Below are 72,089 nucleotides of genomic sequence, written 5' to 3'. Positions count from 1 at the left end.
CAAAAGCCTTGACAAACTTCTATAGATGTGTGGGTGAAAGTGTGCTGACTGGCTGCATTACAGCCTGGTATGGGAACACCAATGCCTTTGAGCAGAAAACCCTGCAAAAGGTGGTGGATTCAGCCTAGGACATCACGGGTAAACCCTCCCAACCATTAAGCACACCTTCATGCAACATTACCATAGAAAAGCAGCATCCATCTTCAAAGATCCTCCCCACCCAGGCTTTTCTCACTGCTGCCATCAGGTAGAAGGTACAAGTGCCTCAGGACTCTCACCACCAGGTTCAAGAACAGTCACTGCCCCTCAACCATCAGGCTCTTGAACAAAAGGGGATAACTACACTCATTTAAAAACTTTTTAAAATCTTGTTATTTCATGCTTGTTATTTATTTTTTATCTGCATTTGCACAGTTTGTTTACAGTTTATAATTCCTAATGTTTAAAGTTTACAGATTATGTTTACACTTACTGTTTAATAGATGTGATAAGTATGCCTGCGGAAGAAGAATCTCAGGGTTGTATGCGGTGACATATATGTACTCTGATAATAAATTTTATGTTGAACTTTGAGATATCGAATGACATCATTCTGGCTTTATAACCCTCCAGCTGGATTAAGAGCAGAACTTTTGTGACACTCTGGGAAACAAACATAATATAAACCACATTGGAGAATTATAATAGTAAGATGAAAATTATTGATTTTTTAAAATTCCTTTTCCAGAGGTTAAATAAAAACTATACTCTATTTTGCATGCATTGTTTTCTGTTGAATTGGAGGAAATACGTCTACAAAGATCTAGTAATTCCAGTGGAATGAATTTCATCTTTCTCTATACAAGTACCTCTCACATTTCAACTCGAGTTCTGACATCCAGAAATAAGAATCCATCAAGCAAGTAAAGCAACCAAGCACTCTGTAGATTTTTTGCAGTAAGCCAGGATGTCAAAAACATGTCTTGAAATACTGTTCAAGATTCAAGATAGTTCAGTGTCATTTCCAGTACACAAGTGTAAAGGTGAACAATTGTTGCTCTGTTCTGATGTAGAATAACGAACACAATAATAAAAACACAATAAATATAGATACATAACTTATATACATAGATTGATTGTGTGTCCACAAAGTGACACGAGGTACAGGAGTGTCTACATAAGGTGGCTGACAGGAAAGGATAAAGTGGTGGTGATGAGGGGTGTGGAGAGGTGGGTTAGTGGGTGGAAGTGTTGATCAGCCTTACTGCTCGGTGAAAGTAACCGTTTATGAATCTGGCATTTCTGGCGTAGATGCGACACAGCTTCCTCCCTGATGGGAGTGGGACAAACAGTTCATGAGCAAAGTGGGTGGGATCCTTCATGATGTTATTGGCATTTTTCAGGCTCCTTTCTGTATACGTCCTTGAAGGTGGGTACGCTGGTGTCAGTGATGCGTTGGGCAGCTTTGACTGCCCATTGCAGAGCCTTGCCGTCTGCCACAGTGCACAGTGCCACTGTCTATACGAAATAAAAAGACCAGAACGTACACAATAAAGGTAAAAGTGTCATTAAAAATCAAAAATATGCAAATTTTATTTTAGACAGTTTTGATTTTAATAAGTATTTTTATTTGGCAATGAAAATTTATATTTTAGGCATTTTTAGTTCAGTGAGATCACTGCACAGTATTTATGGCTCAGTTTTCAATAAAAACTCACTTAGCTCTACTGATACAAAACAGTCTCTGCATTTTTTTAAAAAAAAGTTTAGTTAAGTTCAGATTAGTTTCCCAATTTGTCTTGATAAATCTGGCAAAGGCTATAAAGCTGTACTCTCAGTGATAGAGCAGGAAATAATCGGTTATAAAGGCACATTTACAACATGTAGAGGTTTTTGAAAGCTGCTGTCAGATTTCCACCATTACCTTCCCCTATATTTTAATTATTTTTCTTATAACAAATTTCTCACAATGTGGTAGAGATTGCTTTGGGCCATTCTGAGTTCGTTGGAAGTCTCTATCTTAGCAGAGTAAGTTCTGATGTCCCATGATATCAGAATCTGGTTTAATATCACTGGAATATGACGTAAAATGTGTTGTTTCTTGGCAGCAGTAAATTGCAATACATAATATTAAAAACTATAAATTACAATAAGTGTGTAGGCCTCCGTTAGTCTCGATAGACCATGGATTTGCGCCTTGGAAAGTTTCCAGGGCACAAGCCTGAGCAGGGTTGTATTGAAAACCGGCAGTTGCCCAAGCTGCAAGTCTCCCCTCTCCACGCCACTGATGTTGTCCAAGGGAAGGGCATTAGTTACAATAAGTACAGTATGTATAAAAATAAACAAGTATTGCAAAAATAGAGGAAAAAATACAGAGGAAGTGTTCATGGGTTCATTGTCCATTCTGAAATCTGATGGCGGAAGGGAAGAAGCAGTTCCTGAAACATTGAGTGTGTGGCATCGGGCTCCTCTACCTCCTTCTTGATAGTAGCAATGAGAAGAGGGCATGTCTGGGATGATGGCGGTTCTTAATAATGGATAAAGCCTTTTTGAGGTATCATCTTTTGAAGGTGTCCTCATTGCTGGGTCAGATGGTGCCTGTGTTGGAGCTGGCTGAGTATACAACTTCTTGCAGCTTTTTCTGGTCATTTGCAGACCAGATGTCAATGCAACCAGTTAGAATGAGCTCCATTGTGTGTCTGTAGAAAGTTGTGTGAGTGTTTGATGACATATCAAGCCTTCTCAAACTCCTAATGAAATATAGCAACTGTTGTGCCTTTGTAATTGCATAAATATGTTGGGCCCAGGATAGATCTATCACCCAGGAACTTGAAACTGTTCACCCTTTCCACTGCTGATCCCTCAACGAGGACTGGTGTGTGTTCCCTCGACTTCTCCTTCCTAAAGGCCACAATAAATTCCTTGGTCTTACATTGAGTACAAGGTTGTTATTGCAACACCACTCAACCAGCAGACCTATCTCTCCCCTGTATACCTCCTCATCATCATTTAAAATTCTGCCAACAATAGTTATGTCATCGGCAAATTGATCGATTGCTTTTGAGCAGTGCCTAGCCACACCGTCATGGGTGTAGAGAGAGTACAGCAGTGGGCTAAACACAGATCCTTGAGGTGCACCATTGTTGACCGGCAGTGAGGAGGAGATGTTATTTCAGATCCACACTGACAGTCAATCAGGGATTTTGATTTTTGCTTAAATGACTATTTTCTCTGGTTTACAGACAAAATAGTGCAAATTTCAGAAAATTCAGTTATGTTTTGTACAACCCTAGACCTTTAAGTGCAGGGCCTTTACTCCAAGCAAAGCTTCAGAAAATAATTAAAGGAGGAAATTAGAAGGAAGGGTTCACAAAGCTGACTCAATAAAGAGGAAAACAAAGATGACCAATGACGAATACTTCCTAAACAACATTGGTTATGATCATCAAATAACATGTCTTATATCAAAATTGGCTATTCTATAAAGGACGAAGAACATGGTAACTTAACCACAAAGATATGTCCAACTTTGATCTAATAGTGAATATACAAATTAAACTCCCCAGTAAGTGACAAATAAGTGTTAAGTCATTGTTCTCTAAGAATGATAAAAAGAGAACAGAATCAATGGAGTAAGTTTCCTATCCACTACCTCAAACAGAAATAGGTAAAAACTATCAGGAGGATCAACAAATAGGAACCATGTAATATTTATTGTGAACTAATTATTAAAAATGAGAGGGAGGACAGGAAGTTATGAAGTTTTTGTGTCCACTGGTAAAATTAATCATTATACAGTAATCATATTCCTGATGGCTGAGGAGAGGTGCTTTGTGGCAACACATAGCAAAACTAAACTCTTTAATTAAGAATGGAGACCGTGCGGCGACTACCGCAGGCTGAACGAGGCTACCACACTGGACCGCTACCCTGTGCCGCACATTCAGGACTTTGCAGCAAACCTGCACGGTGCACGGATCTTCTCCAAGGTAGACCTCGTCCGAGGATACCATCAAATCCCGATGCATCCGGACAACATCCCCAAAACGGCTCTCATCACCCCGTTCGGCATTTTCGAGTTCCTCCACATGCCGTTTAGCCTGAAGAATGCCGCACAGACGTTCCAGCGGTTAATGGACGCGGTGGGACGCGACCTGGACTTCGCATTCATCTATTTGGATGACATCCTCATAGCCAGCAGCAGTTGTCAGGAGCATCTGTCCCACCTCCGTCAACTCTACGCCCGACTGAGTGAATACGGTCTAACAATCAACCAGGCCAAATGCCAGTTCGGGCTCGACACCATTGACTTACTGGGCCACAGGATTACTAAAGACGGGGCAACCCCTCTGCCCGCTAAGGTAGATGCAGTCCGCCATTTCCCCCAACCCACCACGATCAAAGGCCTTCAGGAGTTTGTAGGTATGGTTAATTTCTACCACCGCTTCCTCCCTTCAGCTGCCCAGATCATGCGCCCCCTGTTCGCCCTGTTGTCGGGTCCAGGCAAGGACATTACCTGGGACGAGGAGTCCGCCGCCGCTTTCATTCAAACGAAGGAAGCCTTGGCGAACGCCGCGATGCTTGTGCACCCCAGAATGGACGTCCCTACCGCCCTCACAGTGGACGCATCTAACACGGCAGTCGGTGGGGTGCTGGAACAACTCATCGAGGGGCGCTGGCAACCCCTGGCGTTTTTCAGCAAACACCTGCGGCCACCCGAGCTCAAATACAGTGCTTTCAACCGGGAACTGTTGGCGCTATACCTGGCAATCCGGCATTTCAGGTACTTCTTAGAAGATAAGCCCTTCACCGCGTTCATGGACCACAAGCCGCTTACCTTTACGTTCACGAAGGTGTCCGATCCCTGGTCGTCCCACCAGCAGCGCCATCTGTCCTACATCTCTGAATACACGATGGATGTCCGGCATGTCTCGGGTAAGGACAATGTCGTGGCGGACGCGCTCTCTCGCCCTAACATTCACGCCCTTTCCCAAGGGGTAGACTTTGAGGCACTGGCAGAGGCGCAGCAGGCAGACGAGGAGATCCCGAGTTACAGAACAGCAGTCTCCGGCTTGCAGCTCCAGGACCTCCCCGTAGGCCCAGGTGAGAGGACCCTACTCTGTGACGTCGCCACCGGCCAGCCCTGTCCCGTCGTCCCGGCAAACTGGCGGCGCCGTGTTTTCGACTCCATTCATAACTTAGTGCACCCCTCCATCAGGACAACTGTCCAGCTGGTAGCCAACTGGTTCGTTTGGCACGGACTCCGCAAGCAGGTCAGTGAATGGGCCAGAACGTGCATGCACTGCCAGATGGCCAAGGTGCAGCGGCACACCAAAGCTCTGCCGCAGCAGTTCCACCCCACCCACCGGCATTTCAACCACATTCACGTGGATATCATGGGCCCCCTGCCAGTGTCGCGAGGAGCGCAGCACCTCCTGACTATTGTGGACCGGTTCACAAGATGGCCAGAGGTGGTCCCGCTCACCGATACCACCTCTGAATCTTGCGCCCGGGCACTGATCGCCACCTGGGTATCTCGCTTTGGTGTACCGGCCCACATTACCTCCGACAGAGGCGCCCAGTTCACCTCCAGCCTGTGGTCAGCTATGGCCAGCCTTTTGGGGACACAGCTGCACCACACCACTGCCTGCCACCCACAGTCGAACGGACTAGTGGAGCGTTTCCACCGTCACCTAAAGTCGGCCTGCGAGGAGCTAACTGGGCGGACGAGCTTCCCTGGGTCCTGCTCGGAATCCGCACAGCGCCCAAAGACGATCTGCACGCCTCGTCGGCCGAGTTGGTGTACGGCGCACCCCTGGTCGTCCCCGGGGAGTTCATACCAGCCCCAAGGGGGCAAGAGGAAGAACCTGCAGCAGTCCTGGGCAGACTACGCGAGAGGCTCGGTGACCTGACCCCCATACCCACTTCGCAGCATGGGCAGAACCCGACCTGCGTACCCAAAGACCTGCAGAACTGTAAGTTTGTGTTTGTACGACGGGGCGGGCATCGGCCACCGCTGCAATGGCCCTACGAGGGGCTGTTCACGGTGCTCAGGAACAACGGGTCCACGTTCGTGCTGGACGTTGGGGGGAGAGAGGAGGTTTTCACGGTGGACCGACTCAAGCTGGCCCATGTGGACCTGGCGCAACCGGTCGAGTTTCCGGCATCGCAGCACAGAGGCCGACCTCCCAAAGGCCAGGTCCACAACAAAGGGAAAAAGCCTGCGGGGGTTTGTGAGTACGTGTCCCTTAGACCATCTGCGCCCGGGGAGGGCGGGATGAGGGAGGCTTTAAAGCAAGGCTGTGAAGTTTGAATAAAATCATCATCTTTAATTGCAGTTTACCGACTCCGTGTCGTTATTTTAGCGCTGCGTGTAGCACACTGCTACAGTATTTCTATTTTTGCACGATTTTTAAATCTATCCTATATACGTAATTAATGTACTTGTTTATTTATTATTATGTTTTATTTTAATTTTTTTAATCTCTGCTAGATTATGTGTTGCATTAAACCGCTGCTGCTAAGTTAACAAATTTCACGTCACATGCTGGTGATAATAAACCTGATTCTGATTCTGACTTGGACAAGTGTGAATGTTGTATTTTAGCAAGTTAAACTAAGGCAGATATATATTGTACATTGCAGGGTCCTGAAGTGTATTTGTAGAACAGAGATTCCTAGTATATTGTTCCCTGAATTGGCGGTACAGGAAGACAATGGTGACAAACAAGGCATTTGGCACAGCTGCTTTCAAATCAACAGTTGAGACATCATGTTACAGCTGTAAAAATTGTTGGCGAGATTATACATGGAGTACTGTGTACATTTCTGGTCACCCATCTTAAGTAAATATGCCATTAATCTGGAAAGAGTGAAAAGATTTATGAAGTTACTGGGACAAAGGGCTTGAGTTATAAGGACAGTTTGCATTGGCTGTGATTACTTCCTCTGGAGTGTGGGAGGCACCTATCGCTAAGGATAATATTTCAGCGTACTTGAGAATATATGACTTCGCTACCGCAAAACAACAGATTTCAGAACGTCCATGTCCACGGTAATAAATCCAATCCCGATGGTGATGAAAAATTAGGATGAAGTCAGCACAGATTCGTTGAGCGGAGATCTTGCCTGTCAAATCCGTTAGAATTCTTTGAGGAGATAACGAGCAGGTTGAACAAAGGAAAGTCAGTGGATGTTGTTTATTTTGCTAATTGTGTGTGAGTAGACGGTTGTTGCAGGAAGAGCTGGCAAGAGTCCACAAAGAGTAAATCAATCCCAATCTCTCATGAACTGGAAATGCTGTAAACTTGTATTATGATTGAGGGGCAGACAGTGTTGAGAAAGCAGGAGTCTGCAGAAGGACTTGCACAGATTAGGAGAATGGGCAAAGAAGTGGCAGATGAAATACAGTTTAGAAAAGTATATGGTCATGCATTTTGTTAGAAGGAATAAAGCCACTGACTATTTTCTAAATGGGGACCAGATTCAGAAATCAGAGGTGCAAAAGGACTTGGGAGTTCTAGTGCAGGATTCCCTAAAGTTAACTTGTAGTCTGGGCTTGTAGTAAGTATGGCAAATATGATGTTGGCATTCATTTCAAGGGGACTAGAATATAAAAGCAAGAATGTACTGCTGAGGCTTTATAAAACTTTAGTCAGACCATATTTGGAATACTGTGAACAATTCCGAGCTCCGTATCTAAGGAAAGATGTGCTGATGTTGGAGAGGGCCCAGAGGAGCTTCACAGGAATGAAAGGCTTGATGTATGAAGACCATTTGATGGCTCTGAGCCTGCATTCAATGGAATTTGTTCGTTTGTTATGCACTATGTCATACGACATGGGCATTCATGGTCTTTCAATAACCATTATTGTTCTTGGTATATTTTAGACAGAGGAAGTTTGCCATTGCCTTTTTCTGGGCAGTGTCTTTACAAGACAGGTGACCCCAGCCATTATCAATGCTCTTCAGAGATTTTCTGCCTGATGTCAGTGGTCACATAATTAGGACTTGTGATATGCACCAGCTGCTCATATGACCATCCATCACCTCCTCCCATGGGTTCATGTGACCCTGATCAAGGAGCTAAGCAAGTGCTACACCTTGCCCAAGGGTGACCTGCAGGCTAGGAGATGGAAGGAGTGGCTTTCACCTCCTTTGGTAGAGACATATCTCCACCCTGCCACCCCTCAATGGAATTACCTTCATGTGAAATGGAAATAAAAACTTGCGTTTTCCCATTGAAATCATGAATGCTGATATTTGATTGTCCATTTCCTAATGCTTTACCTCTAGCTCTACATCCTTCCTCTCTTGGAAAAAGGCTTTTCTTCCAAGTTGATACAACCATACATGTTGAGCTAATGTTAATTATGCTGTCATTTCTATGTTCTATGTTCTAAGTCATTGTTATCATTAGAGTTTCTACATTAACTTGTCTTAAATTCACTTGTCACCGACGACTCCAGCAATCATTCTCCCGCCAGAATTTTTCTTTCTCTCCGAAGTTCAACGCATTCTCATTGCTCTAGTACTTTTGGCCTATAAGAACTGAACAGTATCCATCTAGTAAGAATGATCATTAATGACATTAAGTAAATTTTGCTTTTGCTGCTATCAGCGTACACATTTCTCAAGAGGCAATCCAGGTTATATTAGCCTGGATTGTGAACCAAAGCTCGCCTCACTTTTCAATCTATTTGAATAGTTCATCCTCATAATCTACTCGAGAATCACTTTATGAAACCAACTTGTTTGCAGAATATACCAGGCCAGCACTTAATGCACAAAAAATGCTGCAGTCCTTGCAGCAAAGGACTGTCTGTTATGAAGCTCCAGAAAACAATCCAACCACAATGAGGGAACCAAGATGTATTTCCAAGTCTGATGTGATATGCAAGAAAATCTGCATTTCTGCCTGTCTGCCAACATTCTTCCAATGATAGAAGCTGTGGTTTTGGGATGTGTTGTTGAACCAGCATGCTACATTGCCAGTCAAGGGGGTAAATGTTTATCATACCCAATCAGCCCACATATTTTGCTGTCTACACTGTTGAATTTCTTAAGTTCCTTGCAATAGATAAGCCAGCAATATTCCATCATTTTGACTTTTGTTGAGTACTTACTGAAGCATAAGAACTTAAGAGGAAGAAGATATATTTAAAGTGTGTATCAAGGCTACTCTGTCATCCATTGAAATCAACACTGCCCTTCCCTTGGACAACATCGGTGGCGTGGAGAGGAGATGCTTGCAGCATGGGCAACTGCCGGTCTCCCATACAACCCTACCCAGGCCTGCATCCTGGAAACTTTCCAAGGCGCAAATCCATGGTCTCTCAAGATCTACGGATGCCTAAATTGTCTAAGAATCTTCACTTTCACTAACTGAACATATACTACCATCTATGATTGATAACAGCAAAGCTTTACAATGAATAACAAATTACATACCTCACTTTAAGATAGACAATCCATTCTCTTGAGCCTTGTTAAGTCATAGACTTTCCAACCAAAGGAAATAAACTTTTAGCATATACTATGTAACAGATCAGAATCTTGCATGTTATAGTGAGATCATCCTTTTTTCTTCCAAACTTGAATGATCAAAACTACAGTACACATTATGTCCTTGTATACAGGTCACATACTACTTCAAGGACCCCACGCACCCCTCATACAAACTCTTCTCCCTCCTACCATCTCTGAAAAGGCACTGGAGCATTCGGGCTCTCACGACCAGACTATGTAACAGTTTCTTCCCCCAAGCTATCAGATTTCTCAATACCCAGAGACTGGATTGACACCAACTTACTGCCCTCTACTGTGCCTATTGTCTTGTTTATTATTTATTGTAATGCCTGCACTGGTTTGTGCACTTTATGCAGTCCTGGGTAGGTCTATAGTCTAGTGTAGTCTTTTTCAGTGTTGTTTTCACATAGTTTAGTGTAGCTTTTGTACTATTTCACGTAGCACCATGGTCCTGAAAAACGTCGTCTCGTTTTCACTGTGTACTGTACCAGCAGTTATGGTCGAAATGACAATAAAAAATGACTTGACTTGACCCAGACTTTAACCTCTTCTTATAGCTACAGAATAATGGAAGCATACATTAGTACAACTCAGGGGACCAAGGAGTGTATTGAGCACTTGTATTGAGTGTAAAAGCAAACCAATTAGTATTTCTCTCCTCTGCCAGGTATGAAAATACCAATGCCCTTGAATGGAGAAAAAAAAATACAAGAAGTAGTGGATATGGCCCTCAACCATTAGGTGCTTGAACCAGACAGGATAACCTCAATCACCCCAACACTGAACTGATTCCACAAACCATGTGCTTACTTTTAAGGACACAGTAACTTGTGTTCTCAATGTTTATTGTTTATTTATTATTATTCTTTTTTTTTGTATTTGCACAGTTCGTTGTATTTTGCACATTGCTCGCTTGTTTGCTATTTGTCACAGGAAAGCAGCATCCATCATCAGGGACCTTCACCTGCCGGTTCATTGCTGCCATCGGGAAGAAGTTTCAGGCTCTTGAACCAGAGGTGGTAACTTCACTCAAGTTGCCCCATCACTGAACTGTTCCCACAACATGTGGATTCACTTTCGAGGACTCTTCAACTCATGTTCTCAATAATTATTAATTAATTAATTAATCTGTACCTAGGACATCTTCAGGGAGCGGTGTCTCTGAAAGGCAGTGTCCATTATTACTCTAGCACCGGGGGAATGCTCTTTTCTCACTGTTATCACGCTCAGCAATTCATGAACAGTTCCTTCCCCTCTGCCATCCAATTCCTAAATGGACATTGAACCCTTGGACACTGCCTCACTTTTTAAAACATATATAGTATTTCTGTTTTTTGCAGAATTTTTAATTCTATTTTTAATCTATTCAATATATGCATACTGTATAAAGTGTACTTAAAAAGATTTACTCAGTATTATCTTATTTTTTCTTCTATATTATGTATTACATTGAACTGCTGCTGCTAAGTTAACAAATTTCACATCACATGCCGATGATAATAAACCTGATTCTGATTACCATCTTTTTTTCTTTCTTTTTGAATTCACACAATTTGTCATCTTTTGCACACTGGTTGTCTGCCCTATTGGTTTGCTCCTTCAATGATTCTATTGTGGTTATTGGATTTATTAAGTATGCCTACAAGAAAAATTAATCCCAGGGTTGAAATGGTGACATAAATGTACTTTGATAAAAAAATTTACTTCGAATTTTGATATCCCCATAACCATATAACAATTACAGCACGAAAAAAAGGCCATCTCGGCCCTTCTAGTCCGTGCCAAATGCTTACTCTCACCTAGTCCCATCGACCTGCACTCAGCCCATAGCCCTCCATTCCTTTCCTGTCCATATACCTATCCAATTTTTTAAATGACAATATCAAACCTGCCTCTACCACTTCTACTGGAAGCTTGGTCCACACAGCTAGCACTCTCTGAGCAAAGTTGTTCCCTCTCGTGTTACCCCTAAACTGTTGCCCCCTCTCAACTCATGTCCTCTTGTTTGAATCTCCCCTACTCTCAATGGAAAAAGCCTATCCACGTCCACTCTATCTATCCCCCTCATAATTTTAAATACCTCTATCATGTCCCCCCCCTCAACCTTCTACGCTCCAAAGAATAAAGACCTAACTTAGGTGCTGAAACACAAGTAACATTCTAGTAAATCTACTCTGTACTCTATTTTGTTGACATCTTTCCTATAATTCAGTGACCAGAACTGTACACAATACTCCAAATTTGGCCTCACCAATGCCTTGTACAATTTTAACATTACATCCCAACTCCTATACTTAATGCTCTGATTTATAAAGGCCAGCATACCAAACGCTTTCTTCACCACACTATCCACATGAGATTCCACCTTCAGGGAACTATGCACCATTATTCCTAGATCACTCTGTTCTACTGCATTCCTCAATGCCCTAACATTTACCATGAATGTCCTATTTTGACTAGTCCTACCAAAATGTAGCACCTCTCACTTTTCAGCATTAAACTCCATCTGCCAGTTTTCAGCCCACTCTTCTGGCATAAATCTCTCTGCAAACTTTGAAAACCTACTTCATTATCCACAACACCACCTATCTTAGTATCATCTGCATACTTACTAATCCAATTTACCACCCCATCATCCAGATCATTAATGTATATGACAAACAACAGACCTAGTACAGATCCCTGAGGCATACTCTCTGGCATCTCCCATCCAGCCACTGTTGAATCCATTTTACTACTTCAATATTAATACCTAACGACTGAACCTTCCTAACTAACCTTCCGTGTGGAACCTTGTCAAAGGCCTTACTGAAGTCCATATAGACAACATCCACTACTTTACCCTCGTCAACTTTCCTTGTAACTCTTCAAAAAATTCAGTAAGATTTGTCAAACGTGACCTTCCATGCACAAATCCATGTTGACTGTTCCTAATCAGTCCCTGTCTATCCAGATAATTATATATACCTTCTCTAAGAATACTTTCCATTAATTTACCCACCACTGACATCAAACTTACAGGCCGATAATTGCTAGATTTACTCTTAGAACCCTTTTTAAACAATGGAACCTCATGAGCAATATGCCAATCCTCCGGCACTTTTTTAAAATCAAGTACTTAATCAATATCTTTTTTTATTAAGTATTTAATCAATATCATATTCAGGCTGCATTCCCTCTAATCAAGCAATATATTTCAAATCCTAATTACTCATCTCAAAAAGAAACCAACAGTCAACTTTTATCTGGTTCTTGTACCAACTACCTGAAATCTAGAATCTCAAGGAAATAATTTTATCCTCACTCTCCCTAACCCTTCATGTTTTTCAAAGCATCAAATATCTGTAAGGACTACGGTAACTTTTTACTATAAATTGGCAATTTATAATTTCAAATATAATTTATAATTCCAACTATAATTTCAAATCCTGAATTCAAATCCGTTTATAGGATTGATAATCAGTATTAACTATAATATTTTAATACAGAATACCCAATGCTTTTCTATTTTGTATAAAAGCATTACCATCTGTTAGCAAATTACATGACTCATTACATTTATTTTAAAAAGTCACTCGAAGGCTTCAACCACAAATGAAATCTTTCTTACTCCATCCTAAAATGCTTTTAGAAGGCAACAAATGCAAAATTACTCCCTACCAACCTGACGTCACATCCCCTCCAGGTGGAGTCACCCCCAGATCGCCACGTACGTGTGTTTATTTCGCCTCTCAACTAACCCTGCTGCGAAACCACGCCAACTCCGCCCATCGGCTTTCAAGATCAGCCAATGGGGGTTCGGCACGGGCAGGGATTGCGAGGTTAGCGCAGCAACGAGCCAATGACCATCGGAAGAGGCAGGCCACGTGGGCGAAGATGTTAGGTTAGGTTGTGATCTCTGACAAGCTGGGCTGTACGGAGTTGGTGGGTGTTTGCTCCCGGGGAGGGTCGCAGGGTTAATCAGTGCAGAAGTGGTGTGTGTTCCTGGACGATTGATATCTGACTTTACCAGTCGAGAAGGAAATTTGTTATCAGAAGTCGTGTTTGAAAGCGGAAGGTACCCAAATATCAGGGTGAGGACTAAAGCGATACCGTTACAGTGTTACATTGTATGAAATTTGTTTTACTTATAGACACTCGCGTGATTAGCTGCCATGTTTTAAACTTGGCTAATAAACCTTTTATAGGTATCAAGTGACAGACTTTGTTTTTACAATGTATAAATTATTGTCGCCAAGTCTCTCACACAGGTCACGAAACAGAATCATGTTATACATGTGCTTATTTCTTACAGGCTATGCAACAAATTGCTGATAATATTTCCCAGAATCTTATAAAGAATGAACCAACTGACGAATTTTTGAACATGTGTAATTAAAGAATTTGTCAATATGGCAACAAAATGCTTCACAGTTTTAATTATTTCGTAATACAATTATGAGTAAATCATTAGTGAATCTTATCCATTTTGCTAGGCACTGCTGCACTCTGAAGAATGTTCCATGAAGGTTTAGAGTTTGTAAGTTCTTTTTAAGCAAGTCTTAATATAAAGATGATATCCACCTGTACCTACAGAGAGAGAGAATTAACGTGCACAAGAATGTTGCCTTTTTATTTTGGATGTTGCCTGCCAGTGATGAAACAACTGACAATGAAATTTGATGTTTCGGATAGTGTTCAGAAACCCCATATACAGTTATGAAGTGATAGTTTGTCATTGCATTTATTTTCCTTTGTGTGAAACATCAGAAATAACGTAGTTTGCGCCAGATGAAGCACGTATAAAAGGGAAAAGACGATTCACAAAATTATTATAATGACTTATTTTTAACTGGATCCTTTAATTTTTTCCCCTCTACATTCTTTATATTGTGTTATCTGGCGCAATATACAACTGGAAACGTGAATTGAAAGACGTCATTGAAGTTCAAGATTAATTATCATTTCAGCCGCACATGAATGTAGCCAAATGAAACAGCGTTTTTCTGGGGCCAAGGTCCAAAACACATTACTGCACATGGTGTAAATAGCACATATGGTTATGATTTCAGGAAAAAAAAACTAGTCATAAAGGGAGAAAAAAAAGCCCACATCCCTGAGTGGCATGACATCGATTCTCCTGATCCAACTTACTGTTCCACTGAGCAAACACTGGAGGGCAGCAGTGATGAGGGGACAGCCCCACCCCAGTGCAAGACAAATACACCTTTGATTGGACCCAGAGAGGCTGCTGAGTCCCAGCACACTGCCATCTTTGTGAAGGTTGGATCCAACAGCGCATTGCCATTGGTTGTTCGACAACATTTAAATTGTTGTGTGCCACAAATTGACCTTATTTTACCAGTAATACTTAGTTGAACAGGTTTTTGTATAATTTACGTCACGAAAATTGCTGGTACCCTTCATAAGCCGTCGGGCAGTACTTCATGATTTTGTTGCATTCAATCATCTTGGGGTAAAAGTGAAAGCTGGGTTTATCATATGCATAAATTTGGAGATTAGGAATATGTTGATTGTTTCAAGAATTGAATGGTTGGAGGGAAGTAGCTGTTCTTGAACCTGGTGGTGTGGGACATCAAGTTTTTGTACCTCCTGCCCAGTGGTAGCTGCAAGAAAATGGTATGGCCCATATGGTGGGGATCTTTGTTTGGTTTGGCCTGGCCTTCCTGAAGACATACCTCATAAATATTCATGATGGTGGGAAGGGAAGGTCACTACTCTCTGAAGCGCCTTGAATTTGTGTGCACTTGAATTGCCGGACCATGCTGCAGCCATTGAAGATATTTTCAACAGTACATTTGGCAAAATTTATTAGTGTTTGGTGACATGCTGAACTGTCATAACCATGTAAGAAAGTAAACATGCTGGCATACCTTCCTTGATTCAGCATACCTGTTATATTACAGTTGAATAATCTACTTTGTTAATTAAAATGGATAAAGGGTGGTTGTGTTTGCTGGGTCCTCCTTTGGCATTCTCACTTTCTGCTGGGTAAGGTAATGAGGCATTTTAATGCAGGTTGGAAATATGTGGTGTAGTTGGAAGGAACAAATCAGTTTTTTAATGTTGTCATTTTTTTGGTGAATAGTTATTGTGATTTGTCACTAAATTGGTTGCAATATTAATGTAGACTGAAGTCTTACATAGCTTTTGCCTTTGTCTATTTACTCTTTGTATGTCTGTATTTAGAAATGGCAATGTGCGACTTTAGAGAAACAATTGCTTTTCAGATAACATGAAGATGGATTATTAATAATTTGTCTTTTCCAGCTTGATAATTAAGTTTTGTGAGTTAACATATGTTCTTCTTCAGGACCTGATTATCTATGGTTATGTACTAATGCAATAACAAGATTGCATTATGTCTGCCGTTTCTGTTTTGTGTTGATAATTACAAGTTTTGCTGCCTGGGCAGTATAATAACATCCTCAGCTTCTCTGGATGGAGAGATTGAGTCAAGAACCAGAAAAGCCTGCTTTGCCTTGGGTCAGCTGAAAGATCGAGTTTGGTCACAGAACATCAGGTTGGCCACCAAGTGCAAGGTATACAGGGCCATTGTAATATCAGTCTTGCTATACAGATGTGAGACGTGGTGCCCATATCAGAGTCACTTACGCCAGCTTGACCAACTGCAGCAATGTCACCTACGTTCTCTGATGAAGATCACCTGGTGAGACAAGGTCTCCAATACCGAGATCCTCTCTCAAGCTGGAATGCCAGCAGTTTCAACCTTGGTGATGTCAGCCCAACTGCGCTGGGCAGGACATGTTGTCAGAATGCCTGAAGGAAGACTGTCCAAGGACATCTTGTACAGCCAACTGTCCAGTGGTACCCAAAAACGAGGAGGCTAGTGACTGCAATACAAGGGTGTTCTGCACAGGAGCCTCATGAAAGCTGACATTGCCCCATCAACTTTGGAGGATCTGGCTCCAGATCGCTCACAGTGGAGAGACGTCATCTGAAAAGGTGTGGACGCTGCTGAGAACAAGCTCGTAGAGGCAACAGAGGAGAGGCATAGGAAGCACCACAATAGAGCTTCTGCCCCTGCTGCCCCTCCATGCCTCACCTGCCAGGTATGTGGCAAGCAGTGCCTGTCAAGGATCGGCCTGTACAGCCACTCCAGGATGCACATATCAAACCCCACTGACTGACTGAAAGGAACCATCATCAGCCTATGGGATGGAGAGAGAGAGAGACTATTTTAGTTCTAACTCGTGAAGTAGAATGATACACAGTATTAGTTGCATATGCTTCCTCCTGGGTTATGAAGAGAAGTTTTTCAGAACAGAACTGTTTGGGAAACAATGACATAAGAGCAATTGCAGATGCTGAAAACCTGGAGCAACACACAATGCTGGAGCAACTCAGTAGGTCAGGCATCATCTTTGGAGGGAAATTAACAGTGGATGATTTGGGTTGAAACCCTTCATCAGGAGGATGTATGGGAAACAGCTTGTGTGTTAGCAGTCATGTTCACTCATGGTTACATGGATTTCCTCCCAGCTCCCAAAGTGTTGCTGAGAGATTGCATAGGCAAATTGTCCTCATGTGGGTGGGTGATAGGGGAATTGATGGAATGTGAGACAGAGAGAGAATGGATTGCACACTGGTTGTCTGCCCTGTTGGTTTGCTCCTTCAATGATTCTATTGTGGTTATTGGATTTATTAAGTATGCCCACAAGAAAAATTAATCTCAGGGTTGAAATGGTGACATAAATGTACTTTGATATAAAAAAAATTTACTTCGAACTTTGATATCCCCATACCATATAACCATATAACAATTACAGCACGGAAACAGGCCATCTCGGCCCTCCTAGTCTGTGCCAAACGCTTACTCTCACCTAACTAGTCCCACCGACCTGCACTCAGCCCATAACCCTCCATTCCTTTCCTGTCCATATACCTATCCAATTTTTAAAAAAATGACAATATCAAACCTGCCTCTACCACTTCTACTGGAAGCTCGTTCCGCACAGCTACCACTCTCTGAGCAAAGTAGTTCCCTCTCGTGTTACCCCCAAACTTTTGCCCCCTAACTCTCAACTCATGTCCTCTTGTTTGAACCTCCCCTACTCTCAATGGAAAAAGCCTGTCCACGTCAACTCTATCTATCCCCCTCATAATTTTAAATACCTCTATCTTGGCCCCCCCTGTGAGACAGAGAGAGAATAGATTGCAAGTAAATAAATGGATAATGGGACTGGTGTAAATATTCTGAAGGCCAACATATACCTTCTCTGTTAGAAGATAAGAGCTAGGGAAAGAACCATAAGGTCGAGTAATGAGCGTTTTGATTGAAATGGAAGATGCAGTGAAAAGGTTCTTTCACAAGCAGGCACGTGGCTGAAGAGGAGTATAAGTCATACCTGTCTCATTTTCATTGGGTGGTTTAATTGCATGGTGTAAATGATTAATGCAATTTTCTCATCCACCCGCCAAACCAAGCTGTGAAGCATGTATCTCAAGGACGTGATGAGACAACTTGTAGAGAATGAACTGTTCTGACAGTAAAGACAGTTGCTGCAATTTTTGAAAGCAAGGTGAAGATACTGTAGAAGTGGTGTTTTATTGTATGTGTTATCTGGGCTGATGTCACTAAGGCGGTTGATTTCTTTCCTTTGGGCAAATGTCAAGAGGGCTGTAGGATTTGAAATTATAAAGATAGAGACAGGCAAAACAAGTGAGGCAGTGTGCATCTCTATGAGCATTATTTATTGTATTAATTTGGAAATCAGTAAATGAACCTGCTCTTGGCAACTGCAATACAATTTGTCTCTGTGTGGATTGATTTTTTTTTCCACTCTCTGTTTTCTGCTTTATTGCCAAAGTATTTTCTTCAGCTGTTTGAGGGCACTTTTTACACACGGTTTCAGTTTTGTTGCATTAAAATTTTAATGCTTAAGGTAATTTCATTGAATTTGGCAGGAGAAACACAGCCAAAAATGAAAATAAAGTTGCTGAGTATTTTGTTGGAATAAAATGGTTTTGCATTATCAACAGCATTAACGCTGTTGTGTCTTGATAATCTTTTAAATAATAACAATAATAATTGGTACTTTATTGATCCCAAGTAGGAAATTTTTTTGTTACAGCAGCAACATTTAAAAACACACTTAGCAGTGCACAGACTTAACTAATAATAAAGTACAGAATAACATACTAATTTTGCTACCATAAAATCTTGAATAAATTTAATCACAAACAAGAGAAAATCTGCAGATGCTGGAAATCCGAGCAACACACACATAAAAATCCTTCCGAATGGTTTCGCTGGAAACATCAACTGTACTCTTTTTTTTCCTAGATGCTGCCTGGCCTGCTGAGTTCCTCCAGTATCTTGTGTGTGTTGCTTGAACAAAATTATTTGGGCTAAAATCTACACCAGATGTTTTCAAAGTGAAAAGTTTATGTAGATGCCGAAAAAAATCACTTTGTGTGGTAATAATCCACTCAGATTGTCAAACAAATTCAATATGTCGTGCAAAGCAAACAAATGCTACAGTAACTAGCATTTCATTATGACTTGTTACATGGAGTTTTTTCTAAGTGTTTTGCAAGCGTGTAGCCCATATCCCAAATTAAGATATTACTGAACTAAAGATGGCTTTATTATAGCTATTGACCAGAAACTTATGAATTAAGCCTTCAAGTGACTGCACAGAGGGAGGCTGACATGCAGAATGCTTTAGTGAGGATTACAAAACAGTGAGAACTAAGTGGGTGAAGGCGTGTCACCTTCTAGTTGGAGTGGGAGAGAGTATAATACAGAACAGTGTTGATTTTCATATTGGGCTATATTGCTAGCCAAGATCAGGTGAGGTGTGAAGTGATTTTATCAGAAACTTAAATTGCCATTGTTGGTGTGGGGATTGTACAATAGAATAGGAAACAGAGTGCTCAGGAGTTAATGTAGAATAAAACTACCTAGTTCTGGAGGAACTGGAGTTTACAGGTTAGAGGATAGGAAGCGATTGGGGAAGAGTGTACTGATAAGCAAGCTTTGAAATATTCTTCATTGTGATCGTGCTACAAGTTAAACAACCTGATTGTATTAGTCATCGTGATTATATTGGGGAAAGAAGATTCGTAATTTTGTTTTCCCTTCAGCAGGGGTTCTTTGATGGTATACAAATATAAGTTTTCAAAATTAAGTTTAGTGTATCAATTTCAGGAATGACCTTGTGATATCCTATTTTTGATTGCCAAACTGAAAAATTATAGTTGAGTGAATACATTGAAAATCTCCTTCACAGAGGAACTTGAAATTGTTTTTCTTTTGTCCACTGTAGATGCATTGGAAGCATGCATTAACATCAAATTCTTGGTTGCTGTTGTGTCTTGTTGTTGCTGAAAGTGTACCAATCGATAAGATCAAGGTGACCAAAATTGAAAAGCCAGAAGAGGAGGCAACACAGGAACATCAAGTGAGTATTTGAATCATCGTACGTATGTAAATAACTTTTATTTGCATTGGCAGCATCATAGCAAATGTTGAATTTGTTTGAGCATAATATAAGAGCCTCAGCTGTGAGAGATTTAGAATTACCTTGTAATCAATCTTTAACAATTCAATGTAATGCTTTTCTCCATTCTTTGAATAGCTACAGTATGTTATTTTTATGTGAATTATGTGATGTTTCATAGAAATTGCCAGAAGCACTGAAGAGCTGATACAGTAAAGGTAGTCTTAAAATAATCTTGAATTTGCACTTGGCTGTGTTCTAGTTTACTTGCTATTATGAACATTAGCAGAGCCGATCTGAATGGATAATGAATTTGAGTGTATAAAATGTCTAAATATAACTGCCTGTCACAAAACCTGTCGGGGCACGGCAGCAGCGGTCTCACCAGTGATTCTGAGGCTCAGCAAGGAAGGGTAAAAGTCACATACAGTGGTAGTGATGGTAGACCCGGTAGTTGGGGGATGGACAGGAGATTCTGTGGCTGTGAAAAAGTCGCCAGTTTGGTGTGTGTTGTCTTCTGTGTGCTAAGGACAAGGATGTTACATCGGCTGCAGAATATTCTCTAGAGGGAGGGTAGAAAGACTTTCCATCTCGAGAATGGAGAAAGGGTAGAAAGGGGGAAGAGATCCTGCGTAGTGAGTGAAGGGAATTAGGGAAGAGGGTGAAGAGCAGGACCTCTAAGGTAGTGATCTCTGGATTACCCCAGGTGCAATGTGCTGGTCAGGGCAGGAATAGGAAGATGGTACAGATGAATGGGTGGCAAAGGAACTGGTGGAAGGGGCAAGGTTTCAGATTTCTGGATCATTGGGATTTCTTGTAGGGAAGTTCTGACCCATCCAAAAAGGATGGGTTACACCTGAAGCCAAGGGGGACCAATATCATTGTGGGCAGGTTTGCTAGAGATTTTGGAGAGGGTTTAAACCAATTTGGCAGGGAGATGGAAACCGGAATAAAAGTGCTGAAGATGGGGCAGTTGGTATACGAGTAGATACAGTGTGTAGTGAGACTGTGAAGAAGGACAGGCAGATGATAGGGCAAAATTGCGGTCAGTGGGATGAGTTGAAGTGTAACATGGGGGGAAATCATAAAAGGTGATGAATACAGGACTGAAGGTGATATATTTGAATGCATATTCTAAAAGGATGAGACAATAATGTCTGACAAAGAAAGTCAAAGACAGCATAAAAGGAATAGGGAGGGCATTTAAGATAGCAAACATGAGTAGGGAAGGTAGAGGATTGGGAATCTTAAAAACCAAGTTTTACAGATATATGAAGAGTAAAAGACAGGCAGAAGTGAATATCAGGCCACTGGAAAATGACTTGGAGAGTAGTAATGGGGGACAAAGAAATGGTGGATGAACTGAATAAGTATTTTGCATCAGTCTTCATTGTGGAAGACACCAGCAGAATGCCAGCAATTTGACAGTGTCGGGGGCAGAAGTAAGTGTAGTTGCTATTATTAAGGAGCAGGTGCTTGGGAGACTGAAAGGTCTGATGGTAGATAAGTCACCTGAACCAAATGGATTATACCCAAGAGTTCAGAAAGAGGTAGCTGAAGAGATTGGGGAGGAATTATTACTAATCTTGAAAGAATCACTGGATTCTGGAATGGTTCTGGAGGAATGGAAATTGGCGAATGTCACTCCACTCTTTAAGAAGGGAAGGAGCCAAAAAAAACAAATTATAGGCCAGTTACCCTAACATCAGTGGTTGGAAAGTTGTTGGAATCTATTATTAAGGATGAGGTTTCAGAGTACTTGGAGGGACATGATAAAATAGGCCAAAGTCCGCATGGTCTCCTGAAGGAGAAATTGTGCCCAACAAATCTGTTGGAATTCTTTGAGGAAATAACAGGCAGGATAGACAAAGGAAAGTCACTGGCTGTTCTTGAGTTGGATGTTCAGAAGGCCGTTGAGAAACTGCCACACAATGAAACTGCTTAAGAAAATAAGATTCTATGGCAGGGGTGTCAAACTCATTTTAGGTCATGGGCCGGATTGAGCAAAATGCAGCTTCATGCGGGCCGGATCAGTCGGACGCGTGCGAACGCAGCTTTCGTTGCCTCCGTTTTTTCAGCTTGCTGTCATGTGTCTCAGTCTCTGCTATAACTACAAAGTGTTTCACTTTACAAATTCCATTTCTTATGAAGAAGACTGCTGAGCAAGACTGCCGAATAAACACTAAAAATCCTGAAAACCTGGTACCTGAATAAACTCAGCATTAGCTATATCATACGCCATAGGCGCTTCGATTACTGGGGCCAGCTTTAATAGTAATTGGATATTATCTCGCGGGCCAAAGATAATTCCACCGCGGGCCGGATTTGGCCCGCGGGCCTTGAATTTGACATATATGTTCTATGGTATTACAGGAATTATACCAGTGTTACGTTCCCCAGTAACCGGGTAATTGACCAGCAAAGATAGACGGGTCCGCTGAGCCTGGTGCTACTATTTTCAAATGTTTTATTTATAAAGGGGCACAAACATATGGTTAATACAAAACATTCAGATCATATACATCGTCAAAACTCAATCTAAAGCATAGGTGTAGTAATAATCAATCAAACATGAGCTCTATCGTTGTCTAGGGGTTAAACGATTTGTCCAATTGAAATATAAAAGTCTCGGCAGTTCATGGAGGCTTTTTGCCGCTTGAGGGACCGCTGGTGTTCACGGGTTGGAGAGAGAAAATAAACTTGCCAAAGCTTGAGATCGAGATCGAGAACGGGAGTTCCTCGTTGTCAGCCCGAACTCCTTTTCGGGGTTATTAGCCACTCGATTCCCTAGCTAGGGGATCCGAATCACACGTGGCTTCCGAGCAGCTTCCCGTTATTACGAGAGGAATGAGCGATGGTGTCCGTCTAGTGCGTCGCTGGAGTACCACCTCCAGCAGTCTCCTTTTTATCATGGCTGGCAGATTTGTAAATGTCAATCAAGGTAGGGTGAGGCCATCCCCACACCACATTGCCCGAGGGTGTCCATGTCCTTGATATCTGGCACGTACTATAGAGTTGCAATTCACACAGGTGCCTCTTAGAACAATGGTCAACTCCGTGGCATTGTCTCTCATTTCCTGGGTCCAAGACCCGAATTAATAGCGATCTTGCGATTCTCTTGAAGGAGGGGGCTGAGGTCATGACACCAGCATGTATAGAAGATTGGCTGACAGGCAGGAGGCAAAGAGTAGGAATAAAGGGATATTATCTGGTCGCCTGCCAATGACCAGTGGTGTTCTGCTGGGTTCAATATTGGGTCCTCTTCATGTTACATGTCAATGATTTGGATGCTGAAATTGATGTCTTTGAGGCCAAGTTTGCAGATGATACGAAGATGGGTGGAGGGGCAGATAGTGTTGAGCAAGATTGGGAGAAAGGGCAAAGTAGTTTCAAGTGGAATAGCATGAGGAAGTGCATGTTCATTCACTTTGAGAAGGAATGAAGACATAGTCTATTTTCTAACCGGGAAGTAAATTTAAAAAAAATCAGTGTTGCAATAGGGACTTGTGAGACCATGTACAGGATTCCTGAAAAGTTAACTTGCAGGTTGAATCAATGGTGAGAAAGGCTAACGTGATATCAGCATTCATTTCAAGACAACTAGAATATAAGAATGAGGATATAACACTGAAGCTTTATAAGGCATTTGTCAGACTGCAGTTGGAGTATTGTGAGCAGGTTTGGGTCCCTTTTCTAAGGAAATATGTGCTGGCATTGGAGAGGGTCCAGGGCAATTTCATGAGAATGGTTGCAGGATTGAAACGATTAACACATGAGGAGCCATTGATGGATCTGGGTCTGTACTCACTGGAGTTTAGAAGAATGAGAGCAGATCTCTTTGAAACCTATTGAAAGGCCTAAATGGAGTGGATGTTCAAAATACTGATTGCTATGCTGAAAGCAGTAGAGACAAGACTGCTATCACTCTTAAGATAGTTAATCTGTATCGACAATCTTCTCCCAAAAAGTCATGAATGGTGAACTTGCTGCACAAATGATCGTAGTCTCAATCAACAGCAAGATGGTGAAAGTTATAGTAGTCAAATGGTTGAAAACAACGAAAGGAGAAAAGAATGGAGAGATTTCAGTTTGGATGCACATTGGGAATCTGTGTCATGCAAAGATGAGTAATAAAACTTAGAACAGTAAAGCACCGTTAGGCTTTTTGGCCCACAATGTTGTGCTGACCTTTTAGGTCACTCTAAGATCAATCTCAGCCAGGGTTTCCAACCATTTTTTTATGCAATGGACCCCGGGTTGGGGACCTCTGATCTAACTGTTCCCTCCCTCACAGCCTTCCATTTTTCTTTCATCCGTGTGCCTATCTTCAGAGTTTCTTAAATGCCCCTATCACACCACCACCCTTGGCAGTAAGTTCTCTACACTTTCTACTTAAAAAAAAAAAAAAAACTGACACCCCCTGCCCATATTTTCCACACTCCAGCCACTTTAAAATCCCTGCCCTGGGAGATGGGGAGTCTCTGTCTGTCTATTCTGTCAATGCCACTTGTCATCTTGTATACCTCTGTAAAGTCACCTTTCATCCTTCTCCACTCCAAAGAGAAAAGCCTTGGCTCCCTCAAACTATCCTCATGATAGCTCTGACAAATCTTGATGAATCCTCATAAATCTTGTCTGCACTGTTTCCACATCCTGCCTATAATGAGGTTGAACGATTCAAAGTACATTTATTATCACAGTATGTGCATGGAATACAGCTCTGAGATTCATTCTCCTGCAGGTAGTCGTGAAACAAAGAAACACCATGGAACCCATTCAAAGAAAACCTCAAACACCCAATGCGAGGGGGGAGGGATAAAGAACAAATTGCGCAAGTGCATAAAAGCAAGCAAACAACACGTAGAATATCATCTTCAACCAGGAGTATTCAGTTTAGTTCAGTTCAGCACCACCAGCCAACTGCGGGCCACAGAGCCAGTGCCTCAGTCCGTAACGATCGCCCCGATCAACAAACAGCAAAAGGGAGTAACCAGAAACACATGCAAAGTACCTCAAAAATGAGTACACAGCCATGTTCCTCGGCGATCAATCCTTGCAATGTGATTTCCAAGACCCCGTCATTTTCCTCTGCGGGAGCCAGCGAGAGAGAGAGTGGAAGACTGGTCCAATGTAGGCGGATGCCACCAAACATCCTCTCATCCTCCACTCTCATCTTCGTCGAATTCATCCTTGCTCAGCACCTCAAATGGAGAAAAGCAATGGAGTTTACATGGGTTTGGTTCCTCCATCCAGGCTTCCAGGCTTCACACTTCACTCCCAACCTCAGTAAACTCTCTCAGAGACAACAAAATATCAGATCGCTCAATTGGCCCAAAAACGCACCATCAGAATGTAAATGAGATTCCTGTTGAATGGAGTTTAGTAGTAGAATTATATTTGAAAGAAGTAGTTGTTTTGTGAATTGTGTAGAACATTGCCCTTGATCATGTTGTTCACTGGCGCTATTTTAGGAATGAGGGGGCCAGAACGGAACGTAATACTCTAAGTGTGATCTGACCAGAGTTTTATGGAGCTGCAACATTACCTCACAGCTCTTGAACTCAATTCCCTGACTAATCAAGGCCAGCTCACATTATGCCGTCTTAACCACCCTGTCAACTTGCAGGGCAACTTTGAGCAATTTATGGACATGGACCCCAAAATCCTTCTGTTCCTCCGAAGTGTTAAGAATCCTGCCATTAACCATGTATTCTGCTCTCAAATCTGACCACCTGAAGTTTATCACTTGACATTTTTCTGGATTGACCTCCAACTACCACTTCTCTGCCTAGCTCTGTATCCTGTCAATATCCTGTTGTAATTTGCAGCAGCCTTCTACACTGTTCTGAATACACCAACCTTTGTCATCTGCAAACTTGCCACCCTGCCCTTCTGCTTCCTCATTCAAGTCATTTTCATAAATTGCGAAGAGCAGTAGTGCCGGAACAGATGCCTGAAAAACACCACTTGTCATCAACCTCCTGGCAAAATGCTCTCCATCTACTTTTTGCATTCTATGGGCAAGCCAATTCTGTATCCACACAGTCATGTGTCCTTGGGTCCCATGTCTCCTGACTTCCTGAGTAAGTCCACTATGAGCAACCTTGTCAAATGCCTTACTAAAATCCATACACACCACTTCCATTTCTCTACAATCATCAATTGGTTGTGTTCCTTCCTCAGCAAATTTAATCAGGCTCATGAGGCATGACCTGTCCATTACAAAGCCATGCTGACTATCCCTAATCAGACAGTTTCTCCAAATACTTGTTAATCTGTCTTTCGGAACCCTCTAGTAGTTTGCCCACCATTGATGTCACTGTTCTATAATTCCCAGGAATGTCAAATGGGCGTTGTGACGTGTCTAGTGGGGTAGTGTAGTGGGTAGTGCTTGTCGCTCTCACTTTCAGCTTCCAACACTGGCTAGCAGGCATGCTAAAAGGAGAACTGAATGTGTAAAACTGTCCCTGCCAGTACATAGCTTCTCCAACAGCAAGTAGTGTCTCCTTGCTGGTGACACACAGAAACTGAACTCCTTTTGAGCTCAGGATGAGCTAGAGGCTGGGGAAGAGGTCTGGCCCCTGCACATGTGTGGACACACCTTGGTGTTTGTGAACCAGATTCCCACTATGGGTAAAAAGCCCCACTGCTTTGTGGGCGGCCTCGGGAGAGACAAAGACTACGGGAGTAAACCCAGACAGCAAATCCGGAGTGGAGCCCCCATGGCAGCTGGACATTATTGAACGTCCTCCCGGCAGCTCCTGCAGCCCAGCTGGTATTACTTCATAAGCTTTCCTTTGGACTCCACCGGTGAGACTGAGAGGGGGATCTTGATGACTGGGCGTCTCAGAATCTCCATACCTTCTGCTCAGGCTAATGAAAATGATGATCACCTATTGTCCTTTGAAACAGACGGATGGCAACCACCATAATTCCCAGGTTATCACTTCTAACCTTTCTTGAACAAAGGAATAACATTTGGCACTCCAGTCTTCTGGTACTACTCTTATGGCCAGTGAGAATCATCGCCAAAGGCACAGTAATCTCTCCCCTCACTTCCCATAGTAACAATTATGAGCAACAATTTAATGAAGTATTTGGTTACAAACTGAAAAGAAATTGGGTTGTTGATTGTTGTTTTTGCCTTCAAATTATGACTAATAACATAACCAAACATGGATATTTTCAAGTAAAAGCTGCTTCACCTGAGCAAACCTTGGAAGTAATTTGGTCAACCTGGCCCCCATTTTAAATTCATTGTCTGTCGCTGCATTGGCCGGCTGGTGGCGCAGTTACGTCAGCGCTGGACTCCGGAGCAAAGGTTCCCAAGTTCGAATCCAGTCAGGCCGCTCCTGGACACACTTCCCGTCCATGCTGGGTTGAGTGTGGAGTTCGCAGCTCGGCCTCGTAAAAAAACCAAAACCCACTGTGCTGTAAGAAGGATGTGGGGGACCACTCACAGAATCTTTCCTCCAAGACAACCACTTGAAAAAATAAGTGGTCGCTGAGGCACACAAAAAAAAATCACTGCATTCTACTATTCTGGGTGTACTTTAAATGTTAACGTGAGAAGTTTTTGTCCACGGATTTTTGTTGTTCTGTAACACATTACTGTTTCTTCCGTATTCCTGCAGGACACTGGGTTATATTATAATCGTTACCTTAGAGAAGTAATTGATGTTTTAGAAACTGACAAACATTTCCGTGAAAAGCTCCAGACAGCAGATGTAGAAGACATTAAGGTATGTTACTTGTTGGAACACATTTGCACATTAAAATCTTGTCAGAGAATTTAAAGGATTTTAGAGGTGTTTTTTTTCCCCAGTCATATGGAAAGTTTTGAGTGTTTTGAAGATTTTTCTACCATAAATAACTTGGAGGAATAAACTTGGGTCTTCTGATTTCAATTTGCCAGATTGATATAAATTTCACAGATTCTTTTTTTGAAAAGGTTTTATTGTCAATATTTTCAGTAATGGAAGAGGATAGGGATATCATGATCTTGCAAAGTCATTAACCCAACATCAGTGTTAAGGATAGTTATTTTAAAATTTAATTTTCAGATAAAATTTATATTCAGATAAAGTCAACATGGTAGAACTTGCCAGATGAACCCAAATTATGATTTTTTTTTTCAAAAACAAAAGTAATAGACAAGATAAGTCTTGAATAAGACCCTAGCTAAAGGTGAAGACCATGGAGCTGAGCATAACTTACTGACCTGGATAGGATAGCAACAGTGCAACAGGAAACCATGCACAGTAAATAATTAATCCAGACCACAATGAAGAAAGTAAATTACATGTGACGGGTAATTATTGCAGATAGGATTAATTATGATGCAAGTTAAGAAAAGAAAGAAACTGGACTGAAATTTAATTTATTCAGATGAATTTTGAAAAATTCCATCATAAGATATTACTGATGAGCTGAAAATGATTTTCAGTGGAAGGAGAGACTGAATTCAGCAGCTGGTTGGATGCTGTAAAGTAACATGGTGAGGGTTGGAAAAAGAGGATGTAGGATTCTGTGATAATGAAGCAGAGATATTTTAATATCTGGTCAATAAATGCCTTTGATCTTTATGGTACCCGACCAGTTATTTGAATAATTTGATTAATTTTCTTCTCTCTTTTAATGAAGAGTGGTAGAATGGCAAAGGAACTAAACTTAGTAAGTCATCTTGTGAGAACTAAATTGGATGAATTGAAAAGACAGGAGGTGTCGCGACTACGAATGCTGATTAAAGCCAAAATAGATTCTCAGCAAGGTAAAGGTACTGTATAGAAACACTACTGATTTGTTTGTCATGTTTGTATAGCAAAGGATACTTGAATTGGAATCTAAAGTACTTAAGTCTGAATTTAGGGATGGAATCTGGTGTATTCTCTCATTCAATGTCCCAAAGTTTCATTGATCACATGTAAGTTGGTTCAATTTCTATATAGAAAAATTGTAACTACATAAATCTAGTGCTTCATCAAGTTCTGACATGTTATGCCTCCAAGCTAGTGCAGTGGTTTTTGAGTTCTGCTTTGTAAATGACGTCATTCAAGTTATTATACTGATTTTACTAAATGGTTCTGACTGTTAATGGGACTAAACGACAGAGAGTCAAATCATAAACACAATGGATTCTACAGACGATATAAACCCAGAACACCAAACTCAAAATGTTGAAGGAACTCAGCAGATCAGGCAGCATCTGTAGAGGCTGAGACCCTTCATCAGGACTGGACAAGAAGGGGAAAGAGGCCAGAATAAGATGTTATTAAATGAAACAATCATAAACAAGAGAAAATCTGCAGATGCTGGAAATTCAAGCAACACACACAAAATGCTGGAAGAACTCAGCTGGCCAGGCAGCATCAATGGAAAAGAGTACAGTCGGCATTTGGTCTTGGCTTGAACCGTCGACTGTACTCTTTTCCCATAGATGCTGCTTGGCTTGCTGAGTTCCTCCAGCATTTGGTGTGTGTTGCAGGTATTAACTGAGACCAGTTATGAGGGAAGGTGGGTGGCAGAGGAGTATGAAGTAAGAAGCTGAGAGGTGATGGGTGGAAAAGCTAAAGGACTGATGATAAAGGGGAGTGGGGAGAAGTTATCTGAAGTTAGAGAAATCAATGTTCATGCCATCAGGTTGGATGCTATACAAATGGAATATGAAGTATTGGTTCTGCAACCTGAGAGTGGCCTATTCATGGCAGTAGACAAGGCCATGGACCAAATTGTCAGAATTTTCTTTTTATTCTACTTTCTAAATCTAAAAGTGGACCCAAGCAAGAGGAATGAATATTAAATTCAGAGTGCACACATGCCTAGAAATTAGGTATATAGTACTGTTCCAGCATTTCGTGGTTGCAAGTAGATTTTATTTAAAGGGGAATTTAGGTTGGATCATGCCTGTCTGATCATGATAAGATCTGATTGTTTCTGTATAGGATACCTCATGATGTCAGTCATGGCTTATGCCATTTCAGTATGCTAATATTTTGAATTAAATACTGCTTGTCAAAAGAATGACTGTTATTTATGCAATCCTCTCACCGGGCTCAAATACAAACTTGGCTCGTTGGCTAACTCTGCTAACAGCCAAGTGACACAGCGATGAGAAGGCCACCTTTCATAAGCAGTATACGTCTAGGGTCGGTATCATTTGCAGTTCTACCAAACAGGAAAGTTAGGATGTTCCAGCTGAGGAACACTGATTGTAGTGAATACTCTGTAGTTACTGCCCCACACACAGTTAATGTTCACCAGGAAATGACCGGTCATATACCGACATAAAATTATGAAGTTTATTTATATTTTACCAGTCACAGTACGAGCTTCCCCAGTCACAAGACCATCTCAATTGAACTGGCTAACTCAGGAGTATTGCTACTTCCTCCCTAGAACCATTCATCTGCACAAAGCACTTCTTGCAATGGAGTTTCTCTTTCAGGCAGCATTCCCTTGTGCCCCACTCTGCAGCTCCCGCCAGAAGAACCCAAACCAGACTACAGGTGTCCCCTGCTTTACGAATGTTCGCTTTACACCACTTTGCTTTTTCAAAAGACCTACATTGGTAGTGTTTTCACATTACAAAGAGGATTTTCACTTTTATGAAAATTTTTCCCATATAAATTAATGGTTCTTCGCTTTATGCTATTTTGGCTTAAGAAAAGTTTCATAGGAACATGCTACCTTTGTAAAGGGGGGAATGCCTGTACTGCCCTGAGACCAGAAATCTCATCCCACCCAGTTCTCTAGAATTTTCTGTCGCATCCCACTGGGCAGAAAGTTACATGTTCTTGGACAGTCATGATTGGCTGACACAACATTCCTAAGTTGGGCAACATGGCTCCTTGTCTTTAACTGATGCCAAAACACACTTACTAGCAGGACATACTGCTTTTGCAGAAAACTGCTAAAATAAAAATGCCTCACAGCCTAGCAGTAGAAATCTTAACCAGAGTATTACATTTAGTAGTCACAAACCAAACAGATTTCTCTATTTTTAAGATAAATGCAGAGACTGAAAGTCTGATAAGACAGAAGATGCACAAAACATTCAACAGATCATGCATCAGTGTTGCTCGTCACAGACCCATCAGATTGCTGTATTATTGCCTACAGTGTAGCAGAGCCATTCAAAGACCACTTGCAATAAAAAAATAAAAAAATATAAAAATAAAGTTTTGCAGATAACTCGAGGTTAAGTACTCATGCTCAACACAATAGTTGAGTTTCTCATAGTTTATTTTCTTCAAAACATGGAAGGAAATGATTCAGCTTTGTCAAAATTTATACTCATGCTGAGGCTATTCCCATTAGTCCCACTTTTTCCCCAATCCTCAGTCTCCCTCACCAACGCTGCCCTGATTTTGCCACTACCCACCTAAAGTAGAATCTCCACCCCATCTAGTTTTCTGGTCTGGATCCTTCAACTTAGATGTAGGATGTTTCCTCTACTCTACTAAGAACATCTTTTTACAGGATCTAGGTGTGGTTGTGTATCCGAGTACTGCGGCTGAAGTTGGGGGTCTTTTGGGGAAGTTAACCTTACTATATGGCAAGATCAAAAAATTAAATAATGTTTTTTTTTCTTTTTCTATGTTTTAAAACAGAAGTTTGTTAGTCCCCAGGTGGACAATATCTTCCTCTTGATATGAATATCTCTGCATGTGTGTCTCAATGGGCTGCTGAAGAGACACAGGTATCTTGCATCAGTCTTCACTGTGGAAGATGCTCACAGTATGCCAGAAATTTGTGTCAGGGGGCAGAAGCAAGTGTTATTGCAATTGCTAAGGAGAAGCTGCTTGGGAACTGGAAGGTCTAAAGGTATATTAGTCACCGGGAGCATATGGACTACACCCCAGGGTACTGAAAAAGGTAGCTGAAGAGATTGTGGAGTTATTAGTAGTGACACACACAAAATGCTGGAGGAACTCGGTAGGCCAGGTAGCATCTATGGAAATGAATAAGCAGTCTACATTTAGGACCAAGACCCTTCTTCAGGACTGGAAGAAAAGGGGGAAGATGCCAGAGTATAAAAAGTGGGGGGAGGGGAAGGAGATAGCTAGAAGGTGATGGGTGAAGTCAGGTAGGTAGGAAAGATGAAGGATTGGAGAGGAGAGTGAACTGACCATAGGAGAAAGGGAAGGAGGAGAGGACCCAGGGGAGGTGATAGGCAGGTGAGAGGAGGTAAGAGACCACAGAGGGGAATAGAATAAGAGGGAAGGGTGAGGGAATTCTTTGGCTGCTTGCAGGGATAAGTGCCAGGAGGGAGATTAGTGGGAGGTGGGGGAAATGAATAGAGATGGGAATTATGGAGGGAGTGATATTTGTGGAAAGTTGGTGAACCAAAGTGCTACATGTGCCCATTAATCTTGTCCCTCACCTCCATTCAGGCCCCTAAGCAGTCCTTGAGAATCTTCTGGGGTCGTCTATTGTGTCCGGTGCTCCCGATGTGGCCTACTCTGCATTGTTGAGAACCACCGTAAATTGTGGGACCACTTCGTCGAGCACCTCTGCTTCATCCGCCAAAGGTGGAACTTCCTGGTGGCCAAACATTTTAATTCTAATTCCCATTCTTGTTTTGGTGTGTCTGTCCATGGCCTCCTCTTGTGCCAAGATGAGGCCACACTCAGGGTGCAGGAGCTACACTTCATATTCCATCAGGGTAGTTTCCAACCCGCTGGCATGAATATCAGTTTCTCCATCTGGTTTTAAAAAAATCCTTTTCCCTCCCCCTAGGACCCCTTGTTCCCATTCTTTACAATTTCTACTATCAACTTCCTTCCTACCCACCTGGCTTCACCCATCACCTTCTGGCATATTCTCCCTTTCCAGTCCTGAAGAAAGGTCTTGGTTGATGTTATGTACCAGCAGCAATAGATCACAAATGGAGTCAGGTTTTAATGTTAAAACCACTATATTTATTAGTATCTACTCAAAAATATAGAAAATTAAACAAAATAAATGGAAGTTAACAGTTTTATGTGTGTGTGGCTCCCAAACTGTCAAGCTTAGGAACAGTTCTTAAAGTCTTAAGATGGTAAACTAGAAAGGTCCAGTAATCCACGGAATAAGTGAGGGGAGGGACTGGTAAATACACGTTAAAATGTAGAGGAGGCGATCACGAAGAATTCCACAGGTTCCACGCTGGGAAAACAAAGTAACAGTTGCACAAGATCTTATCCGTCGAGTCGTCCCGAAATCCATGATGGAATCCATAATAAATCAGCCATGATGGAATGGCAGCACAGATCTGATGGGCCAAATGGCCTAATGCTTCTCAACACCCTTCTCTGTAACTGGATCTTGGACTTCTTGAAGGAAAGACCCTAGACTGTCCAAGTCACAGCACCATCTGAAGCTCCATTATACTCAGCACTGATGCCCCCATGGCTTTATGCTCAACCCATTGCTGTTCAAGTTTCTGACTCATGATTGCACTGCCAGATCCAGCTGGTTAGACTTGTCAACAACAATGATGAGTCGGCATGCAAAGAGGAGATAGAGAAGCTTGTCAAATGGTGTGAAAGCAACAACCTGAGGCTCAACAGGCACAAGACAAAAGGAATGATTATGGACTTCGGAAAAGCACAGGTTGACCACTCTCCATTGTACATCAGTGGCTCTGCTGTGGAGATAGAGTAAAGAGCACAAAGTTCCTCAATGTGTACATAATGGACATTCCAACCTGGACCCACAACACCACCTCATTTGTCAAGAAGGCACAGCATCATCTATTCTTTGAGGAGATTGAAGTGGGCAAGTCTTCCTGCTCCTATTCTAACAACTTTCTACAGAAGCACAGTTGAGAATCTCCCATCTGACTGCATCATTGTGTGGAATGGAAGCTGCAGGGCATTGGACCCAAAGCTCCTTCAGTGGACAGTCCAAATCACCAAGAGGACCACCAAGGTCTCTCTCCATCCTATTTGTGATATTTACTGGGAGTGTCATATACAAAAGGCTCAAAGCATTGTTAAGGATTCCTACTAACATCCTACAATCTCTTTGACCCACTACAAACAGGAAGGAAGTACAGAAACATCAGGCCTAAGACTGTCAAACTGGGCAACAATTTCTTCCCTCAGGCTGTGAGACCAATGAATACCCTGCCACCACCAAGATCTTATCACTAGGACAGCAAGATGTTCACTATTTAATTGTGTTGCACAATATGCAATTTGAACTAGATATTAACTCATTTGTGGTAATGTTATTTTATGAGCTGTGTGTGATACGTTTTGTGGGAGTACCTGATCTGGGGGAATGTTGTTTCGTTTGGTTGTATGTATGTACAGCCAGAGGATAATTAACTTGAACGTTGCAGGGCAATAATGCCTTCTAGTGCTGTTGTGTGTGAGCCAAATGGGCTGAGCTGGATCCAGCTTCATAGTTTATAGTGGGGATTATTTTGTATTTCAGAGAAAATGTTCCTATTAATTGCCCAATGTATCCTTTTTGATTTAAATCACTGTATTCTGCATATCAAGCTAACTTTTTTTTTAATAATCTTTCAGATGCAGGAATAGATCATCATGCTCTACTGAAGCAATTTGAGCACCTCAATCATCAAAACCCTCATAGCTTCGAGCCTGAGGACCTGGAATTATTGATTAAAACTGTAAGTAGCTACACAAAGAATGCAATATCAACTGTAAATCTTATCATTAAAAACATTTTGACAAAGTCTCTATATAAATTATCCTGTATGTGCTTTTGAATACATTGTTTCATCAGGAATTTGGGGGTTTCTGATGAAATTGACAACATTCAGTGCAAAATAAGTAGTTTGATTTGTTTTTGCTGCATACAGGCCACCAAAGATCTGGAAAATTATGACAAAGAGCGACATGAAGAATTTAAACGATATGAGATGTTGAAAGAACATGAAAGGCGGGAGTATTTGAAAACACTGGATGAAGAAAAGAGGAGGGAAGAAGAGGCACGATATGAAGAAATGAGAAAGAAACACCTGGATCATCCAAAAATTAATCATCCAGTAAGCAAAACATAACTCAAGTGAAAGGAAAGCTGAAATATATCACTTAAGCGGTCAAAAAAAAATCTAAGGGCATTATTAACTTGCGATTTAAAAAAAAAAACAAATAATCAGGATTGCAAATTGTTCAAAAAGAAAATGAACAAATATTTGCAAAATGCTCCATAATTGAAAAGGATAGAATATGGAAAGGAAAGCTGTGTAACCATAGTTCAAGTTAACAGAACGTGTTGGAAAAGGGTAACAAAGCCAACAAGGAAGGACTCATGTAGATTGATAAGAGAAATAAAAACACATCCATCACACAAATAAGGACACTCTGTAAACCTGGCAACAGTGGCAAGGAGGTGCAGAAAAAAAGTTTAAACACAAGTTAGTGAAGTGATTAACATTAGATAACCACATGGAGTGTGTTAGAGCAGGGGTATTCTGGGAATTCAGGACAATAATTCTTTGAAAATGGCGTCACATTTAGATAGGGTCATAAAGAAAGCTTTGAGCACATTGGCCTTCCTAAATCAATATACTGAGTACAGGAGATGTTATGTTGAAATAATTTAAGACATTGGAGAAGCCTAATTTGGAGTATTGTCTGCTGTTTTGGTCACTAACCCACAGAAAGATATAAGTAAGATTGAAAGAGTATACAGAGAAAATTTACAAGGATGTTGCTGGGTCTGGAGAATCTGAATTATAAAGTACGATTGAATAGGTTAGGACTTTATTCATAGAACCATAGAACATTACAGCACAGAAACAGGCCTTTTGGCCCTTCTTGGCTGTGCCGAACCATTTTTCTGCCTAGTCCCACTGACCTGCACCTGGGCCATATTCCTCCAAACCCCTCTCATCCATATACCTATCCAAGTTTTTCTTAAATGTCAAAAGTGAGCCCGCATTCACCACTTCATCTGGCAGCTCATTCCACACTCCCACCATTCTCTGCGTGAAGAAGCCCCCCCTAATGTTCCCTTTAAACTTTTCCCCCTTCACCCTTAACCCATGACCTTTTTTTTTCCTCCCCTAGCCTCAGTGGAAAAAGCCTGCTTGCTTTCTCTCTATCTATACCCATCATAATTTTATACACCTCTATCAAATCACTCCTCACTCTCCTACGCTCCAGGGAATAAAGTCCTAACCTATTCAACCTTTCTCTGTAACTCAGTTTCTCAAGTCCCGGCAACATCCTTGTAAACCTTCTCTGCACTCTTTCAACCTTATTAATATCCTTCCTGTAATTAGGTGACCAAAACTGCACACAATACTCCAAATTCGGTCTCACCAATGTCTTATACAACCTCACCATTACATTCCAACTCTTATACTCAATACTTTGATTTATAAAGGCCAATGTACCAAAAGCTCTCTTTACAACCCTATCCACCTGTGACGCCACTTTTAGGGAATTATGTATCTGTACTCCCAGATCCCTCTGTTCTACTGCACTCCTCAGTGTCCTACCATTTACCTTGTATGTTCTACCTTGGTTTGACCTTCCGAAGTGCAATACCTCACACTTGTCTGCATTAAACTCCATCTGCCATTTTTCAGCCCATTCCTCCAACTGATCTAAATCCCTCTGCAAGCTTTGAAAACCTTCCTCACTGTCCACTGCACCTCCAATCTTTGTATCATCAGCAAACTTGCTGATGGAATTTGCCGCATTATCATCCAGATCATTGATATAGATGACAAATAATAATGGACCCAGCACTGATCCCTGTGGCACACCACTAGTCACAGGCCTCCACTCAAGAGTAGCAATCCTCCACTACCACTCTGTGGCTTCTTCCATTGAGCCAATGTCTAATCCAACTTACTACCTCACCATGTATACCTAGCAACTGAATCTTCCTCACTAACGTCCCATGCAGGACCTTGTCAAAGGCCTTACTGAAATCCACGTATACAACATCCACTGCCTTCCCTTCATCCACTTTCCTGGTAACTTCCTAGAAAAACTCTTAATAGATTGGTTAAACATGACCTAAAACGTATAAAGCCATGCTGACTTTTTCTAATAAGTCCCTGTCTATCCAAATACTTGTAGATCCTATCTCTTGGTATTCCTTCCAATAATTTACCTCCTACCGATGTCAAACTTACCGGCCTATAATTTCCTGGCTTACTTTCTGAGCCTTTTTTAGACAACGGAACTACATGAGATATCCTCCAATCCTCCGGCACCTGACCCGTGGATAGCGACATTTTAAATATTTCTGCCAGGGCCCCTGCAATTTCAACACTAGTCTCCTTCAAGGTTTGAGGGAATACCCTGTCAGGTCCTGGGGATTTATGTACTCTGATTTGCCTCAAGACAGCAAACAGCTCCTCCTCTTTAATCTAAGTTACATGACCTCCCTACTTGTTTACCTTGTTTCCATAGACTCCATTCCAGTTTCCTTAGTAAATACAGATGCAAAAAAACCCATTTAATATCTCTCCCATTTCTTTTGGTTCCGTACATAGCCGACCACTCTGATCTTCAAGAGGATCAATTTTATCCCTTACTATCCTTTTGCTCTTAACATACCTGTAGAGGCTCTTAGGATTATCCTTCACCCCGACTGCCAAAGCAACCTCATGTCTTTTAGCCCTTCTGATTTCTTTCTTAAGTATTTTCTTATTCTTTTTATACTCCTCAAGCATCTTATTTCCTCCCTGTTGCCTATACATTTTATACACCTCTTCTTTAACAGAGAATATCCCTCGAGAACCAAGGTTCCTTATTCTTATTCATTTTGCCTTTAACCCTGACAGTAACATACAAACTCTGCACTCTCAAAATTTCTCGTCTGAAGGCCTCCCACTTACCAACGACATCCTTGCCAGAGAACAACCTGTCCCAATCTACGCTTTTTAGATCCTTTCTCATTTCTTCAAATTTGGCCTTTTTCCAGTTTAGTACTTCAACCTGAGGACCAGATCTATCTTTATCCATGATCAAGTTGAAACTAATGACGTTATGATCACTGGAACCAAAGTGTTCCCCTACACACACTTCCATCTGCCCTAAATCATTTCCTAATAGGAGATCTAATATTGCATCCTCCCTAGTTGGTACATCTATATATTGATTTAGAAAACTTTCCTGAACAGATTTCACAATCTCTAACCCATTTAGACCTTTAACAGTATGGGAGTCCCAATCAATGTGTGGAAAATTAAAATCCCCTACTATCACAACTTTATGTTTCCTGCAGTTGGCTGCTATCTCTCTGCAGATTTACTCCTCTAATTCTCGCTGACTATTGGGTGGTCTATAATACAACCCTATTAATGTGGTCATACCTTTCCTGTTTCTCAGCTCCACCCATATGGCCTCAGTAGACAAGCCCTCTAATCTGTCCTGCCTGAGCACTGCTGTAATATTTTCCCTGACTAGCAAAGCTACCCCCTCCGCCCCCCCACCCTTCATCCCTCTGCCTCTATCACGTCTGAAACATCGGAACCCTGGAACATTGAGCTGCCAGTCCTGCCCCTCCTGTAGCCAAGTTTCACTAATGGCTATGATGTCAGAATTCCACGTGTCAATCCAGGCCCTCAGCTCATCTGCCTTTCCCACAATACTCCTGGCATTGAAATATACACACCTCAAAAGATTGTTACCACCACACACAACCTTACTATTTGTGACTTTGCATGAACTACTAACATCATTCATTTTTACACCCGTTCCTCTATCTGCTCTGGCACGCTGGTTCCCATCCCCCTGCATATCTAGTTTAAACCCTTCCCAATAGCACTAGCAAACCTCCCTGCCAGTATATTGGTCCCCTTGTAGTTCAGGTGTAACCCGTCTCTCTTGTACAGGTCCCACCTGCCCCAGAAGAGGTCCCAATGATCTAGAAATCTGAAACCCTGCCCCCTACACCAGTTTCTCAACTACGTGTTCATCTGCCAGAGCATCCTACTCTTACCCTCTCTGGCACGTGGCACAGGCAGCAATCCGGAGATTACTACCCTCGAGATCCTGTTTTTCAACTTCTTACCAAGCTCTCTGTACTCACTCTTCAGGACCTCCTGACTCTTTCTACCAATGTCATTGGTACCGATGTGTACCATGACATCTGGCTGATCTACCTCCTACCTCAGAATGCTGTGCACGTGATCAGAGTCATCCCTGACCCTGGCACCCGGGAGGCAACAAACCATCCGGGAGTCTCTGTCACGACCACAGAATCTCCTGTCTGTACCCCTGACTATGGAGTCCCCTAACACTACTGCTCTCCTCTTCTTCCTCCCTCAGAATAGAGAAGATTGAGAGGAGGTTTGATAGTTACACAAAATTGTAAGAGGTATAGATAGGGTAAATGAAAGCAAGCTTTTTCCACTGCTGTTTGTTGGGACTACAAACAGGTCATGGGTTAAAGGTGAAAGGTGAAAAGTTTAAGGAGAACATGAGGGGCAAGTGATGCATGCAAGTTTGATTTCAGTGTTTAAATGAAGTTTGGATAGGTACCTGAATGGTAGAGGTATGGAGGTCGATGGGATTAGGCAGTTTAAATGGTTTGGCATGGACTAGATGGGCCAAAGGGCCTGTTTCTGTGCTGTACTTTTGTATGATTCTAATTTGGATTTTGTTTTCAAGTTGTGAAATTGAGTTGCAGTTATAAGTTCCATAGAAAGGGCGAGTGATTTGTGAATCCTTTATATCAGTATTATTATACAGTTGGCCCTCCTTATCCTTATCCGTGGGGGATTGGTTCCGAGACCCCCTGCGGATACCAAAAATCGCGGATGCTCTAGTCCGTTATTTAACCTGAATCAGTGCGGTGGTCTTTCGGACCCAGCGGAACCCCGGACTTTATTATTTTGAACATGTTCAAAGCGGTGGGCATTAGGACCCGGCGTAGCTCTGAATCTGCGGTGTTTCTGTTCACGAAAATAATCACGATCGTGATTGAAAATAAGGTGGAAGTAATAAAGCAATCGAAAAGAGGTGAAACGCCATCGGTCATTGGAAAAATGTTAGGCTACAGTCGGTCAACGATCGGAACAATTTTAACGGAGCATGTGAAAGGCCTTGCCCCGATGAAAGCTACGATTATTACTAAACAACGCAGTGGTTTAATTATTGAAATATGTATGTTTCTTAAGTGTTTTATATGCATAGAAAGGTAAAATATGTACTATATGCTAAGAAAAAAATCTGACTAACTGACGCTAAGTAATATCGGATGTACCTGTTCCGACTTCAAATTCAACTTAAAGACGGCTCAGGAATGGAACTCATTCATAACCTGGGGACTTCCTGTCCTTTAGTCATTTCTAGATTACTTACAATACCTAATACAATGTAAATGCTATGTAAATGGTTGTTATACTGTATTGTTTAGGGAATAATGACAAGAAAAAATAGTCTGTACGTGCTCAAACAGCGAGTACTAGAGAGAGAACTTCCGGGTTTTCCCAATCAGCGGTTGGTTGAATCCGCGGATAAGGAGGGCCAACTGTATGGTACTTTCCACTAAATGTAAAGGCCATTGCACAGGATGTTTGTTTTGGAGTTGTGCAGACGGTGGATAATCAGATTGGCACTTTCTGTTCTTCACCGCCCCCCCCCCCCCCCCACACCCACACACACAATTGTTTGTGTTTTAGATTGATTTGCAACGTGTTTAAATAGATTCCTCTGCTTGTAAGTGTTGGGAGATTACTGCAATTTTGTAAACCTCTGCTGAGGGGTCGAATGTTGGACCAAGAGTATTAATTTAAAAGTCGTCGACATTTTCCATGTGGTTATCTAATGTTAGTTAATTACTTCACTAATTTGTGTTCAAACTTGATTTCTACACCACCTTGCCACTGTTGCCAGGTTTACAAAGTGTCCTTATTTGTGTGATGGATGTGTTTTTATTTCTCTTATCAATCTACGTGAGTCCTCGTTGGCTTTGTTACCCTTTTCCAACACATTCTGTTAACTTGAGCTATGGTTACACAGCTTTCCTTTCTATATTCTATCCTTTTCATTTATGGAGTATTTTGCAAACATTTGTTCATTTTCTTTCAGAACAATTTGTAATGTTGATTATTTGTTTTTTTTTTAAATCGTAAGTTAATATTGCCCTTTTTTTTCCAACGGAGGTGTTGTATTACTATACAAATAGGATAATTCAATATAAATCGCAGTTCATCTCAGTTTTAAAATTTCCTGTTTTACTCTATTTTAACCAAAATTATAGCTACCTTGCTCTATTTATTTTCACCATTGGCCTAGAAATGCCCTTTTCTGGCTGATTTTTATCTTCTTGCTCGTTGTGATGTTTCTTTTAGATGATAAGCACAAGGGATTCTGCGGATGCTCAAAATCTTGAGCAGTACACACAAAATCCTGGAGGAACTTAACACCATCTACGGAGAGCAATAAACAGTCGATGTTTCGGCTGAGAACCTTCTTTAGGACTGGAGAGAAAGGAGGCAGAACCTAGAATAAGAAGGTGGGGGGAAGAGGAAGGAGGACAAAGCTGGCAGGTGATGGCTGAGATTAAGTGGGGGAAAGGTGGGTGGGGGAATAAGTAGCTGGGAGGTGATGAGTAGAAAGGGTAAGGGGCTGAAGAAGAATAAAACTCTCCTCTATCGGATTATCAGAGAAGAAATGGCAGGAGGGGTACCAGACTGAGGTGATAGGCTGGACAAGATGAAGATAAAAGAAAGGTAAGAGGGGAACCAGAATGGGAAATGGAAAAAGAGAGGGTGGGATTACCAGAAGTTGAAGGTCGTCAAAATAATGAGGCATTGCTCCTCCTGCCTGACAGTGGCCTCACCATGGCAGTAGAGGAGGCCATTTATCTGTCATGTCGGAATGGGAAATGGGTGGCCACTAGGATGCAGTAGATGACCCCAACAGACCGGCAAGTGAAGTGTCGCCTCACCTAGAGGGATTGTTTGGGGTCAAAATGGTGGTGGAGGTGTAGGGGCTGGTGTAGCACTTGTTATGCCTGCAGGGTTAATGCCAGGAGGGAGATCGGCGGGGAGGGACATGTGGACGAGGGAATCGCGTAGAGAGCAATCCTGTGGAAAGCAGAGTGTGTGGGAATGAGTTTAGCGGAGACCTTTCCCTTTCCCTTAACCCCACCCCTCCCCTTAACACCCCACCCCGACTTCTTCCCCCTTCCTCTTCAGTCCTGATGTAAGATCTCAGCCAGAAATGTCGGCTCTTTATTTCTCTGCACAGATGCTGCCTGATCTGCCGAGTTCCAGCACTTTGTGTTTCTTTCAGATTTTGCTTTGCTATAATTCCACAGGGTCTTCATTAACTTTTATTCGTGATTTGGAATGTTTGTGATTTATAGTTATCTTTATGTTGTATATAATGAATTGAATGTGAAAATAAACCTCTATCAGGTTTGCTACTGGTGTCTTGTCAATACATTCAAAATTGGTGGTTATACAATGTCACTGCCCTAATTTGTTGATGGCACTCATTTTTTCTTGGGTGTTTTATATTGCTTCTCTTAAATTGTGCTAGTTCCTAATTAAATTATTTTTTATTTTAATTTGCATATTTTAATCCTCACATTTTCCATTTTTCCATACTCGGGTCTTCCCCTTTACAGCAATCTATGAGCCTATTAGACCTGGTCTTTACTTCAGCTAGCCAGATTGCCTGGACTTCCTCACTTTTCCTTCAGACTTGGTGATTACATGTACTCTGCACTATGTACATTTTATGTTTCTTAAAGGTATGAGATCATGACAGCATTGTGAGATAATATCTCTTTTGTGCTTTTCTGTGTTCCCACCCGCAAACATGCCAGTTCTCTGCTTCAAACTATTTGACTGTTCTCAAAGCCTTGCATGTGCAGAATGGAAATAGACGCAGATGTGAATAGAATTTGGCAGCTATTGGCTGTGATTTTTATTTGACACAGTGTGCAATGTTAGCACTGAAATTTAAATGTTTTGTCCACGTTTCTTTGCAGGGAAGCAAGGATCAGTTGAAAGAAGTTTGGGAGGAAACTGATGGCCTTGATCCTGATGACTTTGAACCAAAGACTTTCTTCAAGCTACATGGTAAAATTGGTCAATCACTTAGTTTAATTTATCGTAGCTTGATATTAGTGAGAGCACTAAGCAGTTAAGATGTATCTTGTTTTATCTGGCTGCAGTTTTTGTGGCAAGATCAGCATTTTATTTTAATCCTTGAGAATTCTGATGGTGCAAGGCAGGGTTAGTCACACAAAGCCTGGGTGCGAAGTAGGTCCTTCTGAGATTTTGACCAAAACCAATCTTCAGCCAAGTTGGTTCAGTGCAATAGTTAAACACAAGTTAAAGCAAAAGTTGTGCTCCTCAGATAAAACCTGGCTATAATAATCTGTGCTCCAAAACTGGTTGCCTTTCTAGCAAAGGTACACCAGTACAGTTACAACTAGTATCTATCCTTTCTTTTAAACTACCTTCTATGCCAATGGTGTTTAGGGCTGTAATGAAAGTCCTCCATCTTTGGCCATGAATTCTCCATTCCTGTTGTGTAACTTTTTTTTGACTTGTCAGGGTTGTTATCCCTGAACTGAACTCCCAAACCCGGAGGACTGTTAGACCACCCTTAGTCTGGCCTCTACCCTTTAACTTGTTTTTTTAGCATGGGTGACCCTGCCAGGAACCAAAACCTAACGTCCTGACTTCAGCCAATATAGCTCTTTGGGTCATTGAGGTATGCAAGCCTCCAAAACTTATGATGAAGTTGTGGTACTCTTGGAGTTGCACTCCACCCAACAATGTGGAAAGTCACCTAGTTTGTCCTGTTCACAAGTAGGACAAATCCATTCTGACTAATTAGTGTCTAATTTGCCTACTCTGAATCATAGCAAAGTGATAGAGGACATTGTTTACAATATTATAGAGGACATTTCAGGATTTGCCTGTTTCTGGTGTACTCTATACCTCATCACAGCATGGATTAAAACGTGGAAAGGAAAATTGGCTTCCATGGATGTAGCAAGACTGACTGCAAGTAACATCAAGGCAACATTTGCTGTCTGTCAACTCAAATGCCTTTGGAAAAACTAATGTCATAGAGTAATACAGCATGGCGACAGACCCTTCTGCCCAATGGGTCCATGCTGACCACAGCATTCTTCTGGGTAGTTCAGTTCGGCCCATAACCCTCAAAGTCTCTCCACTCCATCTAATTATTCAAATACCTCTTAATTGTTGCAATTGTATCTGCCTCGGCCACTTCTTAGAGCAGCTCATTCCAGGTATCCACTGCCCTCTGAGTAAACAAGTCACTTTTCAGGACTCCTTTAAGTGTCTCTCATCTTGGCACTGCTCCAACTCCAAGTTTTATCTTTTGCCCTGACTACTGTATTTCAAAGCAAATAGAATTGTGGCCACTGGACCTGGGGTGCTCCCCAAAAGCCACTTCAGTTACATGGCCTGCCTTGTTCCCAAGGGCAGATGCAGTATTGCACCTTCCCCATCCGGGCCATTTGTATTCTGGGTGTCCTGTCACTTTCGATGGCATCAGCTTTTCTAATCTCGCACCATTGGAGGCGGGCAGGGTGCAGAATCACCATTGGCCAAGTGATCAGTGTGATCAGCCACATCAATACTGTAGTTGGACTGGCAGGTCGGAGACTGAGGTGTCCTGTGGTGAGTGGCTCATCACCTGATACCACAAAGCCGTACCACCAACTACATGACAGAATTTTCTCCATTTGTTTGGAAGAATGCAGCTCCAACAGTAGTTAGGAAGTTGATTGTATCCAGGATGAGGCAGTCTACTTGATTGATCTTTCATTATCACTCTTTTAAAGAAAAAGCACACTCTCTCCACCAAAACATAGTGGCTGCAGTGTGTACTAGCTACAATGTGTACAGTGATTATCCACCTGGATTCTTCTGACTCATAAATGTTAATTCCAGTATTAAATAATATTAGAGTTCATCTGCTATAAACAATAAGCTTTAAGGGAGGAATAGGGACAATTCACATGTTTCTGCTTGTATGGCGTACTCATTAAAGAATTAACTACAGTAAGTTTTTCCTCTCTCAGATACTAATGGTGATGGATTCTTGGATGAGCAGGAGATGGAAGCATTATTTACTAAAGAGGTATTAACCAATATTCTGTTTTTTTGGGAAAATTTGCTCCAGTGTTTGCATTAAAATATAACATTAAACTTTGAAGTTGAGCACATTCAGAACAATATTCACAGCTGGAATGGGGGTTTTTGTGTTTGAAGAACAAGTCAGGATTCCTGTTTATATGCACAAGTACGTGTATGTACAGGCGCAATGCAAAACTTGCAGAAACATAGCAGACACATAACATTATGAAAGTAGCATTCATTTAAAAAAAAACTGATTTTATGAATCATTTTTAACAGAATGCACAAGGACAAAATAAGATAACAAGGTCCATTTTTGTTTAAAGTGGTCAAAGTGTTGCTAAACTGGAGTGATTTAGCTTTTGCCAGTTGGTTCAGGAATACAGTGGTTGGAGAGGAATAGCTGTTCTGGAAGCTGATGGTGTGGGTCTTCAGGTTTTTGTACCTCTTCACCACCGGTAGCTGCAAAACTGCATGGGCCGGATTGTGGTTATCTTTCATGATCAGTGTTGCCGCCTTGAGGCAGTGCCTCCTTCAGTTGTTATCCGTGGGGGGGTGGGTGAGAGGGTGGTGGGGATGTGCCTGTGATATACTGGGCAGAATCCACTTCCTTCTGCAGCTTCTTGCATTCCTGTGCAATTGAATTGCTGTACCAGCCCATGATGCAACTACACAGGATACTTTCAGCAGTACATCTGCCGAAGTTTGTCAGCGTTCAATGCTGAGCTGAATCTTCATCAGCTCCTAAGGAAGTAAAGACACTGGCTTGCTTTCCTTATGCTGGCATTTATGTGCTGGGCCCAGGACAGATCATCTGATATATTAACACCCAGGAGTTTAAAGCTGTTGACTTTCCACAACTAATACCCAAATGTAGATTGAAGTCAACAATCAGCTCTTGAGTTTTGCTGAAGTTGAGTGAGAGGTTGTCTTTGCCATACCACTCAACCAGGTGGTCTATCTCACCTGTGATTTGTCTAAGCATAGTAGAAACATCAGTAAATTTGAAGATCGCATTGGAGCTACATTTGTGTGTATAGTGAGTAGAGCAAGGGGCTAAACACACAGCCTGGAACTACACGTGTTGGTGGTCAACAAGCAGATCTGATTCAGGAGTATTACCAGTGACATACGTTGTGAAATTTGTTGTTGTTGTAACAGTACAGTTGCAGTACAGACCTAGGAATCTCTGAGAGAGTAAATAGTGTAAAAGAGGAAGAGCAAGGTAGTGTTCAGTCAGAAATCTGAGGTGAAACAGCTGTTCCTAAAGCATTGAGCGTGGGTCTTCAGGCTCCTGTAGCTCCTCCATGATGGTGGTGATGAGAATAGGGCATGTGCCGGATGGTGAGAGTCTGTAATGATGGTGTAGCAGTTACTTGAAAACACAGAGCGAGGGACTCAGTACTGAACTCCCAAATAACTGAGTTCCAAGTTGAAAAACAAGTACCGTAGATTCCGGACTACAGAGCGCACCTGATTAAAAGCCGCTGGCTCTAATTTTAGAAAGAAAATCAATTTTTTACTTGTACAGGCCGCACCGGATTTTAGGCCGCACCGGATTTTCGGCCGCAGGTGTCCCACGTTGTAATATGAGATATTTACACAGAAAGATATTACACATGAGGATTTTTTAACTTTTAATTAAATCCATATGGTAACATAAACAAATACATATTGCAAATGCTTTTTATCGAACCGTGCCTGTAACGCGGCTACTTTTAAATATACGTTGCGTATACTTTTTTACTGAACAACATTCCAATATCTCCTAACGACTGGTAAAAAATATATATACTGCAGCCTACCAGGAAAAGTTATTGATCGCCTTTAACTTAAAAGCAGCGTTTCGCTCGGGTCTAATGCCGCTCCGCCGCTCGCCCCCCGCCGTCCCGTTTATCGCAAACCGGCATTTCCCACAAGACGCGGCGAAACCGGATGTGACGTCATAGCATCCCGCGATGTAGTACAGAAAACAAATATAGTTAAAACTCTTCTAACTTTAACTAGAAAATGAATTACTAAGCGAAAATATTATAAACTAAATAACTGCCATAAAGGCAGCACAATGCTTTTCTTCGAGTGTTTTCCATGTTGATGAGGGTGAGTACAAATGACTGATTTACAATAATTTAATTGTGAAAGTGCGCTTGATTTATCGTACAATTTCATTGGACCTCTGTGAACTACTCATCAATTTTATTGGTCTACTGTTACGAGGCAAAATGTTTTTGGCGGCATGAAAAAAAATCATGCATTAGCCGCACCGTATTAAAGGCCGCAGAGTTCAAAGCTGTTCAAAATGTGGGAAAAAAGTAGCGGCTTAAAATCCGGAATCTACGGTACTATGTTCAATCCTTTATTACAAAACCAGCAAAAACTAACAATATTATAACAACATTAGAAACGAGCATACTAAAATTAGTGAAATAACAAAATAGGTGGAATAAGAGTAATTAGCATTCAACAAAAAAATCCTGGCTCACTCTCTCTCAACTAAACTAAACAACCTATCCAGGACAAAGCATGATTATGTGACTATACTCATTTGTTTCTACAACTCCCCAATTTGCATGACAAGTTACCGTAATCCATAGTAAACATGCAACACATAATATAATACAGACAGGAAATAGATACATAGCTCCTACATCATAGCCCCTAATTATTAAACTATAATAATTACAACTACATACAATGCTACCAAAATGGGAGACAGGAAGTCTTCAAGGATAAACATTTTAACTTTTATGTAAATGTCTCTTTCTTCTTCCAGCCAAGTGGTGTAACAGTCATCTAGGCCAGAGGTTACCAGCATTTAGCCCAGTACAGAGTGATCTTTACCACCACTCTCTGTCAAGTCAAAATCTAGAGCTGTAAAACTTCAAACCTCTGCCTCCTGTAGAAGACAGATCTTGGTTATAGGCCTGTCCAGAGAGCTGGTCTTGGTCTGAATGAGTACCTGCTGAACAAATCCTCTTCTGTCTGCAAAGACTTGGGTGACTACTCCCACAATCCATGAGTTTTAAGGCGCTGTGTTATCAACTATAAGCACAGTGCCTTCTCGTAGGGAATTGCGTTTTATATGTGACCATTTCTGATGTTCCTGTAACTGCAGTAAGTGCTTCCTGATCCACCATTTCCAAAGCAAGTTTGATAAGTATTAGACCTGTTTCCATCTATGATGAACAAAAAAGGCTTTCTTTTGTAACTCTCTTGGTGGTAAGGATGGTGAGGTCTTCAGAAGCAACAGATAGTTTGATGATAGTGCTTCCAAATTATTGGGATTGGTGGATGCTTTAGTAATTGGACGTTCACAGATAATAGGCTGTAATTCGCAAAGGACTATGTGGAACCCCTCCATCAAGATTCTGTACCTTTGGTGGAATTGAGAACCTGTATTGCTGATTTAATTAATCTCTCCCATATTCATCCATGATGTGAACCAACCAGCAGTTAAAATCCACTTAACTCCTTTCTGAAGACGGACATCAGTGATCTGTGAATAGTTCCGCTTCTCAATGACTTCTCTCAACTTGCAGTCAGTTCCAACAAAGTTTGTCGCATATTCAGAGCACTGCGCAAACCTGTCCTTGTCTTGTGTAAAAAAAATTGAAGTGCATTACAAAGGAATCTGTCCAAGGAAGATGCCACCTCAATGTAAATAGTTCATGTAACTAGACAGATAGATATGACACCATACCCATCATTATACTCCTTCCAGTGGTCCATTTACAGTCCACCCCAACATTGTTCTAATTGCATAATGTCCATATTGACACTGCAAATCACTTGCAATGGCTCCAATGCTTTACACACATTTGCCCCTATCGGTAGCTCAATTTCCAAATCAATCTGTGGCAAATGGACATGTCTTGGGTGAGACCATTCCTGGAGTTCCCTCCTGTCATGGAATGTTCAGTCTGTAGACAGGCATACTTCCCTGTGTATAGATGTTGGGTAGTTCACAATAGTTTTCAACATCTAGGTCCGCCTCTTTCAATCCTGAAACAATATAGCTCACAACCTTTCTCTTGACCCATCATGCGCACGAGAATGTGTGCTCTTTTTTCCTGTGAGGTTGAGCTTGTTCATGAGGCCCACTATGCAGAACATTGTTGTACTTCCTTGATCCTGGAAAGCATAAGTAACCACTGTCTTGTTACCTTTCTCAGACTTGATTTGTACTGGAATTATGGGAAGTTTACAGTTCTGATCAATGGATACCAGGACATTACTCTGCTGTGTCTGATTCTTTTAGGGCTTGCTTTGATTCTGCACCTTTCATTTGAGTGAATATGAAGGGTGCTGGGATGCTTGCCACTGCATACCGTGCATGAAAGATGCTTCCTACAATCCTTGCTGATGTGCCCTGTGCACAACAGCCACAGCAGACACCATTTTCCTTTAGGAAGGCAAGTTTCTCACTATGGGGGTTTTTCTCCAGCTGAGGGCACGAATCCAGTGTTCACCTTCGCAGAACATGTGCTTGACGAAACCATTTTCCTTCTGTTAGTTCCATGTTCAATTTTAGCTTTACTTCTCACAGTGTCTACAGTAGTGGCAAAGCTGCTTCCTTCAGCCTTAGAACGAAGCTGTAACTTAATTTTGTTCACACCTTTGCTAATTGCTGGTGATGGAGCATCAGATACTGAGTCTATAGCAATATTTACTTGCCTTTCAATAAAAACCATGTCAGCAAAAGTGGTCTTACAGTTGTGCCTTTCTTGCAGTTTACAGACCATTGTTCTCCATTTATCCCTTAGCATATAGGGTAATTTTTACAACATTAGGCATATTGGCAAGCATGTCCAGCTCACAAGCATACACCACTTCTTTCATGGCATTGCAACCGCCTCTAAGAAAAAATACTGTACCCTTGAGCTTTCATGTCTTCAGATTTGATAGATACCCAAGAAAGAGCCTTTTGCATGTAGATGGATGTGATTTTCTATTCATTACCAAAATTTTCCTGTTGTAAAGCCTTTTTGTAGTGTTATGTCGCAACTGCTGACAAGTTCTCTAGGGTGACCTCTAGTGTAATGTTCAAGGAAATTCAGTCTTTCCTTCAACACTATTTTCAAAGGCCTTCATGAGTGTGATACTGCAATGGATCACCATAGAAGATTTGAATATCACTTGTAGGCAAAGATGAAATGCATTGTTATTATGCCAATAAATTTGTTATTTCATTTTGCTTCTGCATAATATCAGTGATACCATTTTGACCCGTCTCGTCTGAAACGAGTGTTTCTGTGCTGTGAGTGAGTGATCCCGTGAGCCCTTTGAGCTGTTGGATATGGCATTGGTTCAGTAGAGCCTCATAAGCGTAAGCTGAGAGTAAACACCCTGAACTACCCCTTGGGGGCGGGGATGTCTTGTTCATTTATCCCAAACAATTGAGGAACAAATTAATCAATATGGACATTAAGTGTTTTTTTTTTTGTTTTCCTCTGTGCCTTTTCAGTATAGGAACTCACACCACAGGAGTGTCCTGCTGGAGCTCTTTTAGCACTTGCAACCCTTAAAGCCTTTAGCACATGAACTTTAGCCATATGTGCCATATTTTCTTCCTGCAACTTAAGTTGCTCCTTCATTTTCTGTAGATGCTCTTTCCTTGTACATAGCCATTCCTTCCTTTCCCCATAGCTGCTCCTCTTGCTCTTGCAGTGCATGTTTGTCCTTCTGTAATCATTGATGTGTGATTAATGCAGCTAAATCAGCCTCTGTTTTACTGTGTGCAGAGGAGGTATTAGAGTCCAAAAATGTTCTTCCTGTAGCAGAGTTCCGAGCACTGACATTTGACATGCTGTCATTCAATTTCACATCATCTTGTGGGTCATCTGTCAAAACGTGCCTTGGAATTTGAGAAACCTCATGTGATGGAAGGAGAGACACCTATTCACTCGTGTTTCTTTCTCCTTATTGAGCAACTCACAATTAACTCTGTTCGCCCACAACATATTTGCAAAATGCACCAGCAATATTCTGTTCAATAAATCTAGGTAACAAACAAACTGTCCGCACATCCACAGCACTTAAACCAGACCAAACTGACAGCGTTCACTTCAAAAGTCAGCAACCAGGACACTATGTAACACTTCAATAAAACAAAGTGACGAACCCTCAGGCAAGCACTATACAATCGAGCAACGGACCACAATGCATGGGTAGCACTGACCATTCAAAACCGTTCAAACCACGAACACACCAGCACGAATCAGCTAAAGTTTGCTAATGACCCTACCGCCAACTACTCCTGTTTTGCCAAAGCGCCCGAGGCAATCCTTCGCCGTAAATTGGTGTTCGTTTGGTGCAGCTACTTTTTTGTTGACAAAATTTAGCACTTACATGAAAGCATACCAAGACCAGTGAGAGACTAAGCAAGGGAATCGACACTGTAGGACGCGTTCCAAGCAACTGAGTTCCAAGTCAGGGAAAAAAGTATGTTTGATCCTCCATTACGAAACCAGCAGCAACGATCTTAGAATGATATTAGACATTCACAGAACCAAAATTAGCAAAATAATGAAATGGGTAGAATAAAAGTAATTAGCGATTAGGCAAAAAAAAAATCAGCCCAGCTCACTCCCTCTCAATTAAACTAATTAGGACAAAGCGTGAATGCGTGATTATGCTTCTACAAATGACTAACCCAGAATAAACACGCAACACATAATACAATACAGACAGTTGTTGATGGAGGCTCCAATGTGCAGGATGTGATGCAAACATCTGGAATGCTCCCCAGTGTATATCTGTCGAGCTTTTGGTGCCATGCCGTATCTCCTCAGACTCCTGATGAAGTATAGTTTTGCCATGTCTCCAAGTTACCAATTCTCACTGATTGCGGTCTGTGGATAAGGAAGTCAAGTATGCAGATCCTGAAGCTTGATGATGAGTTTGAATGGGATAATTGTGTTGAATGCTGTGGTTGAAGATGCGTTCAGGTGGTCCAGAGCAGAGTGAAAATCCAGCAAATTGAGTTGCACGTGTTGCAAGAAATGCATTCTTCTCTGCTGAGAAAACTCTGCTTTTCATTATTGGTTCACTCACTGACTTCGTGTTTCTTATATGAACTCTTATATTTCTGATCTCTTTCTGATATGAATAAAGCCCGCGTTGCTTTAATTTTAACATGATGAAGGGTTCTCAAGTCATTGGAGTCATAGGGAAGTACAGCATAGAAACAGGGCCTTTGGCCCATCTAGTCAATGCCAAAACCGTTTAAGTTGTCTATTCCCATCAACCTGCTCTGGGACTGTGGCACTCCATATCCGTACTATCCGAATAGCTATCCAAACTTCTCTTAAATGTTGAAATCGAGCTCGTATGCACCACTTGTGCTGGCAGCTCATTCCACAATCTCACGACCCACTGAGAGAAGAAGCTTCCCCTGATGTTCCCCTTAAACTTTTCACCTTTCACTCTTGACCTCTGGTTGTAGTCCCACACAACTGCAGTGGGGAAAAGTCCATTTGCATATACCCTATGTATACTTCTATCAAATCTCCTCTCAAACTACTACACTCTAAGAATACAGTCCTAATCTAGTCACTCTGTCCTTATAACTCGAGTCCTACAGACCCGGCATCATCCTTGTAGATTTTCTCTGTACTCTTTTAATCTTATTTACATTTTACCTGTAGGTAATTGACCAGAACTGCATACATTAGGTTCATGAACGTATTATCAAACTTCGACATAACGTCCGATCTTCTGTACTCAATACATTGATTTATGAAGGTCATTGTGCCAAAAGCTTTCTTCTGGGGCGGGTATAGTTACCGTCCTCAGGGTGAAAACTAAACAAGGTGAAGCAGCTTTTAGTTACTATGCCCCACATACCCACATATCTAGAATAACCTTCCAGATTACCTGAAGTCTGCCCCGACTCTAAGCTCTTTTAAAATGAGGCTTAAAACTTTTCTTTTTGCTGTAGCTTTTTATTAGAATCTCCTACACTGTAACTTTTTCTATTTTATTTTTGTGATTTTTATTCACTTTATATTGTTTGAGTTTTGATTCTTGTTTTATGTGCATCACTTTGAATAGCCTTGTGTTTGAAAAGTGCTATACATATAAATTTGCCTTGCATATATATATGCTATACATATAAATGACCTAATCAGGTCTGTGATGCCACTTTCAACGAATTATGGACCTGTATTCCCGGTTCCCTTGGTTCTACCACTCTCCTCAGTGCCCTATTGTTCATGTGTAAGGCTCGCCCTGGCTGATCCTACAGAGTGCAAAACCTCGCACTTGTCTGCTTATCAAGGGGTCTAGTCAACTCTGGGTGTCCCCTCCTCACACAGAGAGTGGTGGGTGAGTGGAATGCACTGCCAGCGAAGGTAGTAGAGGCGGATACAACAGAGACTTTAAAGAGACTCTTACATAGGTACATCGAGCTTAGAAAAATAGAGGGTTATGTGGTAGGGAAATTCTAAGCAGCTTCGAGAGTAGGTTACATGGTCGGCTCGACATTCTGGGCTGAAGGGCCTATGATATGCTATAGATTTCTGTGTTGCTATGACATTTTTAAGCCCATTTTTCCAGCTGATGCTGATCCCTCTGCAAGCTGTGAAAGCCTTCTTCACTGTCCACTACACCCCCAATCTGCTGTCATCCACAAATTTGCTGATCTAGTTAACCACATCATCATCCAGGTTGTTGATACAGATGATAAACCACAAAGGATCGAGCACGCTACTAGTCACAGGCCTCCAGTCCTCTCCTACCGTTCTCTGGTTTTTCCCACAAAGCTAATGTCTAATTCAATCTACTGTCTCATCCTGAATGCCAAGCGACTGAACCTTCTTGACCAGACTCCCATGTGGGACCTTGTCAAATGCCTTACTAAAGTCCATGTAGACAACATCCATCGCTTTGCCATCATCCACTTTCCTAGTAACATCTTCGAAAAACTCTATTAGATTGGTTAGATATGACCTACCACTCAAGAAGCAATGTCTACTATCCTTAATCAGTTCATGTCTATCCAAATACTTGTATATCTGGCCCTTTAGATTACCTGCCAATAACTTTCTCTCAAATAATTTTCCTGGTTTCTGTTCAGATCTGTATTTAAACAGCGGAACAACACTGGCTATTTTCCGATCCTCTGGTACCTCTCCCGTTGCTAAGGATGTTTTATATACCTCTGCTAGGGCCCCAGCAATTTCTGCACTTGCCTCCTGTAGGGTCCAGGGGAACACCTTGTCAGGCCCTGGGGATTAGCCACCCTGATTTGCCAGGGTAGCAAATACCACTTTCTCTGTAATCTGTACAAGGTCAATGAAGTTGTTGCTGCTTTGCCTCACTTCTGTAGACTGTGTATGCGTCCTCAAGTAAATACAGATGCAAAGCATACATTTCGGATTTGCCTCAACAGTTTTTGGCTCCACACATGGATTACTGTTCTGGTCTTCCAGAGAACCAATTTTGTCCCTTGCAATCCTTTTGCTCTTAACTCATCTTCTCCTTGTCTGTTAGGGCAACCTCATGCCTTTAAGCTCTCCTGATTTTCTTTTCAAGTGTATTGCATTTCTTGTACTTCATATACAACTCATTTGTTCCTACTTGCCTTTCCCTGCTATGCATCTCCTTTTTTTCCCCTCTTAACCTGGGCTTCAGTATCTCTTAAAAACAATGTTCCCTACACTTGTTATCTTTACCCTTTTTATTCTGACAGACACGTACAAGCTTTGTACTCTCAACACTTCATTTTTGAAGACCTCCCACTTTCCAAGTACATCTTTTCCAGGAAAGTGTGTCCCAATCCCCACTTGCCAGTTCATTTCTGATACCATCAAAACCGCCCATTCTCCAATTTAGAAAATCAACCTGCGGACCAGACCTATATTTTTGCATATTTACTTTGAAGCTAATGGCATTGTGACTACTTGATGCAAAGTGTTCCCCTACACAAACTTCTGTCACCTGCCCTGTCTCATTCCCTAATAGTAGATGCAGTATTACATGCTCTCATTGGAACTTCAATATACTGATGAAGGAAACTTCCCCAAACACACATGACAAACTCCGTCCCATTTAGTCCGTTTACTGTATGGGATTCCCAGTCAATATGCGGAAAGTCAAAATCAACTACTATAACAACTTTGTGTTTCTTGCAACAGGTTGCGATTTCTTTACTAATTTGTTCCTCTAAATCCCTAGGACTGTTGGGTGGACTGTAGTGTACCCCCATTAATGTAGTCAAACCTTTCTTGTTTCTCAGTTCCACCCATGACACTTCACTAGATGAGCTCTCCAGTCTGTCCTGACGGAGCACTGCCGTGACATTTTCCCCGACTAGTAATGGCACCTCTCTTCCCCTAATCCCTCCAGCTTTGTCACGTCTAAAACAACGGAACCTTGGAATATTGAGCTGCCAGTCCTGCCCCTCCCGCAACCAAGTCTCACTTAATGGCTACATCGTCATGATTCCAGGTGTTGAGCCATGCCCTGAGTTCACCTGCCTTTCCTACCGTACCTCTTGCATTGAAATATAAGCAGCTCAAGACAATAGTCACACCATGCTCAACTTTCTGATTACTTTCTTTGTCCGAGATCTTGCCAACACCTGCTGCCACAACCTCTCCACCATCTGTTCTGGCACTCTGGTTCCCATTCCCCTGCAACTCTAGTTTAAACCCTACTGTGCAGCCTAAACAAACCTTCCTGCTATGAAATTAGCTCCCCTCCAGTTAAGCTGGCAACTGTCCCTTCTTCCCTAGAAGAGAGCCCAATGATCTAAAAATCCTATTCTCTCTCTCCTATACCAACTGCTTAGCCATGTGTTAAACTGCATAATCTTCCTAGTTCTAGCCATGCTAGTATTTGGCACAGGTAGCTATCCTGAGAATACAACCCTGGAGCTTCTTTCCCTTTAACTTAGCACCGAACTCCCTACCCAGAACCTCCTCACTCATTCTACCCATGTCATTGGTACCTACTTGGACCACGATCTCTGGCTGTTCACCCTCCCACATAAGAATGCTGAGGACCTGATCAGTGGACCTGATTGAGATCCCCTCCTCTCAAACTTCTGATGTCTGGATTGGTCGCTAGTCAGAGCTCATGTACACTGCTGTGATCCGACATTGCCTTTTTCTGCTTGACCAGTGGACCTGATTGAAATCGTCTCCTCTCAAACTTATGTTGTTCAGATTGATCACTGGTCGGAGCTCAACTGCAGTCAATGGCAGGATTTATCTATTTCTTTGCCCCTTTCTCTATGCTTTATCCCATCTGTTTTTCTCCATCCTCACACCTTAGTCAAAACCTGACTAACCCTATGTTATGCAATTTGAAAAAAATCAGCAGAGCACCAGTATTATCTGTGCGACAGATGACATGGTGTCCAGGTAGAATCAAAACTGACTCAGCTAAATGTATAAATACCAATTATGCACTGAAATTCATTAATATGAGTAACTTTTAAATTGATTTGTGAATAATGAATTTTAAAAAACATGATGATTAAACCTCAGCTGTTTCTTTCCAGTCTAGTCGCAGGACCACACCCCTCTGGCCAACTGCTCACTCCCAGTATTCTGAATTAAAAGCTGGTGCAGGGTATAATCTTGGTATATTGCCATATTTTTGCCCCTCATTGTCCAGATTCTTTTCTGTAGACGTATACAGGATTTCTCTGTATTTTAAAGGGTATTTTTAGTTTAATTTTTTTCTTCCTGACTTGGAGTCCATGAAAGTTTCTTTTAAAAAGAAATCATCTGTTAGCCACTTGGCCAGCCTGCTGCCATTACTCAGAACCAGAGGTTAGTTGCAGATAGCAGGAGACTTAATGCAACGTCAGAAGATGAGAAATCCATAATTCTGAGTTTGTTCAATAGTTATGTGTGCATTGAGTGCTCTCCCTTTCTGAAGTCCAAATGTCATCTGGAGCAATTTGCTGTCTGGTATCATTTGTGAACTTTTCCAACTTGTCTTCCTATCATTTGCTGTGTTCAGGTTCCCTAATTTTAAGCACTCCATTGCATTTATAAGGATAAAATTCAAAACACTTGGCAACTGGAGAATTAAAAAAAAAATTCAATGCCCAAGCACTCTACAACAAAAAAAAAAGCTATGATTTTTCTTGAAGGTGCTGGAATGTTGGTTCTGCTAAGGGCCACAATTAAAAATGCTTCTCTTTTGTTTTATTTTAAAAAATGCAGCTGGAGAAGATTTATGATCCTAACAATGCAGAAGATGATATGGTGGAAATGGAAGAAGAACGACTAAGGATGAGAGAACATGTTATGACAGAGGTACAGGATAAGTACACAAATAGTGTTGTATAGTCTCTTTGAGCTTACTTTAAAGAAATGTAAGGGACGTATCTGATGCTAATTGTGAAATTAAATGTGATTTATTATTTTCAATATTATGAAATTGATAAATGGAGTCTGATCTTGTTCAAATGGTTTGGAGTTTTTTTGATTAATTTAAAATAAAAACAACACACACAAAATGCTGGTGGAACACAGCAGGTCAGGCAGCATCTGTAGGAAGAAGCACTGTCGACGTTTCAGGCTGAGACCCTTCGTCAGGACTAACTCTTATTTTCTCTTAATTTCAATCTCTTAGTATCTCTCCTTTCAGTTAGTCCTGACGAAGGGTCTGGGCCCGAAACGTCGACAGTGCTTCTTCCTATAGATGCTGCCTGGCCTGCTGTGTTCCACCAGCATTTTGTGTGTGTTGTTTGAATTTCCAGCATCTGCAGATTTCCTCGTGTTTGTAATTTAAAATAAGATTGTTTTAAATGTAAGCTTGCATTGAAGAAAGCTTTATTATTCAGACTTTTTCCAATACTATTTTGTATTGGTATTTATTTAGCTCTATGCTATATCTCACATGAGTTTAGATCGTTATTCTCTGTGTAAGGAATATCAGCTTAATCTTTCCTCAGAATGGCAATTCTAATTTGTCAATCTACCACTTCCTTGATACTGTGACTACATGTGTGCTAATGATATACTTAAAATGCCTTCAAATAGGCACAAGGAAGAGTGAACATGGGTTCTTCTGATTAGCTTTATCAACAGCTGTTTGACCCTAATTTGAGTTCTAAACTGTAATGTACATACTATCATCAAGGTTTCTGCTTCAGGCTCTTGTATCTGCCTCTACCTCAACCTGACTCCTGCTAACACTTGCGTATATCTTTATCCATGCTTTTGTAAGGTCTAGCATTTGCCATTACTTTTACCAGTTCTTTTGCTGCATGTGTCCATCATAAATAATAACACCAATTGTTCACCACTTACTTATGTGGTTTGAGACTGTTTGACTGCATTCCAACCTGGGCTGATTAATTCTGTGCTCAGTGGAGGGTATAAGCTCCTGGTCCTCCAAATACTCCAAGGTCATAACTTGGACAACTCCATTTTGTCTCCTGTAATGCATGGTTTTGTTCTCTTACTATTTTTCTGGGGTCTCTCTAGATTAGTCCTGTTGTCAGAGACTTTGCCTCATTTTTATTTATGTGTCTTCAACTTCTTAAAATTCATCAGCTTAAAGTTTGGCTTGCTTGTCATTGTCTATAGGAAAATGGCTTTATCTATTTTAAATACATTCTTTCTATATTTTTTTTAAGTGTTGAGATACCATGCAATTGCCTAGTGTTGGCATGGAAACACTTGGGGGCTGTGCAATGACTCAAACAGCATATTTCACTGTACATGTGGCAAATAAGGTTAATCTTTAAAAATCTTTAATTGTGTTGCTCAAAATGCAGCTGTATTTCTTTTTCAGATTGATACAAATAAGGATCGATTGATTTCAGCTGATGAATTTTTAAGGGCTTCTGAAAAGAAGGAATTTGCAGAAGCAGACCCTTGGGAGGTGAGTGGCACTGTGAGATAAATGGCAGAGGATCTTCTGTGCAAAGTCTCCAACTCAGTGCTGTTAGGGATATACAGTATTTGTGACTACAGTTTATGTAATACATCCCAGTCGTGGCGAGGTATGCAGCATGAGATTATTACAGTGTATTTTTCATTCCTGGAATCAATTATGTATTTCAGTAGTTGACACGTTTTCTGTAAAATTATATTTAAGCTTTCAATTAGTTTTCATTTTCTCTTTGTGCTTTTTGCTGGTGAAGGGGTATTATTGGAAGGACAATGTGGAGGTGTATGGTTTAATTATGACTTTTTAAACTCTGGAGATGGAGCAAGTCAGAATAAGGATTTGCATTTATTGCCACCTATTAATCCATGTTACCTTGTTATTTCTAATATACCAGCAATTACAGTACTGTGCAAAAGTCTTAAGCACTCTGGATTTTTAAAATTTAAATTTTGTTTTGGATGTTTAGTTTTTGTCTCTGCATTACTGCGTCAGTATAAAGAATAAATTTCAGATCTCCAAACATTTATATTCAAAACAAAATGTTAGAGAAATTCTTGTATTTCATTAAAGAAAGTAATATCTTAAGTAATAGACCACTTTTCAAATAAAAGCTTGATGACTTTCTGGGTATAGAGCCAGTGCATGATTAATCAAAGAAAAACTAACAGGATGCTAATGATCAATGATATAATGAGTTGAATGAACTAAACTGATGAACTGAAACAGAAATGGGTGCAGAAGAAATCAACCTGGGCGAAGACCAACCAAACTAAGAGGTGAGGTTGTGTCAGATGTGACAGTTTAACCTTCAAATCATCTACCGCCATGGCAAGAGTGAGCACAGCAACAAGACACAAGGTGTTCATCTGGCATCAGCAAGGCCTTTCCCAAGCAGAAATTTCATGGCAGACTGGAGTTTTAAAATGTGCTGTTCAAGATCATCTGAGAAAGCATGAAGAAACGTGCAAGGTTGAGGACCAGAAATACAGTGGTTGGCCATGGAAGCTGAGTGCAGTAGAGGAGAGGTGTATATCAAACTGATGTCCCTTCTAAACTGGAATAAGTCCAGCACTACTATCAGCTCTCAACTCTCAGAAACCACTGGAACCCAAGTACTTTACAGTCCAGAGAAATTTTGTCAGAAGTGGTCTTCGTGGAAGAGTTGCTGCCAAAAAGCTATTCTTCCAAAGTGGAGACAAAGCCAAGAGACACACTTACGCACATAAACACAAGGACTGGGGTGCTGAACAATGGCAGCAAGTGCTCTGGACTGACGAGTCAAAATTTGAAATCTGAAACAGGAGGTAGTTTGTCCGTAGAAGAGCTGGAGAGAACTACATGGATGAGTGTCTTCATCCAACAGTGAAGCAGAGTGGAGGTTCTGTGCAGATTTGGGACTACATTTCTGCAAATGGAGTTGGTGATCTGGTCAAAATGAATGGAATCCTCAATGCTGATAAGTACAAACAGATTCTCATTCATCGTGCAATGCCGTCAGATCAGTCCTAGCTTCTTCTGCAGCAGAACAATGAGCCAAACACACAACCAAGGTACTAAAGAACTACCTTCAGTGAAAAGAATTACAGGGAGTTCCACAACAGAGCCCCGATCTCAACATCATCTTTGGATTACTTGAAGCGAGACAACCGAAGTCTGTCGAAGAACCGTGGCAAGTTCTCCAAGATACTTGGAACAAACTTCCAGCTGATTTTCTTGCAAAACTGCACAGCAGTGTACTTAAGAGAATTGAAGCTTTAAAGGCAAAGGGTGGTCACACCAAAGATCGATTTGATTTAGTGTTTTTACTGTTCTTTACAGTATTTTTTTCAATATTTAGAAAGTTTTCATTAATTTTGAAAGCATCTTTGCAGATTTTTTTTTACATGTGCCTTTGACTTTTGCACAGTGCTGCAATTTTGAACTTGGGGCATAATTGGTCATTCTTAGCTCTTTTCCTCTCCCATCAGTTTGAAATACTGACAGGTCAAGGATGCTTGCTAAATTGACTCAGAATCTTTGTCAAACAGCACAGAAAACAGGCCTTTTGGCATAACCACATCTAAGGTGGTGGTTGGCCCATATTCCTCTAAATCTTTTCCTATCAATGTACCTGCCTTTTTAAATGTGTGAATGAAGCAGCTTCTGCCACTTCCTCTGATAGCTGCTTCTATGTATAGACCACCATCTAAGTGGAAAAAGTTGACCCTCAAGTTCCATTATATATTTCCCCCTCACCTTAAACATGCCTTCAAGTTCTTGATTTCTCAACTTGGGGAGGGGTGGGGAGGTAAAGTGTGTGCATTCATCCTATATATGCCCCTCATGATTTTGTACACATCTATGAGATTAACTCTCATCCTCCTTCCCACTAACTAATAAAGTCCGAGCTTGCTCAACTTCTCTCTATAAGTCAGTCCCTCAATTCCTGGTCTCATCTTCATCAGTCCTTTCTTTATTCTTTTAAGCTGAATGGCACATTTCCTATAAATAGTGTAATCAAAGCTGAAAGCAATATTCTAAATGCTACTTCGCCAACATCTTGTACAAAATAACATCCCAGCTTCTTAAACAATGCTTTGACTGATGAAGGCCAGCATGCTGCCTTCTCCATTCTGCCTACCCGTGAGGTCACTTTCTAGGGAATCATGTACTTTTATCCCTACATCCTTCTGTTCTACAGCACACCTCAGGACCCTACCATTCATTGTGAAAATCCTACCCTGGTTTGACTTCCCAAAAATGTAACACCTTGCATTCACCTGAAGAAAACTCCATTTGCTATTTCTTGGCCTCAGCTGATTGAGATACTAGTGTAATTCTTGATAATCACCTTCATTACCTATGGCTCTACCTATGTTAATGTCAACTGCAGACTTGCTCTTTATGCCTTGTACATTCCCTTCCAAATTGCTGATGTGGATGACAAATCACAATGGGCCTACTTCTGACCCTTGAGATACACCACTTGTCACAGGCCTCCAGGACCAAAAGCAAACTTTCACCATTGTGCTTTCTGGTGCTTTTATTGCGTCTTGTCCTGTAGACTCTAGATGAACAGGAGATTTATTCAGAAGATGAGCTGCAAGAATTTGAGAGGCGACTGATGAAGCAGGAGAATGAACTGAAGATGAAATCAGATGATCTACTAAAGCAGCGGGAGGAGCTACAGCTTCAACAAGATCAGCTCCAGGCTGAGAAGTTAGAACTACAGCAGGTACAAACCCTACGTTTTTGAGTTAGAGATTTTCTTTTTATGCTTAACTGTAGCACAAGAAACTGGTAACTATTGTATATTATAGAATTAAATATTCCTCCAAACCCAAAGGAAAGAGCAGAGACAACAGTACTAAACTCATATCAAAGCACATTGTCTAAATATTAAAGGTAGTAAAAATTTCCAGGCCAAGTTTGTACAGATTTCAGTTTTGAAAAGCCAGAACAGTTGATTCAAATTAATTACTGGGAGAGGGTATGTTAAAACATTATCCGACACCCTGTTAGCTCAATGTACAAAAGAATTGTGTTTTCAGACTTCTGACTTTTGTTTCCCTTTTGTACTATCAAATTCAAAAGGCTGTACAGCAACTGGAACAAAAGAAACAAGCACAGCAAGCTCATCCTCCAGAAGGACCAAATGGGGAACTTCAGTTTCATCCTGGTTGGTGTTTTGCTGATTCAGACCATTGTTGACTAATGCTTTGCATGATGACATAGTTCAATTCACTTTCATAATCATTCTTGTAGCTATTTGAGTTTATTAAGCTATGCATGATTTTCCTTTGATCTTATTACTAACATCAAATTATTTTAGATTCAGGATTGTTTATTGTAATTCTTTATTGCACGGGTGTAAAGGAGAGTGAAATGATTGTTACTCTGGATCAGATGCAGCATAGAAGACACAATAAGCATAGAGAATGCGAAGAACACAATAAATATAAATGCATAAGATTAGCTTGTATACATAGACTGAAAACAACATTAAGTATACTTTAGTAGATCAGTTGTGTTCAGAAACAGCATCACAAGGATGAGACTAAGTATCGTGGAAGAGAAAAGTAATTTGCTATTCAGATGCACGAATTATTAGTAGTTGGTGCTGAAGTACAAAAAATTAAAAAGGCAAAGGGAACACTGACCATTACTCCCTGGGATTGGAATTCAAGAGGGAAGTGATTTTTTTTTGCTTCATTTGCATGAATCTGGTCAGAGCTCCAGGGGTCTGAAGTACTGCATCCTGTCTTGGGCACAGCAGCTGAGTGAGGAGATACTGCTTTGCCAGGGAATAATGCAGATTTATCAAGGCTTTTGGAGTTATGTGGACAAATTGTCTCAACTTGGCTTGCATTCATTTGAGTTTGGAATGTTTTCTTGTGACCAATTTGAATTTGTTTGAAATGATGATAGCTTGAATACAGGGATACTGCTTTTTCTGCTGGGGGTGATCAAGATTATGGGGTCGCCACTTGAGTTAGACCAAATATAAATTTAAAAACAGGAAGCACTGGAAAAATTTCAAGATTTAATTATTTGTGAAGAAGTTAATATGGCAGAATGTAAAATAAGAATATCGATTTAGTATTATATGTTTTTTTTATTGCTTGTTTGTTGATTTCATAGTCGAGATAGTCTTTAGGACCTGTAATGTAAACATAGCATTTTCCTGAAGTGTTAGTTTCTCGTCTCATGTTAGTTGTGCTGAATGTTTTATTTCTTACAGGTATGGCGCAAGCTGCACCTCCAGGTCATCACCCGTCACAAGACCTAAACCAGCCAGCTGCTGGTGGACAGGATCAGCCTCATCAATAGCCTTGTGTGCAGTACTTGTGTTAATGTAGGCATTCTTGGGTCTAAATGATCACGAATCCAATCCAATATTTTCTGCCACTGATTAATCGTGTTAGTTTTATGCTGTGAGAAGACCACTGTTTTGTAAGCATTTTGTTCAAGGTGACTACTGAAAACTCTTGTGCAGATATTTCTCAGAGAAAGGTGGTCTACCTCTGTTGGTGTTTGAGCAGTATTGAACAGAGTTTCACATAAACCACCCCCCCCCCCCCCCCCCCCCCCCCCCCCCCCCCCGTCCAGTGATCTGACATGAACTTGCAAATCAAAGATAATTAGTTTTGACCAGCTGCGGGGATTTTTAAATTTTGTTACGTGCCTAGTTGTTTCTTTTATTGAGAGAACAGGATGGTTCTGTGGGATAGGATTAAAGTTTGTTTATTTCATTTCATTATAGTATATAAATAGGAAATTTGGACCTTTTTTTTGAGATTCGCAATAGGAGAGATGTTCATTGTGTATGTTAGAAATTGATTTGGAGATTATGGAGAGCAGCCACATTACTAGCCCTATCCTACCCACTCTACTGTGCAGTGGCAGTTGCATTTTTCCAGCTAGAACTCCCCTCTCGGGAATCTTCATTATTGTAGCTATAGAGGCCAAAGCGAATGCATTACTTAACAAACTTGCTGCTATCAAGGTTACTGCAGAATCCTTGCACATGGATCATTAATGTTTTGTTGGGGGATGACCAGACCAAAATTATAGCAGGAATATTTAAATACATGTATTTTCTACTGGGTTTTAACGATCTTGTCACTTGTTCTGTTGATGGATTTCAGAAAATTATAAGAAATAATGCTCAAAATAATGTTCAAAAATGGAATATTTCAGCATTTTTTAAAAAGTACACTCTTAATCAGGTCCGTCAATGCCATCAGTACTCTGTCGTTGTAAAGAGATCTGTAAAAATGTATTCTGAGACCATTTTCTTTCCATGGGATTTCTCAGACTGAATAAGAATGATATCACTTGATAATCAAAGCGTTCTGTTAGATTTATATGAATTGCCAAATAGCAGTTACAGATTGTGCCTGCCACCACATCATTAATTTATAAAATACTAATATCTTAAAAAGATAAGTCATTAGTCACTAAGTAATTATACAAACTGCTCAGTGTTGAATACAGATGTTTTAAATTTGTGTTGCCTATATGTGTGAATTTGAAATAATTTTAAATTCTAGCAGTTCATACATATTAAAGTACACCGTTATTGATTTTTAAATTATCATTCCAGATAACTGTTTTCTCCAAATTCTATGTATGGTTCTTCTTAAAGCCACATTACCATATATATATATATTACATTTTTTTTCAGCAATTTTGAATTAAGAATCACCCAATCATTCTCTGATTCTGCTTTTCAAAGCACATAGAATGGTCACTATATGTATGTTAACATTGGTTCATCTGTGTGCAGCAAGGCTTATGCTGTTTGTAAAGACAATGATAATTCCAACCTAGAGTTACTTGTCATTATGTGAATATGCAAGTATACAAACATTAAGCACCACATGTTTCTTGCATTTTATTATATGTATACTCTTGAATGGATAATGCTGAAGCTATTAAGCATTACAGATTGATTTTAAAAGAAACTAACATTTTCAGCCTTCTCTAATTCAAGAAGCTGACGACATTTGTATTGTAAAATAATGGTTGAATTAATTACCTTAATCTTTTTGAAGTTGTACAGTAATGTGGTGCATTGAACTACAAGTGCACTTTACCTTAATCTGGAGAGCATGGATTTGCACAAATTCCTCTTTCAACATGCTGATGTAGCTGTGCTAATCAGAGGTGATATCAGATGGAGTCCAGGTACTCTACTGCTGGGAGAAATTAGAATGAATCTACTCTTGGCATACTTGTTAGATATTAGCAGAAGCCTTAGAAGCTCAATTTCCTCAGCAGCATTGCTATACAATAGCCAGGACAAAATATTTTTTGTATTTTAAAATTACTATTTGTTATCAAACCATCTTGCATGGTTAGAAGTAATTACTGAAACACCTTAAAGCTGGGAACATTGTGGGTGAGAATTTACAAGTCCTGTGGAAACCTGAGGGATATATAAATTTTACAAAAAGACAATTGAATTCAGAGTTTAGCATCTGTCTATTGAATTGTTTTAGTAGTGTTGACACCACAAAGCTATCCTTACCATAAACACTAGCTGGCGCTGTTTCTGTCCACACTCACTGATGGTAAAAATGCAGAATGCCCTACAGATAGATCCAGAGGTCCTCTTGAGTATCTTACTGTGAAAACATGTATCTGCAGCATATTGCATAAGGTTTTCATTGTATTGACGTTGTATCTAATCTGGAATGCTTAAGAGTAGGATGTTAAAGCTAGGTCTGAGTTAAGCATCCCAGTATGACACTATTAACCTTAATGAAATAAAATTAATTTAAATTAAAAGGAAGCAACTGTGACCTGGGGTAGAAATTAATTCATTGTATTGCATATCTGTTGACTCATTTTATTGTTTGCTTCTTTACCCTGTTCTGCCAAAGAGAACTCTACTATGGTCATATGTATGAATATTCCATTGAGATACAATTAAGTTCATTGTCTTTGCCCTGGATAGTTCTGTAAACATATTTTAAAATGTGCCACAGTTTTGTTTTTAGTTGAATATTGTACTGGATTCCTTGCAGTGAAACTTTCTTTGAGGAAAAATTTTGGTTTTGTGAATTTCTGCAAGTTGGTTTATAAAAGAGATGCATTTAAACATAAAGCAAAGTATTTAACTTCTGTTATGCTTCCATTTTGTTGATGTGAATTAAGAGTTAACCCTTGAATGTATTGTATGTTGCTCACTCATGCTCACTAGCACTTTAAGGCAAAGTGAAGTCATTCCAGAGCAATGGAGCTAAGTTCTGGAGCCTAGCCACATCTAGTTGATGATGTTGATTAACTGAGAACCTGTGGGAAGAAACAGTTACCTAAGCATCATCAGCTCCAATCATAGTAGACTTCAATACACAAGTTCAGGCACCAGAATTGAGATACTTCCAAAAGCAAGCCCCTTTTGGCCCAAATCCTCCATGTCGGCTTTGAGCTAGTCCCGCATGTCCGTGATTGGGCCGTAGCCTTCTAAAGCTGAGTGAACTTGGCCTTTTCTCCTTGGAGCGATGGAGGGTGAGAGGTGACCTGATACAATTATATAAGATGATGAGAGGCATTGATCGTGTGGATAGCCAAATGCTTTTTCCCCAGGGTTAAAATGTCTAACATGAGGGAGAACAGCTTTAAGGTGCTTGGAAGTAGATACAAAGAGGATATCAGAGGTAAGTTTTTCACACACACAGTGGTGGGTGTGTGGAATGCACTGCCAGTGACGGTGGTGGAGGCGGATACAATCATGTCTTTTAGATAGGTACATGGAACTTAGAAAAATAGAGGGCTATGCGGTCGGGAAATTCTTGGTAGTTTCTTGAGTAGGTTACATGATTGGCAAAACATTGGGCCGAAGGGCCTGCAATGTGCTGTAAATTTCTATGTTCTACTTTCTAAACCTCTCCTATCCACATACTTATCAAGGTGACTTTTAAATGCCGCTAATGCATCTGCCTCTACCACTGTTTCTGGCAGCTCATTCCAAATCTGCAGCACTCTTCAAGTGATGAAGCTGCCCCTGATGTCACTTTTAAATCTCCTACCTCTGATCCTATGCCCTGTTGTATTTGGCACCCCCTCAATAGTGAAAAAGATGATGTGCTTTCACCCTGTTTATGCTGCTCATGATCTTGAGTCACCTCTCGATGTCCTGTGTTCTGGTGTCTAAAATCCTAGTCTACACATGTTCGGCTTGTTATTCACACTCCTAAGTCCAGGAGATATCTTGGTAAACCTTTTCTGCACTCTTTCTAGTTTAATTACATTTTTATTATAATGATGGTACACAATACTCCCAAATGGAGCCTCACCAATGTAACATAACTTCCCAGCTTTTATACTGTTTGCCCTCACTGATGAAGGGCAGCATGTCAGTGCTTCTTTCACCACTCCATCTACCTGTGATGCCACGTTCAGTAAACTATGCACTTGCCCTCTAGATGTCTCTGTTGCATAACATTCCCCTGGGCCCTACCATTTACTGTACAAGTTGTACACTTGGAGTTCCCAAAATGCAATACCTCACATTTATCTGGATTTTAAGCCATTTACCTATCCTTAATGAAGAAACCTATCTGCTCAATACACCCCCATTATTGTTAATAACCTTTTACACTATTGACAACAGCACCGATTTTTTTTTTCTCAGCAATATTTTTATTTCTTTTAGATCAAGACAGCATAGTACAAAGGAGGTTAGTGCAGTACATAACAAATGTACAATTCACATCTATGAAAGAGATGTACCCATAGTACAATCATGCTTTGGTTACCTCCCTGCCCCGACCCACCCCTCCCAATTCCCATCTCCAAGCCATCATTGCATTAGCAAAATGGGTTAAACAGAACCTTTATCCCCACAGAGCTACATTGGTATAGAGAAGGTGTATTTTCCTAACTCACAATAACTGTAATATGTTTACACGTCTGAGTTTGTAGAATTTCACTGGAGAATGCTGAAAGTCAGGGAGTTAGGTACAGAGGAAAGGAAGAAGGGATGAACCTTTAGTTTGTCTGGGAATTCTGAAAATATTCAAGAAAGGGTCCCCACACCTTTTGGAACTTTATGTCGGAATTGAGAGTTGAATAATGGACCTTCTCAAGGTGTAGACTGGACATGATGTCCCTAAGCCACTGAGCATGGGTGGGCGGGGCAGCACCCCTCCACCTGAGCAAGACTGCTCGCCTGGCCAAAAGAGAGGTGAAAGACAGTGTGCGACATAGGGGGACTTAGATGTGTGTCCCCCTCTCCGGAGGTGCGGAAAAGAGCAATCAAAGGGTTAGGTTCTAGATTGTAATTAAGTATTTGGGATAGAGTTTGGAAAACATCTTTCCAGTATTTTTCCAAGCTAGCGCACATCCAGTACATGTGAATAAGGGAAGCCTCGCCCCTTTTGCATTTGTCGCAGCAGGGATTAACATCTGGGTAAATGCGAGATAATTTAGTTTTAGACATATGGGCCCTGTGTATGACCTTGAACTGTAACAGGCAGTGGTGGGCACATAAAGGGGTTGAGTTAACTAACTTGAGAACTGAATTCCATATATCGTCTGACAATGAAAAATTTAAATCTTGTTCCCAGGCAGTTTTAATTTTGTCAAGGGGGGCTCGCCTCAGAACCACTAGCTTGTAGATATTAGACCTTTGCACAATGGATTCATGCAGAGGAACTTATCAATGGCATTTGTGTCAGGTGTCTCAGGGATAACAAAGGGCTGATAAAATGTCTAATTTGCAAATATCTGAAGAAATGAGTGTTGGGTAGGTTAAACTTTGCAGACAATTGTTCAAATGATGCAAAGCAGTTGTCTATATATAAAAAGATCTTAAAAGTGCCTGATGCCCTTTCTACACCAGTCTTGAAATGTTGGATCATACATGTATAGAAGGCTAGAAGAGGTAATTGTGTAGAATAGGACTTGAAAGAGAGAAGCTATAGAGACCACTATACTTTCTGAACTGAAACCATACTCTCAGGGTGTGCCTGATAACAGGATTAGCAATTGGTTTAGGTGTAAGAAAAGGGAGTGCGGATCCAAGAAGTGCGGAAATAGAGAAATTCTTTATAGAGTTCAGCTCCATTGCCACCCATATTGGGCAGTCAGATTGGTTGTGGAAATCAGACCAAAAGATGAGATAACATATGTTAGCTGCCCAGTAATATAAGCAGAAATTGGGCAGAGCCATGCCCCCAACACTTTTAGATTTTTAACATTATTTATTCTTAGTACACAAAGCAGCACAGCATATCATAGAGCAGATACAGTACAGCATATTTACACAGCCATCCCATGACAGGAAAACAAATAAGACTTAGAAACAGAAAAAAGGTCTAATTTAAGTTTAAATTAACATACAACCAAAATTGATCCCACGCATCTTGCATTTTTCCCTCACTGTTAATCCTTCCCAATGTGTTCATATGCTGAAATCTTAATCATTTCCTCAGTCCATTCCCTCACAGTGGGACATCTGTTTTTTCCCCCAGTTTTGCAATATAATGCTTGTAACTGTGATGAGACCCACCTTTAAAATAGTGAATTTGTAATTGTTTACATTAGATATTATTGTCCTATCACCCAAGAGACAAAACTGTGGGCACAAAGGCAGTGTGGAACCCAACCAATTCCCCAACAAATCAAGAATTTTACACCAAAATGGATAAACCATAGAACACTCCCAAATCATGTGAAAATATGTGCCCACCTCATTTTTACATTTCCAGCATAAATTATCAACAATCCCCATTTTGTAGAGTCTAGTTGGTGTCCAATAATATCTGTATACTATCTTATACTGAATAAATTTCCCTCTCGCTTCCCTAATTTGTCTACCCACACTTGATAAAATATTTGACCACTCATTATCTTCAATATTGCTTCCAAGATCCTTCTGCCATACTGCTTTGAGATTGTTACATGATTCACCCACAGAGTGCTTGAACATTTTATAAAACACTGATGCTTTATGAACTTCCCGTGGTAATGTAAAGTATTCAGTTCAGGGTTGAGTGGAAATTTTTAACCACAGCCTTGTCATTCTTTGGGTTTGCCTCTATCTTTAAATCATGGATTAGAATTTTGTATAAAAACCCTAAGGCTTCAGTTATTACAAATGGTATCATATCCCCATTTTTTTACATTTCACGGGGCACACGCCAAGGCTGTCCCCTCTTCCCACTGTTATTTATGATTTTTTTGGAACCGTTGGCAATCATGATTAGAGCATATCCAAATATTAGAAGGGTGAAGGGAGGCAGAAAAGAGCATAAGCTGATGCTATAGGTTGACGATATTTTATTACTGATTAGTGACCCTCCTACTTCCTTACCCCCACTAATGAAAACAATTCAATTATATTCTGAGGTATCTGGTTATAAAATCAATTGCAATAAATCTGAGGCTATACCAATGTCAAAATTGTGTAATTCAAATTCAGTATCTTAGTTTAATTTCAGATGGGTGCCAGTTGGAATGAAGTATCTAGGCGTTACATTTAGATTTTTGAAGATGGACTTTATTCAGTCGGGGACGCTTGCCCTTCTATAAGTAGGTTGATATGACTGAGTCTAGTGAGTCAAAGAAGACTTTAGGAATGAAAATTGGTATGGATTGAAAAAGGTTTAAGAATTTAGGAAGGATGTTCATTTTGACAACATTAATTCAGCCTATCAGGGACATGGACAGGGGTGACCACTGTGCTAGGCTCTGTTTTGTATGATATAACAAATTAGTAAAATTTTCTCCAAAAAGACGCTTATAATTCCTTGTTACTGTGATGCCAAGATAAGTAAATTGGTTATTCACTATCTTAAAAGGGAGGTTATGGATCTCTAACACTTGTGACTCTCCGTTTATTGGAACAAGTTTGCTCTTGTGTAAATTAAGTTTATATCCTGATAACAGGCTAAATTTGTTAAAGGAGTGAGAACATTGGGGGGGGGGCTTTAAGGAGGTGATTGGGTTTGCAATAAAAAGTAAAAGATTGTCAGCATAAAGGGAGACTTTGTGCTCAATTTCCTCCCTCCAAATCCCCGTCAGATCTGCAGAACTGTGGAACGCAATCGCCAGTGGCTCCATGGCCAGATGGAAAAGTAATGGGCGTAAGGGGCACCCTTGGCGGGTTCCATGTTTGAGATTGAAAGGTTGGGATTGCTGAGAGTTGGTCAAAACAGAGGCAGTGGGACACAAATATAACAGTTTAATCCATGTGATGAAACTTGGTCCAAAATCAAATTTTTCTAAAACAGCAAAGAGGTTATTCCACTCCACACAATCGAATGCTTTCTTTGCATCTAAGGAGATAACACATTCAGGAATCCCAACTGAAGGTGAGTAGAAGATATTTAAAAGACGGCATATGTTTTAAAAAAAAAAGGGAGGTGGTTTTTGACAAAACCGATTTGGTCTTCAGAAATGATAGAGGGTAGGATGTTCTCTAATCTATGGGCCAGAACTTTAGCTAAGATTTTGTCATCAACATTTAACAGAGAGATTGGCCTATATGAGGAGCACTCTGTTGGATCTTTGCCTCTCTTCGCTAGAAGAATGATGCATACCTCATTCAATGATGCTGGCAGTTTGCCTTGTTTAAATGAATCAGATAAAACCATGGTTAGTTGAGGTGAGAGCAGTGATGAAAATGAGTTAAAGAATTCTACAGGGAACCCACTGGGTCCTGGAGATTTACCAGTCTGCAGTGATGAGATGGCTGAGGATATTTCTCTAATGAT

At 41.0% G+C, this 72,089-nt stretch overlaps 1 protein-coding gene across 2 annotated transcripts; it reads left to right on the top strand.

Moving 5' to 3' along the window:
• The first annotated feature begins 13,390 nt into the window (after nt 1-13,390).
• Nucleotides 13,391-66,492, top strand: LOC140729545 (nucleobindin-2-like). 2 transcript variants are annotated; one of them, XM_073049391.1, is made up of 13 exons: nt 13,391-13,580; nt 19,800-19,934; nt 27,608-27,715; nt 28,617-28,743; nt 34,490-34,593; nt 34,786-34,971; nt 42,897-42,987; nt 44,973-45,031; nt 57,207-57,299; nt 58,786-58,875; nt 61,928-62,098; nt 62,458-62,542; nt 63,605-66,492. In XM_073049391.1, exons 2-13 carry the CDS (start codon nt 19,800-19,802, stop codon nt 63,691-63,693), a joined length of 1,338 nt encoding a protein of 445 aa, XP_072905492.1. In that variant the 5' UTR covers nt 13,391-13,580; the 3' UTR covers nt 63,694-66,492. The 2 variants fall into 2 exon arrangements, with proteins under 2 accessions (XP_072905492.1, XP_072905491.1); XM_073049390.1 differs by having other exon boundaries at nt 28,617-28,749.
• The last annotated feature ends 5,597 nt before the right edge of the window (nt 66,493-72,089 follow it).

The sequence above is a fragment of the Hemitrygon akajei genome, chromosome 6 (assembly GCF_048418815.1).
Source record: "Hemitrygon akajei chromosome 6, sHemAka1.3, whole genome shotgun sequence".
Taxonomy (NCBI): domain Eukaryota; kingdom Metazoa; phylum Chordata; class Chondrichthyes; order Myliobatiformes; family Dasyatidae; genus Hemitrygon; species Hemitrygon akajei.
This window is presented reverse-complemented; position numbering and strand designations above follow the sequence as displayed.

Bases quoted from the DNA above. Each gene is read 5' to 3' on its own strand.
- LOC140729545 (XM_073049390.1), top strand. From the start codon at position 19,800: ATGCATTGGAAGCATGCATTAACATCAAATTCTTGGTTGCTGTTGTGT. The intron at 19,935-27,607 runs GTGAGTATTTGA...GTATTCCTGCAG, and splicing joins AGGCAACACAGGAACATCAA to GACACTGGGTTATATTATAA. The intron at 28,750-34,489 runs GTACTGTATAGA...ATAATCTTTCAG, and splicing joins AGATTCTCAGCAAGGTAAAG to ATGCAGGAATAGATCATCAT.